General features: G+C 32.6%; 1 protein-coding gene across 1 annotated transcript; it reads right to left on the reverse strand.

The window, feature by feature from the left end:
• Positions 1-8,260: 8,260 nt before the first annotated feature.
• Positions 8,261-60,624, reverse strand: kri (uracil phosphoribosyltransferase krishah). Its single transcript, XM_035356450.2, has 8 exons — positions 60,294-60,624; positions 52,590-52,632; positions 47,654-47,723; positions 42,677-42,739; positions 33,112-33,273; positions 14,635-14,733; positions 12,326-12,495; positions 8,261-10,476 (listed from the first exon to the last, which is right to left on the reverse strand). The coding sequence occupies exons 1-7, from the start codon at positions 60,437-60,439 to the stop codon at positions 12,389-12,391; spliced, it is 690 nt and encodes a 229-aa protein (XP_035212341.1). The 5' UTR covers positions 60,440-60,624; the 3' UTR covers positions 8,261-10,476; positions 12,326-12,388.
• Positions 60,625-60,948: the final 324 nt, after the last annotated feature.

Genomic DNA, 60,948 nt, shown 5'->3' on the forward strand with positions numbered 1-60,948 from the left:
GATAAGATGGCATGCAGAAATTATACAATTAAAAATATGAAACCATAATTTATGAAATAAAGAGCAATTATGATCTAAAGGGTATCAAAATTTACAAAAAAAAAAAAAAAAAAAAAGCTTTATATTTATTTACTTTATTAAACATTTATTTCAATATAAGTTAAGTTGCTTCGTTTTTTGTGCTAATACTTTCTCTTTAATTCTAGAAACAGATATAATTTCTTGTTCAGTTACAAAGTTCCACTTTTCAAGTCCTGTAATTGCTGTATCGAGAATACCGACTAACTTGTCAATCGATATTGTTTTGTTTTCAATAACCTCTCCGTCACTTTCTTCATTATAGGAAATGGTGTTTTCTGGATCTAGAACCATACTACAGATTTCGCCTTCCGTTAATTGATTGATGATTGGGCCATTGTCATAGCAATGAAAAACTTCTGTTATATCATCTTCATTTATTACCACTTCTCCACATTTCTTCACAAAATCCAATAACTGAAAAATTTCACCTTTAGTTTGCGATATCCGAAAACCTTCAAATTCGTAGCTATCATCTTCATTGTCCTCACCATGAAATATGGTATCTGACCAAAAATTATGTCAAGCATTTTTTAACGTATCTGGAGACACATCTTTCCACGATCTTGCGATGCTCCACATAGCAGATTTTATGCTAAAATATTTCAAAAAATCTTGAATAGTCTTGACATTGTTTAAGAAATTTAACATAGACGTGCAATATAGACGTTTACACATTACGCGCATGCGTAAGCATACAAAAAAAAAAAAAATCTGTGGCTTTGAGGTCCGGATTATAGATTATTCCGAATAATGGACATCCATATTACAGACTTTGTACTGTATACATATTTTGATACCCTGCCCCAGAACTTTTCGAAGAGTCACTCTACTTAATACTGGCTTACATAAATTAAATGAATTTAAAAAATTTTAAAAATGAATACTTATTTCATTTGTCTGAACTTCTAGTTTTATTTAGTCTCGTCACTAGAAGAATTAGGACTGAAGTTCAGATGGCCAGAAAAAATTAATGTCCAGGAATTAAAAAATTGTTCTGCAGAAATGAAAATCACAAAATGCAAATTTTAATAAATAAAAATTTTTTTACATAATTTTCCGCATTAATTTTAACAACCACATTAGTCAGCTGCAGTAATAACTGAATTATCAAAACTTAAAAGTTCATAGGAGAAACAGAAGTAAAAACTGACAAATATTAAAAGGAAAGGAAGAAAAACTTTAGCATGTAGTAATCTTTCATAAAAATTTTAAGAATTTTTTATGAAGTTTCCAATATAAATGTATATTATCAGACGGTTTCACAATTATTTTTTTTTAATTTTTTAAATAATTCATATTTTTATTTCAGTAAATTGTAGTACATTATTAGTGCAATTTCTTTTTGCATATTGACCTACTGTGACGTCTCACTGCTAGGCAATAACAAAACACAAAATTCAATTTTATATATATTCTCCACCAATCCTGAGCTTCTTTCCTTAGCATGGAGTATATTTTACATACTTCCCTCTTAAATCTGTATTTAAATGGCATACTTTTTTCCCTAAGTGGATTTATTTATTTGCCACCAATACGAAGCCCTGTTAGATAAGGAATTACTGCATTGCTTGCTCTTGTGGTATAACTGGAAGCATATCCAGCTAGTAATGAAAGATTTGTGGTTTGAATACCGCATAATTCATTTTTTATATTTCTTGCCCTTATAAAAACATAATGCCTCTACAAACTGATCCGAAAAAAGAAAAGCTTGATTAAGATCAAATAATGCTTTATTACAAGTCAAAATCATGGCTCCTATTTTCATTCTTCTCTATTGATTAAAAGTAAGCAAAAAAGGGAGAAGATAAACTCTGACTTCCCAGTTTTTCTAGAAAAAACAATTTTGTTTTCTTCTTTTTCCTTCTTGGAGTTTTATTAACATGTTTTTACATTGATTATTAATCCAGCCTGCATAATTAGTTGAAATATATTGGGTTGGCAACTAAGTAATTGTGGATTTCATTCATAGATGGCTTCAGTTGAATTTTTAGGGTTGCAGATGTAGTACAAATGTAAAACACATTTTGTTATTTGATAGTTGGCAATTCAGCTGTAAATCAGTAAAAAACGTTTTTTGATCGGTTGCGTAGTTTTCGTTTGGCGTTTGTTGAAAAATGGAAAATCAAAAGGAACATTTTCATCATATTTTGCTTTTTTATTTCCGCAAAGGGAAAAATGCATCGCAAGCTCATAAAAAGTTATGTGCTGTTTATGGTGACGAAGCTTTAAAAGAACGGCAATGTCAAAATTGGTTTGCCAAATTTCGTTCTGGTGATTTTTCACTCAAAGATGAAAAATGCTCTGGTCGTCCAGTTGAAGTTGATGACGACCTAATCAAAGCAATAATCGATTCGGATCGTCACAGTACAACACGTGAGATTGCAGAGAAGCTTCATGTATCACATACGTGCATTGAAAATCACTTAAAACAACTTGGCTAGTTCAAAAACTCGATACATAAGTTCCTCACGAACTGAAAGAAACACATTTAACGCAATGCATTAACAGCTGCGATTTGCTAAAAAAACGTAATGAAAATGATCCATTTTTAAAACGGCTGATAACTGTCGATGAAAAATGGGTTTTTTACAACAATATCAAGCGGAAAAGATCGTGGAGCAGGCCAGGTGAACCAACTCAAACAACATCAAAAGCTGATATTCATCAAAAGAAGGTTTTGTTATCAGTTTGGTGGGATTACAAAGGAATAGTCTACTTTGAACTCTTACCACTCAACCGAACGATCAATTCTGATGTCTACATTGAACAACTAACAAAATTACACAATGCAGTTGAAGAAAAGTGGCCTGAATTGACAAATCGAAAAGGTGTTGTATTCCATCATGACAATGCAAGGCAACACACATCTTTGGTCACTCGGCAAAAATTATTGGAGCTTGGTTGGGATGTTTTGCCACATCCACCATATAGTCCTGACCTTGCACCATCTGATTACTTTTTGTTTCGATCTTTACAAAACTCCTTGAATGGTAAAAATTTCAATAATGATGATGATGTCAAATCGTACCTGATTCAGTTTTTTGCTAATAAAAACCAGAAGTTTTATGAACGTAGGATTGTGATGCTGCCTGAAAGATGGCAAAAGGTCACTGATGAAAATGGGCAATACATTACAGAATAAAGTTATTTAGTTCCATGAAAAAATTGTCTTTGATTTTCTAAAAAAAATCCGCAATTACTTAGTTGCCAACCCAATAGTTTACACTTTTTCCTTAGAATGTTGAACATCATAGAGTATAAAAAGAGCACAGAATTTTCTTTTTTCATTGCAATCAGCGGTATACCTAAAGTCCTGTATGTATGCCATTGATTATTGCCTTTTTTAGGCTCTTAAAATATGTAGAAAATGGAATCCCTTCCAACAGTCACCAATAAGTTAATATGTATGTTTTTTCAGTTTTAAACAGAAATTTAGAAATCAAATCTTGTCCTTAAGTTTTCTTTTCTGTTCAGTTTTCCCCCCCTCGGAAATATTAGTATTGCATTGCATAATTGCAAAGTACCACATGATGGAATTAAATTTTTTGGCAGATCATATGATATGCTTCCTAGTATATCCAGTACTCTTAGGTTTGATTGACCACAAGTATAGAATTCTCTATTCCACAGATAGATTTTACAACTATTATTATATGTGCTGTATCTATGAGCCCATTTTTGTATGTAGAATATTTTTGCAATACATATACTGGATTTCAAACACCAACAACCATATATCATTATTTATGTAGCAATATAAATATATTTATCCATTTTGAATTTCTACTCCAGGTAGTTTTTTCCTGCGGAGTGTCTTTGTTCAGCATACATTACATCCATATTATCAGTCAAAGTATTGTTACGAAATGTACACGCGCGGTAAGATAGCTTCCTCGCAAAGGAGTTTTAGGGTTGCCACATTTGGCGATATACCATGGACGGTTGGTGAACCTTCTGGAACGAATTCTTACCGGTTTAGCCCAGAATGTGCCCGAACACAAGCCGAAAGCTATGTAAACCCCGCTGGTGTGCAGTCAATATGTGTGTGTGTCCCTCATCGAGAGTGTGTCTCGTCTAGCGAGTCAATACCTGCGGAATCGATCGAGTTGACAGCCGAGCTGCGAGTGCCGAGTGGGTCATCGAGTTCACCGAAGGAGTGTCGTAGAATATCGCGGTTAGTGCATCGTCGAGAGAGCGTGTTGAGCTCCGGAAACGACTGAACCGAGAGTCAGGAGCTGTGCTCTGTGTGTGGTCTAGTGCATCGTGAGTTGTAGCGTGGAGTGTCTCGAGAGTACGTGGAGTTCCGAGAACGACCAAGCAGAGTCGGGAGTTGTACTCCCGAAGGCAGAGTCGGCTGCTTTGCATGAAGCTGTCTCCACCGTGATAGCCTGATAACCTGAAGGCTGTGTCGCTGATCGTGTCAGCGTGTTTATAGTAGATCTTTGACGACTGTAAAACAGGTTTTGGAGCTGTCCTGACAATATTGTCTAAATAAAGTGTGCTTAGATACTTCCTCAAGTGTCATCGTTATTCACTCCAAATCTACGAACCCCATATGAACGTGAATTAAGAAAATAACGCAACAGCTGGTGTCAGAAGAATTAGAGAAAAACGTAACATTTGGTGTCAGGAGTGGGGTTTGAAGGTGAATGCCAGTGACAAGACCAATGGAAGATCTATTAAGATAGCTCGTGACTGCCTTTGCTGAATTCCAAGAAAAGATGGAAGCCGGAAAGGAGAAGTTGAAAGCCAGATATGATGAGTTAAAAGCTGGATATAAAGAGATGAAAGCTGAAATAAAAGCCAGATATCATGAGATCATAGCTGGCTATAAAGAGATGACAGCTGAGATCAAAGCCAGACTGGAAGAGAAGAAAGCCCGACGAGAAGAAATAAATGTTGGCCAAGAAAAGGTGCAAGAGCAACTCTCACAGATGAAAGTGGAGCTTGCAGAAGAAACTGGAGCCATAAAAGATGTGGAAATGACAGAAGTGGGACCTGAAGAATCAGAGGATGAAGAAATAAAGGAAGTAGCTGTTGAAGTATCCGAGAAAGCTAATGAAATAAAGGATGAAACATCTTACGAGATTAAAGAAAGAGAACGAAAAGATGAAGAAAAAGACATGAAAGACGCTTCTCATCCTCAGAAGTCTGAAGCTGAACTGGAAGACAGTGGTAATACTGTTTCTAAAGATGAAGAAATAAACAAAGTGGCTTGTAAAGCTTCTAAAAGGGAAGAAGAAGTAATTCATATAAATAAAATTCCTGATTCTCAAGTGCCTGAAGTGAAAGTGGAAGAAAGTGAAAATGTGACTGTTAAGTTCAACGAAACTGATAGTGAAGTTACGAAGTCGCAGTTAGCAAGTATTGAATCATCTGAAAGTGCAAGTGATGCAGAGATGGAAGAAGCTGATGTGCAGCTTAAGCAGTGCGCTCCAGTATTGCAAGAAAATTCACCCACTTTGCAAACTATGTGTGTGTCTGACAGTGCAGACAAGGACTTGATTCTAAACCAGGATACTTCTATTTGTAAAGAATCGGGTTCTGTTCATGATTCTGATGCAGAATTTGGTGTTGAGTCTCAGGAAACGAAGGAAAACAAGTATATACCAGCTGCTAAAAATACCGAGGTGAACTGTGTGCATCCTGCGGATGAACTACAGAGTGGTGAACAAACTGTTCCACATCTTCCTGTGGATAAAGTCTGAAAGGACTATATCTTCATATTGTGATATGCAAAGCAGAAATGCATCTGAGAACTGCAGCGCAAAAGTATTTGATCCGGGTATATTTTGATGAAAAGACCGAGATTGAAATTCATTCAGAACTTTAATTTGCAAAATTTAAAATTGTTATGTGTTTAATTTGTGTGTATAACTTGGACATAGTGTAAATATTTGTTTCTTTAGTTATGTTATCTGTATGTTTTAAAATGTTTCGTTTGTATCGAATTTGGCTTCTGACCAAGGATTGTACTGCCTGGGACGTGCAGTCCTTGGGAGGGGGCAGTGTTACGAAATGTACAGGCGCGGTAAGATAGCTTCCCCGCAAAGCAGTTTTAGGGTTAGGGTTGCCACATTTGGCAAGAAATCGACCATTTGGCGATATACCATGGATGGTTGGAGAACCTTCTGGAACGAATTCTTACCGGTTTTGCCCAAAACGTGCCCGAACACAAGCCGAAAGCTATATAAACCCTGCTGGTGTGCAGTCAGAGTGTGTGTGTGTGTGTCCCTCATCGAGAGTGTGTCTCATCTAGCGAGTCAATCCCTGTGGAGTCGATCGAGTTGACAGCCGGACTGCGAGTGCCGAGTGGGTCATCGAGTTCACCGAAGGAGTGTCGTAGAATATCGCGGTTAGTGCATCGTCGAGAGAGCATGTTGAGCTCCGGAAACGACTGAACCGAGAGTCAGGAGCTGTGCTCTGTGTGTCGTCTAGTGCATCGTGAGTTGTAGCGTGGAGAGTCTCGAGAGTACGTGGAGTTCCGAGAACGACCAAGCAGAGTCGGCTGCTTTGCATGAAGCTGTCTCCACCGTGATAGCCTGATAACCTGAAGGCTGTGTCGCTGATCGTGTCAGTGTGTTTATAGTAGATCTTTGACGGCTGTAAAACAGGTTTTGGAGCTGTCCTGACAATATTGTCTAAATAAAGTGTGCTTAGATACTTCCTCAAGTGTCATCGTTATTCACTCCAAATCTACGAACCCCATATGAACATGAAGTAAGAAAATAATGCAACAGCTGGTGTCAGAAGAATTAGAGAAAAATATAACAGTATTACCAACAGAAAGTATAAGATTGATTTGTAGGAAAAAATATCACAGCAGGAAAGCAAATTAATTCTTTAAGCTCTGCTGGTGGTGTCTGCCACCTTTATATATAGAGGTCTGTTTTATCAGTAATAGAGATTGTTTTACTATTCTCCTCCCCTCAGAGGTCTCATCTAGTGGCTTGTCCACATGTGTTTTTGGACAAAGCAGAGATCCTGTGGATATCTGCTTTTAAATGTTGTTTGTGGAATGATTTGGTTGTAGGAATAACTCAAGAAAGAACCCGTTAATATATTGCAAGGGAGTTCTTCTAACCTTCATAAACAGTATTTCGTAGACTTTCTTGGGAGGTCATCTTAAAAAATTCAGGACTGAAAGGGCTATGTAAATGTTCAAGGGAAAGGCAAGATGACATTGTGATTGTGAGTAAACAATGAAATGCAATGGAAAATAAAGTAAACAAAACTCTGGAAAACAAATCTGGCAAAAAAATTTCAGTTTTAAAGAATAAAGAGAAAACTAAAGATAGTGCAATACAGTTGTAAACCTAATATAAGTTACTAATGAAAAACATTCATTAAATAGAAATGTAAACAGGAGGAAAACAGATAAATGAGAAGAAGCAACTTCAAGATTTAATCATATACATTATATGAAACATATTACCTAAGTGCTTGCAATTTTTGTTTTTGAAGTGTTTGTGGCAATAAATTATGCAGTCCTCTATAGAAATTTTAACTAACAGGGGATCCCGAAATTAGTTAAACTGACCTTGAATGATATAGCTACTAGTGGCCTTCATCTTGCCAGTGTACAAGACACCATAGAACAAGCATTCATTTGGAGAATTATCTGATGAATGCACTGGCCAAACCAAAAAAAAAAAAATTGTAAACTGCTGTGTGTTGTGGAAATTTTAGATGTTTAATGCAACATATAGTTGCTCACTGTCCTATTGAAGGATGGCTTTAGGCTGCTTCTGAATATATAGGACAAATCAATCTCATGTCAGAATGGCATATATGCATACCAAATGCAAGCCGAACTCATGCCCAACTGCACTCTATACCATAACTCCTGATGCTGAATTGATATGTTGCCACACAAGGCGAAATTCCAAAACACAATCCCCACAGTGACATCATACATGCAAATGTTCTTCATGACATTACATATAGAAGAGGAATAAGGGCATGCAATGTACGCGGCACCTATAGAATTAAAACTAAGGAAAACAAAACTTATTATTCAATTCTATCATATAATAAAATCCTTAACTACTTTTAATTTGTAGATGTGGTTTGAATCACTGATTTTAAAGTATGAAATTCAAACGGAAACATGTTGCATGCAACCTCCAATATCTTTCTGCTGTAATGTATTTTGCAATAATTGACAAAACAGATAATCTTCTCAGTAAAACATAAATTTTATTTTTAGTTTATGGAGATAGATAAATTATATACAATTCTCAAGTGGCAAAATTTTCATACATCTACTAGCTGGTCAAACTTCAGAATTCTAATCTTAAAACAATTTCTTATGTTGCTGAGCAATGGTTACATAATACAAATATGGCACTTCAACAATAAATATAGTTATTTGATAAATAACAAAATATTACACTGCCCACTCCTCATCCTAAAAGAATTGTGCATGGTGATGAGCATTAGCATTCAGCTGAAGAAATATTTACAATCGGCAGAGCAAATGCCTCAATTCCTCCTCTTTTTACTCTCAATGTGAAAGACTGGACATAATTCGCAAGCTAGCATGCTGTTATGCCATAGCTGGAAAGAGAGAATATTCTATAGTTTATCACTGAATTTAAAGCAATTTATTACTACTTTTTAGAGCACTAGAGGCAACTTTTCTTTGTTGTGGTATACTGCAAGATTAAGGGGAATATTTTTTCTACAAATCTGAAATAACATACACAATTCAAAAAAATTATCTAGTTAGCAGTTATTAAATTAAAGAAAGCCATACTCTTAGCTATCTTTTCAACTACTTGGTAGTGACAGAACAAAAGCTAGGAATAAAGATGAAATAATCAAATTCACTGCTTTAGTGATGAAATAATTTAACACATGCTAATTTCTGCACAGGCACACTTTCCTTAACAAATTTCTCCTTTTTCAAGAAGACTGTTATTGCCTGGGCAGCACCAGTGTCAGAAAATTTCACCACAGGCTATGTTGCATATGCATACCTATCTTAGAAGTTGCGGTGAAGGAAAAAAAAAAAGAGAAAATGTTTTGTCAATTAGAAGCCACAAATTTTGACTCATGCAGTAGCTTTGCAGGTTCAAAGAAGAAAGTGACTGTCATTTTGTTCGCTAAGTATAACTTGTCATTGCATTTTAGTTACATTGGTCATATATATATATATATATAAATGAATAAATAGGATGTAAAGATTACAGTAATGCAAAGTAATTCTAATGACAATGCAACAAAAGATGTAAATATCATATTTTGTTATAAAGTAAAATATCCTACAAAAATGCTGGTTGATAGCACCAACTAGAATAGAAGAGAAACATGCCAATGTGACAATCAAAATCGTAATAACAACCTTGTATTTAGCGTACATATATTAAAACACTCAATCGATTTCGAGGGCAGCTAAAGGTCCCTCCTCATCAGGAGAACAAAATTACTAGAAAGGGGGAAAAGAAGAAAAATAAAGCATTGGCAAGGGAGTCTCAGAAACACGTGGTCGTTATCAACACGCACGTGGTCGTAACTGGATTTTGAATCAGAGTTACACTGGCCGCCTACTTTTACTGAGCCAGGCTCTCTGATCAAACATATAACACACAGAATAAAATGCAAACAAATCAGAGAAGTCAAAAATTAGGGAGCGAGGGGCAATTGCACCTTCACGCACCAAGTCTGAACCTCGAATAAAGGGAAAGCAACCTCTTTAGCGGCTTTTTATGCATCATATTATATTACATAAATCACATCATATTTTGTTTTTGGTTTGGGCACATTTTTCTCCCCTATTACTTGCAGTTGGCCACTCTGCTTCTAGGTCTTGCATTCAACTTATTCTACACTGAATATGGGATTAATTTTAAACTTTTTTTCAAATTTTATTTTGCACTGCTACCAACATTTGTTGCTGATATCAGTGCAAAACTGAATTAGATTTTGATCTTTCTTTTGACTTTGTATTTATTCATTTATGTCAATTTATTCATTTATGTCAATTCAGAACAGGCTGTTTTATTTATTTACTTCTTTAATTGTACCAAACACCCCCTGATAACAATGCAGCAAAAGATGTAAACATCGTATTTCGTTTTTGGATTCAAATATCATATTTCATTATTATACAGCTGATTAATTTTACTTGATTCCTTCAGAAATATAATTTTAATCAGAAGTGATTTTTGTAGAAAATAAAAATTTCTGAATCAAAAAAGGTCTAAATAGTTAACATTTAGTTCCATTAGATACGTGATAATAACCGTCAATCTACAAAAATTAAAAAGAAATTTTTGATAATTTAATTCTAATTCTTTTATTACTAAGCATATTTTGTAACTACATAGCAACAGACAACACAAGCCATAAGAACAGGATTCCACAGTTTAAATTTTCTTCTAGCGTAAAAACCTAAAAATAAAAGAAAATATTTTCATACAGATATTCCTTCATATATTTAATAATTAAAAACAATATTAAAGCTTTTTTTCTAATCTGAATATGGAATACAGTTTACCTGATTATTTTACACAATAACTTTCAATACCAACTCAAACAGAAGACCAACACACCAATGTATTATTGGGAGTACAAATAAGTCTCCAACATTTGACAAAAATTGGCACCACTAGTAAGTAATGGTTAAAATCTCCTGATGTAACGCATCATAATGTAAGACTGGGCATATAGTTATTGCTGGATAGATGAAAAATGGATCCACTATGATAACCAAAATGAAGAAGAAATCATGAGGGCCATCTGGCTATGCATCAGCATCATCAGCCAAGTTCAACATTCACAAAGAAAAAAAAGTCGTGTTATATATACGGTGGGATCAACTTGGTGTCATGTATTACAAATTGCTCAGACCGAATGAATATATTACTGGGGTTCGCTACCAAATACAACTGATGAGGACTGAGCCAAGCACTCAAAGAAAATGTGCCCACTGTTACTCCATACATAACAAAATTATTCTCCTGCATGATAGTGCTCATCCACATGTCGCAGCACCAGTCAAAACCTACTCGGAAACACTCAAACGAGAACTTTTTCCCTAGCCACCGTATTCATCAGACATTGCTTCTTCTGATTACTATTTGTTTTGATTGATGGCAGATGGACTGTCTCAACAGCATTGCACATCACATGAAGATACAAAAAAATTGGATTAATTTGTGGATAGTCTCGAAAGATGAAGCATTCTTCCGATGCAGCATCCGTATGCTGCCAGAAAGATAAGAAAAAATAGTGGCTAATAATGGACAATATTTTCAATAAAACATAATGTACCGTTTGGAAATACTTCAATAAAACATAATGTCTTTTACAATAAATGCCTAACTTTTCATTAAAAAAAGGCAAAGGCTTATTTTAACCCCCCAATAAATTTTAAAATTAAGGAGGGAAAAACAATAATCTTAGTTTGGTGTAGATTTTGAATAAAATTTATAGGTTTCAAGGACAATTAGACACAGGTTCATCTTGCTTCTCAAGATGGGGACCTGTGCCTGAATCATCCTCAAAATCTCAGCCGACGATTGGGCACTACTAAGGCCAGAAGTAGTGGTCGCATTATTATGGAGGCACTTAATAGGTGGGCCACATTTGCCTCTTATGAAGGAATGGACAGTTACAGCAAAGCCCTTCTCCGGGATTCGAACCTGAGCCCTTTGGTATCACATTTGGCTCCAATAACCACTATACTATCTGAGCGGCACTTTTTGGTTGTTATCTAATTTTAAATTTTAACTTCTAAGTTTTTTTAACTTGAAGGCTACATATTCTAAATTCATGAAGTTTCTTTCTTCCTACATATAATACATTTTTTTTTAATTCTGCTGAAATTTTCTAAAAACATTCATAATAGAACTTTTTGCAATATAATTTCAATAATGCTTCTCCACACTATTTATACCTAATAAATCCGCATCACTGATCGTGAAATCTCACTTCATACAGAATACTTGTGAATCTAGAGAACAATTTTTAAAATTCCAGTTAATTTGGGGCACATCAAAACTAAATCACTTAACTAAGTAGTAAAACCTTCAATGTATTATAAAATAATATTAATCCATCATTTCCCAGGTCACAGATTATTTCAAACGTATAGATTAAGAAGCATAATTTTCAATGAGAATTTTGATACTCACACTATTAAAGTCGCAGTGTTATTCAGTAAAGAGACTACTAAGAAAATATGCTTTTGCTTTTCATTTTAGTCAAGAAAAATTATAATTTAAAAGTTTACACATACCACGTATGTACAAAATCACACAGCATACTTCTGACACTATAATAAATACTGACAGAATGAATTTCAATCCGTTCCAAAATACTTTTGCCCAAAGTGATTAGGTGCAACTGGATGGACCTCAGAAGTCAATATTGTCATTGTTGGGTAAGCCTTCATCACAGAATGTGCAGCTAAAATAAAAATATGCTTTTAAAAGCTCACTCAATTCTTTAAATAAAAAAACAATTGAATAAAGAGAGAAAGACAACATTTTAAATTTATAATACATCACAATTAATTTTTTAGATGTTAAAAATGAACCATTATTACAAGTTTGAAAGTTCATTTAGTGAGTCTACAAGTTGAAATGATGTACTTAAATTTTTATCATCATGCCATAAGCAATTTAAAAGACAATGTATCATGTAATTACATTCAATAACAGATTTCAATTTTTGTTATGGAAACTGATCAATTGCATTCTTCCTCTGCTATCAAATAGCTTTCATTAAATTCATGAGAAAATTATGCATATGTGATAAATATGTTTCCAGCAGTAGTTGCATTTAAAACACAAAGAGAACTGGTAAATCTTACATATTCAAAGAAAGAATCTAACTATCCAATAATGCAAAATCATATAAATTAATTTATTTTTATTATCATATCTTAGAGAGATGTTCACTGATATTTTTTTTTTTTTTTAAATCAGTACTCTGAATTTACTGTACACTGATATAATTTAAACAAACTTCAAAACCTGAAGGCAACCATATAGTTTCAGCATTACTTTAATAAATATATTTATAAATTTTTACTAAAAAACATTAGCTTTAAAAAATACTTCAGCTCTAGAAAATATGTGTTCCTCAAACTAGTATTAGACAAAAAACTTCATATGATTTCTGCATTGCATGCAAAGGAAAATAGCGAGTTTTAAAAACTTTGCACTTAAGTTTCCCACTAAATTTTAAATACCAATCAAAAATGCATCAGATAAGACAGACTACAATTGTCAATTAATGCAAAAAATTAATCATGTAAGTGAATGCCAATGAATTTTGTAATAACACTACATACACATTATCTTTTTAAACAGGTAAACATAATTTTTTTTTGAAAATGAGAATATAAAACTATGATAACTAAAGCAAAAATATTAGATAAAAAAAAACATAAAAAAATCTGAAAGTTTTCAGATTTTATATTACACCGAAGCTGCTTTTGTTTAACATTTTGTATGTTACTTTTATTTATATCATGTTCTTCACATTATTATATTTATATTCATGTTCAAACCACAAAATTCAATTCAACAGCAATATCAGAAAAATAATTTTAAAATAGCATTCTTTAGAATTTCGGATACACAGCTTCACGCAATTCACTCATACTCGGTGGATGATTGATTACCTTATTCAAAACTTGATTGCTCTAGATACCATTGTTTTATCACAATGTTAGAAACATACATATATTTTATGCAGATTCCTCATTATTTAATTTCTTTAAATATAACACAGGGCGATAATATTTGGTGGCAACAATCTGAAAAGTGAAACGGACATTTAAAGTTTTCGATGCAAAATGCCAAAATGAAATTAACAGCCCTTCTGGGCTAAATAAAATAAATAAAAATTTGAAAGCTTTCAGATTTTATATCACGTGCAAAGAGGCCATTTTAAACATTTTGTGTGTTACCTTTACTTATTAAATATCATATTCTTCACACTTAAACCATAAAATTCAATTTAACAGCAATATCACAAAAATAATATTAAAAAGGCATATCTTTAGAATTTCAAAAGACAATCTCACACGGTGGAGATAAAAAGGTTTTTTCTCATACAATGTTGCCACTGCTTGCTTTGAAATCATCGAGTTTGTTAATCAAAAATTTGTTAAAGTTTTACAAAATATGAAATAGATAATAAAACAAATTCCAAATTCGATGGCCATATTCATGTGGAGGATTACATTATTCAAAATTTGATAGCTGTAGGTACTGTTGTTTTATCACAGTGCAAGAAACATACATACATTTATGCAGATTCTTCATTACTTAGGTTCTTTAAATATAATGCAAGGCTCTAATTTGATGGCAACAATTTGAAAAGTGATACACTGTTTACAGTGACTTAAATGAAATTAATAGCCCTTCCTGGCTAATGCCCTTTGGGCTAATAAAACAAACTATTAAAAAATGCATAATTCTGTACCATTATAAAATAAATTTTGATCATTCTAAATCACATAGTAATTTATATTAAATCAATGCAATGAATAAATATGAATGAAAACAAAGTATGAACAAAGCTATGTATAATTACCATGAGGAGTACAAAATAAATTTAAAAGAATGATATTATCTTCTTTAACACCATGATCCTTCAGAACTTTCACAGATTTTATTACAGTATTTCCTGTACCTAAGAAAATATAAAATATTAAATAACTGATAACAAAAGTGCAAAAGTAACAAAACATAAATGCATATAAAAGATGATAGTTGTAATATGTCACTCGATGACTATAATCAAGTTAAATATTTTTCAGATATCATGCTAATAATTACAAGACATAAAAAAAAAGAAAAGTAAAATCTATCAACTACAGGGGAAAAATTTTTAAAAATTCTGTCTGTAAGAAAACTGTTAAATGAATCAAAGGATCTAGTACATTTTGAATACTTAATTTATCACAATAAATATCAGAAAAGCTGAGTGTTAAACACTTACGTATTAGATATCCATACCCAATGTTAATTTCATTAAAAATTATTTAAGCTTTCACAATGCATAATATTGATTTGTTGTGCCATAAATGTAATTTTAGACAGTGTCTAGTCAAAGATACTTAAAAAATGACAAAATGAGACTTACTTGGAATATCTTTCAAATTCAAACAGTATGATGGGGAAGGGGAGGAGATTGTTAATATTTTGTCAATAGAAATAAAATTTGAATGGCAAAAATCGGCAAATAGAATATTTTAAAATTTTTATTTGTTCAAAATTCCATGATTTATATTTTCTATAATATTTCTCTAAAAAAGGCTTTTCTGTTTCTAAGCCTTTTTTTCTTTGAAAGAATGTAGGGAATAAGTAAAATAACAAATATTTAAAAAATCAAATTAGTAGTCCATAGTAATTAATTTAGTAGTCTTTTTAACTCTCTACTTAACTTTATGATCTCTACTTTCAGTATGTACTTTTTACTTGCATTTCCTGTATTAAAAATAGTAACAGCTTATAACCAATTCCTTTAAATTACATTATTTCCAATCCTCCCTGCACATTTCTTACATAATGCTAATGATGCAGATACACTGAAAAGCCAAAACACTATGACCACCTACTCAATAATAGGTTGAGCAATGTCTGTCTTCCAAAACAGTTGCAACTCTCCTTGGCATGGATGCCATAAGTTCTGGGTAGATGACTGGAGACAGGTTGTACCAAATGTCTAAGCTAAGGTCATGCAATGTTGAGATATCTGACATGATGTTGTTTGAGCTCTGAGATGCTACTTTATTACGTCTCAAATGTGATCTGGCAAGTTAGGTGGCCAAGACATTACTTGGAACTCATCCTTATGCTCCCCAAATCACTCCAACATAATTTAAGTCTTGTGACATGGAGCATTATCCTGCTGGAGGATTCCACTTCCAGTTGGAAAGACAAGACGCCATGCAAGGGTGCAAATGATCTGCAATTATGCTCACATAATCTGATGTTTCGTAGGCTGTTTAAACCACAACTAAGGGACCTACAGCCACTCATGAGAACATCCCTCAAAACACAATACCACCAACACCAACCTGTGTATGACCTGATGTACAAGAAAGGCAGGAACAACTGTTCGTCTGGAAGATAACATACCCTGACACGACCATCCACAAGATGAATAAGAAATTGTGATTCCTCTGACCAGGCAACTGTCTTCCACTTATCCATGGTCCAGTCTTGATGTTTCCAGGCCTACCATAGGCATAGCTGACAATGACACTTGATCAGCAGAGGCACACAAGTGGGATGTCTGCTGTGCAGTCCCATATCCAACAGTGTCTGCTGAAATACATGTTCTGAAGCACTTGCACTTGGGCCTGCATTGTAATGGGCTGCCAGCTGAGCCATTGTCTGGTGCCAATTTTGCTGTACCAAGCAGAACAGTCTCTGATATATTTTTCTTTGAAGTCATGTGAATGTCCAACACCTTGGCATCTACTGTTGGTTTCAATGGCATTTATCCACTTTGCATAAATACTACCAATAGCAGATCATGAATAACCTACCAGTAATGCAGTTTCGGAGATACTTGTTCCGAGTCTTCAGGACATTATAATTTGCCATCTATCAAATTTGCTTAATCAGCAACCTTTCATATCACTCGCAAAAGTGCAAGAATGATTCCTTACCTTCTCCAGCAACAGTTAAATAACATTCCCACTTACTTAATCATGCGCCCTCCACAGCATCCAGACAAGTTAATTAAGAAATGAGCGATTGGTCATAATGTTTTGGCTTGTCAGTGTAAATAACACTTTGGCCAATAATAATTTTCAGTTTTGTGAAACTAAACTTTTAGCAGCCAACAGACATAAATTTGAATTAAAAACTAAATTATGCTGAATAAGATTTTCATCTTAAACATTGTGTTTTCTCTCTTGCTTTTTTCTCCTGTTAGCTTGCTACTCTTTCATTGTTCAGATATCTTTCTTTGAAAATTGTGAAAATTTTGTTAAAGAACAGGAATGTTTTTAGTACTAATTTATCTGAATCTGCATCAAAAATGTGATTTAAAAAAAAAAAAAAAAAAAAAAAAAAAAAAAAAAGAATAGCTCAACTGACTATGACTCCAAGCATCTTCAACTTCAACATCTAAATCTTTGTAGATGTTATTAATATTTTAAGATAATTACACTGGGAAAATCATTTACATAAGAAATAGAAATTAGAGAAATGCAGTTAGTTTTGACATGTTTGCAGCAGCTTTTCGAGATGCTTTTGCTGAAAAGAAATTTGGAAACTATAATACTTATCACCTTGTTTAATCTTCAGAATTTAGGTATTCAAAATTCACCAAAATGTAATATAATGGTATTTTTAAACGTGATGCAGAAAGGAATAAAAATATTTCCTTTTGATGTTATTTTCAAATGTTATTTTAATGATATTATACCAACAATAGTATAATTTGTAAAATGTGGGTCATGAAATTTCCAAATGATTGAATCAGATTTTTTTACAGAAATTGGTCTTAAAATAGTTAAAATACTAATAAATCACCCCTCTCATCATAAACAACAAAAAGGAATAAAAATATTTCCTTTTGATGTTATTTTCAAATGTTATTTTAATAATATTATACCAACAATAGTATAATTTGTAAAATGTGGATCATGAAATTTGCAAATGATTGATTCAGATTTTTTTTACAGAAATTGGTCTTAAAATAGTTAAAATACTAATAAATCACCACTCTCATCATAAACAACAAAAAAAAAATTCCTATTCTAAAAGGGAAAGAACTCTGCTTTTGATATAATAAAGAGGATGTATCTAGGCTTAAAATACAGATTTGGTGACAAATCTTTACATTATGCAGCATACATCAGTGCTGCATTAATAAGTTTAGGTAAGCAGTCGGCAAGAAGAAAGAAAAGAATTGAAAAGAAAGGAGTTTGCATTCTGCTGTAGCAGAGAAACATTAAATTTTGAATTGCATTCGAAAATATAAATTGTAGATTGAGACTAATTGAGAAGTCCACAATAAATTATAAGAATTATAAGCTTCGAAAGTATTCACACTTCACTGCTCATAATAGCAAAAATATTCTTCTATTATTTAGTTAAAGACTTTTTCATAACTGCCTATGCAATTTTCTTCACATCACAATTTTTAATATACTTCTCACCCAAAGTGGTGCTTGCATATTATCCTGTCAACTGCCCCCGTAACACAATTTAATGCCAATTATGGATGATCATGTTCTTTAAAATTCCACAGTCTCTTACTAAATATTTAATTATGATTAATATAATTAATTATTATTTTATAACTTAATATCTGAATAAACTATTTGAAGATAGAACAATTAAATAATTTCATTTAGAATTTGACAATATGTTAAATGAAAATAGAGAGTAAAAATGCAACAAAATACATCATAAACTATAAACAAAAACAATTTCATCAACGTATATGTGACTGCAGTTTCGATGCAAGTGAATCAACATGAAAGCTCTAAAAATAAATAAAATCACCAAATGCAAGAGAGAAATGAGAAAATGCCTGTTTGGGAATGCGCTGTGACGAAGCATATATGCTAAACTAAAGTATCCAAGAGAAAGCATATAGAAAACATAATAACAAAAGGTTTCAGGAAAAAAAAAATTTGTTTGTTTGTTAGGGATCTGGTTCTAAAACTGGAGTCAGAAGAACAAAATCCCATCAGTTTGCTATGCCCCTTTATGTAACACCCAAGACAGGAAATTCTTTGATGTTTTCAAGTGTGGGGTCTGGAAACACAAAATAATTCCAAGTGCTAAAATTATACTTTTATAAACCATCATGAAACAAGTTATAATTCTTTTTTCACAAAAAGCAATTCTAAATAAATTAATATAAAATAAAACACCAAATGCAAGAGAGAAATGAGAGAATGTCTATTTGGGGGGGGGGCACTGTTGAAGCATATATGCTGAACTAGAATATCCATGGGAATGCATATAAAAAATATAATAACAAAAGGTTTCAGGAAAAAAAATTTTTTTAATTGTTGGGGATCTGATTATAAAACTGGAATCAGAAGAACAAAATCCCATCTCTTTGTTGTGCCCTTTTACGTAACACCCAAGACAAGAAATTCTTAGATGTTTTCAAGTGAGGGGTCTGAAAATACAAAATATTTCCAAATCCTAAAATTATACTTTTATAAACCATGATGAAACAAGTTATAATTCTTTTTTCTCAAAAAGCAATTCTAAATAAAATAATATAATATAAAACACCAAATGCAAGCGAGAAATGAGAGAATGTCTATATGGGGGGGGGCAGTGTTCAAGCATATATGCTGAACTAGAATATCCATGGGAATGCATATAAAAAATATAATAACAAAAGGTTTCAGGAAAAATTCTTTTTGTTTGGGATGTGGTTCTAAAACTGGAATCAGAAGAACAAAATCCCATCTGTTTGCTATGCCCCTTTACGTAACACCCAAGACAAGAAATTCTTAGATGTTTTCAAGTGAGGGGTCGGAAAATGCAAAATATTTCCAAGTGCTAAAAATATACATTTATAAACCATCATGAAACAAGTTATAATTCTTTTTTCACAAAAAACAATTCTAAATAAAATAATATAATATAAAACACCAAATGCAAGAGAGAAAGTATGTTTGGAAGGGGGCAGAGTTGAAGTATATATGCTGAACTAGAGCATCCACGGGAAAGCATACAGAAAACATAATAAAAGGTTTCAGGAAAAACGTTTTTTTTAATTGTTGGGGATCTGATTATAAAACTGGAATCAGAAGAACAAAATCCCATCTCTTTGTTGTGCCCTTTTACGTAACACCCAAGACAAGAAATTCTTAGATGTTTTCAAGTAAGGGGTCTGAAAATACAAAATATTTCCAAATCTTAAATTATACTTTTATGAACCATGATGAAACAAGTTATAATTCTTTTTTCTCAAAAAGCAATTCAATTCTCAAAAAGCAAAATAAAATAATATAATATAAAACACCAAATGCAAGCGAGAAATGGGAAAATGTCTATACGGGGGGGGGCAGTGTTGAAACATATATGCTAAACTACAACATCCATGGGAAAGCATACAGAAAACATAAAGACAAAAGGTTTCAGGAAAAAATTTTTTTTTCTATTGTTGGGGATCTGGTTCTAAAACTGGATTCAGAAGAATAAAACCCCATCTCTTTGCAATGCACCTTTATGTAACACCCAAGACAGGAAATTCTTAGATGTTTTCAAGTGAGGGGTCTGAAAATACAAAATATTTTCAAGTGCTAAAATTATACTTTTATAAACCATCATGAAACAAGTTATAATTCTTTTTTCACAAAAAGCAATTCAAAAGAAAATAATATAAAATAAACCACCAAAGGCAAGAGAGAAATGAGAGAATATCTATTTGGGGGGGGCAGTGTTGAAGCATATATGCTGAACTAGAATATCCATGGGAATGCATATAAAAAATATAATAACAAAAGGTTTCAGGAAAAATTCTTTTTGTTTGGGATGTGGTTCTAAAACTGGAATCAGAAGAAAAAAATCCCATCTGTTTGCTATGCCCCTTTAGGTAACACCCAAGACAAGACATTCTTAGATGTTTTCAAGTGAGCGGTCGGAAAATACAAAATATTTCCAAGTGCTAAAAATATACTTTTATAAACCATCATGAAACAAGTTATAATTCTTTTTTCACAAAAAACCATTCTAAATAAAATAATATAATATAAAACACCAAATGCAAGAGAGAAATGAGAGAATGTGTTTGAAGGGGGGGCAGTGTTGAAGTATATATGCTGAACTAGAGCATCCACGGGAAAGTATACAGAAAACATAATAAAAGGTTTCAGGAAAAAAAAAATTTTTTTGTTTGGGATCTGGTTCTAAAACTGGAATCAGAAGAACAAAATCCCATCTGTTTGCTATGCCCCTTTATGTAACACCCAAGACAAGAAATTCTTAGATGTTTTCAAGTGAGGGGTCGGAAAATACAAAATATTTCCAAATGCAAAAATTATACTTTTATAAACATCATAAAGGTATAATTCTTTTTTCACAAAAATAAATTCTAAATAAAATAATATAATATAAAACACCAAATGGAGAGAGAAATGAGAAAATGTCTATTCGGGGGGGGGGGGGCAATGTTGAAACATATATGCTGACCTAGAGCATCCATGGGAAAGCATATAGAAAACATAATAAAAAATGGTTTCAGGAAAAAATATTCTTTTGTTTGGCATGTGGTTCTAAAACTGGAATCAGAAGAATAAAATCCCATCTGTTTGCTATGCCCCTTTAAGTAACACCCAAGACAAGAAATTCTCAGATGTTTTCAAGTGAAGGGTCCGAAAATACAAAATATTTCCAAATGCTAAAATTATACTTTTATAAACCATCATGAAACAAGTTATAATTCTTTTTTCACAAAAAGCAATTCTAAATAAAATAATGTAAAACAAAACACCAAATGCAAGAGAGAAATGAGAAAATGTCTATTTGGGGGGAGGAGGGGCAGTATTAAAGCATATATGCTAAACTAGAGTTTGCATGGGAAAGCATATAGAAAACATAATAAAAAATGGTTTCAGGAAAAAATCTTGTTTTGTTTGGCATGTGGTTCTAAAACTGGAATCAGAAGAATAAAATCCCATCTGTTTGCTATGCCCCTTTAAGTAACACCCCAAGACAAGAAATTCTCAGATGTTTTCAAGTGAAGGGTCCGAAAATACAAAATATTTCCAAATGCTAAAATTATACTTTTATAAACCATCATGAAACAAGTTATAATTCTTTTTTCACAAAAAGCAATTCTAAAGAAAATAATATAAAATAGAACACCAAATGCAAGAGAGAAATGAGAGAATGTCTATTTGGAGGGGGGGCAGTGTTGAAGCATATATGCTGAACTAGAATATCCATGGGAATGAATATAAAAAATATAATAACAAAAGGTTTCAGGAAAAAAAAAATTTTTTTAATTGTTGGGGATCTGATTCTAAAACTGGAATCAGAAGAACAAAATCCCATCTCTTTGTTGTGCCCTTTTACGTAACACCCAAGACAAGAAATTCTTAGATGTTTTCAACTGAGGGGTCTGAAAATACAAAATATTTCCAAATCCTAAAATTATACTTTTATAAACCATGATGAAACAAGTTATAATTCATTTTTCTCAAAAAGCAATTCTAAATAAAATAATGTAATATAAAACACCAAATGCAAGCGAGAAATGAGAAAATGTCTATTCGGGGGGGGGGGGGCAGTGTTGAAGCATATATGCTGAACTAGAATATCCATGGAAAAGCATATAGAAAATATAATAACAAAAAGTTTCAGGAAAAAAAAATTTGTTGTTTGGGATTTGGTTCTAAAACTGGAAGCAGAAGAACAAAATCCCATCTGTTTGCTATGCCTCTTTACGTAACACTCAAAACAAGAAATTCTTAAATGTTTCCAAGTGAAGGGTCGGAAAATACAAAATATTTCCAAATGCTAAAATTATACTTTTATAAACCCTCATAAAACAAGTTATAATTCTTTTTTCACAAAAAGCAATTCTAAATAAAATAATATACAGTCAAAAGTCGTTAATTCGGACACCCATAATCCGGAATGATCTATAATCCGGACCTCAAAGCTAAAAACATTCTGTGCATGCGCCACGTTGGCACATGCGCACAGGCGTTTTACACGTGCGCTTAAGACCTTGACTACTGCGCATATGCATGTGCGCAAGTGCAGAATACGTTTTCGCCTGCGCATTTAATGTATAATGGACAGTGTAAGCTAAAATTATCTAATTATCTATTTCACTTAATGTTAATGATTGCGTTGTTTTTTAATCTTCAAATTGGATCCCACTTATTATTTTTTGCAGACTGTAAGAGCAATTTTTATAAAAGTAAACTTGAACTTTCGATTATGTCAAATGGAATTTCCGATGCTGGAACTTCCAAAGGATCTACAAAACGAAAGTATGTTTCGATATCCAACAAACAAAAAGTGGAATTGCTGCAAAAAATGGATAAAGACATGAAGAATGTGACAGAGAGGTTAGTGAAAACGAAAAAATTTCGATTGACAAGTTTCTCGGTATTCTCGGCACAGCAATTAACGTCACTTGAACAGCGGAACTTTGTAACTGAACAAGAAATTATGTCTGTTTATAGAATTAAAGAGAAAGTATTATCACATAAAATGAAGCAACTTAAACAATATACATTGAAAGAAATGTTTAATAAAGTAAACAAATAAATATTAAGCTTTTTTTTTTTTTTTGTAAATTTTGATACCCTTTAAATCATAAGATTCTTTATTTCATAAATTATGGTTTCTTATTTTTAATTTTAGAATTTCTGCATGCCATCTTACAAGATTTAAACTGATGATCTATAATCCGGAAAAATAGATAATCCGGAATCGCCGAAGTCCCGACGAGTCCGGATTAACGACTTTTGACTGTAATATAAAATACCAAATGCAAGAGAGAAATGGGAAAATGTCTATTCGGGGGGGGGGGCAGTGTTGAAACATATATGCTGAACTACAGCATCCATGGGAAAGCATATAGAAAACATAATAACAAAAGGTTTCAGGAAAAAATATTCTTTTTGTTTGGGATGTGGTTCTAAAACTGGAATCAGAAGAACAAAATCCCATCTCTTTGTTGTGCCCTTTTACGTAACACCCAAGACAAGAAATTCTTAGATGTTTTCAAGTGGGGGGTCTGAAAATACAAAATATTTCCAAATCCTAAAATTATACTTTTATAAACCATGATGAAACAAGTTATAATTCTTTTTTCTCAAAAAGCAATTCTAAATAAAATAATATAATATAAAACACCAAATGCAAGCGAGAAATGGAAAAATGTCTATTCGGGGGGGGGGGGCAGTGTTGAAACATATATGCTAAACTACAACATCCATGGCAAAGCATACAGAAAACATAACAACAAAAGGTTTCACGAAAAAATTTTTTTTTCTATTGTTGGGGATCTGGTTCTAAAACTGGATTCAGAAGAATAAAACCCCATCTCTTTGCAATGCGCCTTTACGTAACACCCAAGACAGGAAATTCTTAGATGTTTTCAAGTGAGGGGTCTGAAAATACAAAATATTTTCAAGTGCTAAAATTATACTTTTATAAACCATCATGAAACAAGTTATAATTCTTTTTTCACAAAAAGCAATTCAAAAGAAAATAATATTATATAAAACACCAAATGCAAGAGAGAAATGAGAAAATGTCTATTCGGGAGGGGGGGGCAGTGTTGAAGCATATATGCTGAACTAGAGCATCCATGGGAAAGCCTATAGAAAACATAATAACAAAAGGTTTCAGGAAAAAAAAATTTTTGTTTGGGATCTGGTTCTAAAACTGGAAGCAGAAGAACAAAATCCGATCTGTTTGCTATGCCCCTTTAAGTAACAACCAAGAGAAGAAATTCTTAGATGTTTTCAAGTGAGGGGTCGGAAAATACAAAATATTTCCAAATGCTAAAATTATACTTTTATAAACACCATAAAACAAGTTATAATTCTTTTTTCACAAAAAGAAATTCTAAATAAAATAATGTAAAACAAAACACCAAATGCAAGAGAGAAATGAGAAAATGTCTATTTGGGGGGAAGAGGGGCAGTGTTAAAGCATATATGCTAAACTAGAGTTTCCATGGGAAAACATATAGAAAACATAATAAAAAAAGGTTTCAGGAAAAAATATTCTTTTTGTTTGGCATGTGGTTGTAAAACTGGAATCAGAAGAATAAAATACTCTCTGTTTGCTATGCCCCTTTAAGTAACACCCAACACAAGAAATTCTTAGATGTTTTCAAGTGAGGGGTCTGAAGATACAAAATATTTCCAAATCCTAAAATTATACTTTTATAAACCAGGATGAAACAAGTTATAACTGTTTTTTCTCAAAAAGCAATTCTAAAAAAAATAAAATAATATAAAACACCAAATGCAAGCGAGAAATGGGAAAATGTCTATTCGGGGGGGGGGGCAGTGTTGAAACATATATGCTGAACTACAACATCCATGGGAAAATATACAGAAAACATAACAACAAAAAGTTTCTGGAAAAAAAATTTTTTTTTATTGTTGGGGATCTGGTTCTAAAACTGGATTCAGAAGAATAAAACCCCATCTCTTTGCAATGTGCCTTTACGTAACACCCAAGACAGGAAATTCTTAGATGTTTTCAAGTGAGGGGTCTGAAAATACAAAATATTTTCAAGTGCTAAAGTTATACTTTTATAAACCATCATGAAACAAGTTATAATTCTTTTTTCACAAAAAGCAATTCGAAAGAAAATAATATAAAATAAAACACCAAATGCAAGAGAGAAATGAGAGAATGTCTATTGGGGGGGGAAGTGTTGAAGCATATATGCTGAACTAGAATATCCATTGGAAAGCATATAGAAAATATAATAACAAAAGGTTTCAGGAGAAAAAAAAAATTTGTTGTTTGGGCTCTGTTTCTAAAACTGGAATCAGAAGAACAAAATCCGATCTGTTTGCTATGCCCCTTTACGTAACACTCAAGACAAGAAATTCTTAAATGTTTTTAAGTGAGGGGTCGCAAAATACAAAATAATTCCAAATGTTAAAATTATACTTTTATAAACCATCATGAAACAAGTTATAATTCTTTATTCACAAAATGCAATTCTAAATAAAATAATATAATATAAAACACCAAATGCAAGCGAGAAATGAGAAAATGTCTATTCAGGAGGGGGGCATTGTTGAAGCATATATGCTGAACTAGAGCATCCACGAGAAAGCATATAGAAAACATAATAACAAAAGGTTTCAGGAAAAAAATTTTTTTTTATTCTTGGGCATCTGGTTCTAAAACTGGAACCAGAAGAATAAAATCCCATCTGTTTGCTATGCGCCTTTACGTAACACCCAAGACACGAAATTCTTAGATGTTTTCATATGAGGTGTCTGAAAATACAAAATATTTCCAAGTGCTAAAATTATACTTTTATAAACCATCATGAAACAAGTTATATTTCTTTTTTTCACAAAAAGCAATTCTAAAGAAAATAATATAAAATAGAACACCAAATGCAAGAGAGAAATGAGAGAATGTCTATATGGGGGGCAGTGTTCAAGCATATATGCTGAAATAGAATATCCATGGGAATGCATATAAAAAATATAATAACAAAAGGTTTCAGGAAAAATTCTTTTTGTTTGGGATGTGGTTCTAAAACTGGAATCAGAAGAAGAAAATCCCATCTGTTTGCTATGCCCCTTTACGTAACACCCAAGACAAGAAATTCTTAGATGTTTTCAAGTGAGGGGTCGGAAAATGCAAAATATTTCCAAGTGCTAAAAATATACTTTTATAAACCATCATGAAACAAGTTATAATTCTTTTTTCACAAAAAACAATTCTAAATAAAATAATATAATATAAAACACCAAATGCAAGAGAGAAAGTCTGTTTGGAAGGGGGCAGTGTTGAAGTATATATGCTGAACTAGAGCATCCATGGGAAAGCATACAGAAAACATAATAAAAGGTTTCAGGAAAAACATTTTTTTTAATTGTTGGGGATCTGATTATAAAACTGGAATCAGAAGAACAAAATCCCACCTCTTTGTTGTGCCCTTTTACGTAACACCCAAGACAAGAAATTCTTAGATGTTTTCAAGTAAGGGGTCTGAAAATACAAAATATTTCCAAATCCTAAAATTATACTTTTATAAACCATGATGAAACAAGTTATAATTCTTTTTTCTCAAAAAGCAATTCTAAATAAAATAATATAATATATAACACCAAATGCAAGCGAGAAATGGGAAAATGTCTATTCGGGGGGGGGGGGGGGGCAGTGTTGAAACATATATGCTAAACTACAACATCCATGGGAAAGCATACAGAAAACATAACAACAAAAGGTTTCAGGAAAAAAAATTTTTTTCTATTGTTGGGGATCTGGTTCTAAAACTGGATTCAGAAGAATAAAACCCCATCTCTTTGCAATGCGCCTTTATGTAACACCCAAGACAGGAAATTCTTAGATGTTTTCAAGTGAGGGGTCTGAAAATACAAAATATTTTCAAGTGCTAAAATTATACTTTTATAAACCATCATGAAACAAGTTATAATTCTTTTTTCACAAAAAGCAATTCAAAAGAAAATAATATAAAATAAAACACCAAAGGCAAGAGAGAAATGAGAGAATATCTATTTGGGGGGGGGGCAGTGTTGAAGCATATATCCTGAACTAGAATATCCATGGGAATGCATATAAAAAATATAATAACAAAAGGTTTCAGGAAAAATTCTTTTTGTTTGGGATGTGGTTCTAAAACTGGAATCAGAAGAACAAAATCCCATCTGTTTGCTATGCCCCTTTAGGTAACACCCAAGACAAGACATTCTTAGATGTTTTCAAGTGAGGGGTCGGAAAATACAAAATATTTCCAAGTGCTAAATATATACTTTTATAAACCATCATGAAACAAGTTATAATTCTTTTTTCACAAAAAACCATTCTAAATAAAATAATATAATATAAAACACCAAATGCAAGAGAGAAATGAGAGAATGTCTGTTTGGAGCGGGGGGCAGTGTTGAAGTATATATGCTGAACTAGAGCATCCATGGGAAAGTATACAGAAAACATAATAAAAGGTTTCAGGAAAAAAAAATTTTTTTGTTTGGGATCTGGTTCTAAAACTGGAATCAGAAGAACAAAATCCCATCTGTTTGCTATGCCCCTTTATGTAACACCCAAGACAAGAAATTCTTAGATGTTTTCAAGTGAGGGGTCGGAAAATACAAAATATTTCCAAATGCAAAAATTATACTTTTATAAACATCATAAAGGTATAATTCTTTTTTCACAAAAATAAATTCTAAATAAAATAATATAATATAAAACACCAAATGGAGAGAGAAATGAGAAAATGTCTATTCGGGGGGGGGGGCAGTGTTGAAACATATATGCTGACCTAGAGCATTCATGGGAAAGCATATAGAAAACATAATAACAAAAGGTTTCAGGAAAAAATATTCTTTTTGTTTGGCATGTGGTTCTAAAACTGGAATCAGAAGAATAAAATCCTATCTGTTTGCTATGCCCCTTTAAGTAACACCCAAGACAAGAAATTGTTAGATGTTTTCAAATGTGGGGTCTGAAAATACAAATTAATTCCAAGTGCTAAAATTATACTTTTATAAACCATCATGAAACAAGTTATAATTCTTTTTTCACAAAAAGCAATTCTAAAGAAAATAATATAAAATAGAACACCAAATGCAAGAGAGAAATGAGAGAATGTCTATTTGGGGGGGGGGGCAGTGTTGAAGCATATATGCTGAACTAGAATATCCATGGGGATGAATATAAAAAATATAATAACGAAAGGTTTCAGGAAAAAAAATTTTTTTTTAATTGTTGGGGATCTGATTCTAAAACTGGAATCAGAAGAACAAAATCCCATCTCTTTGTTGTGCCCTTTTACGTAACACCCAAGACAAGAAATTCTTAGATGTTTTCAACTGAGGGGTCTGAAAATACAAAATATTTCCAAATCCTAAAATTATACTTTTATAAACCATGATGAAACAAGTTATAATTCATTTTTCTCAAAAAGCAATTCTAAATAAAATAATGTAATATAAAACACCAAATGCAAGCGAGAAATGAGAAAATGTCTATTCGGGGGGGGGGGGGGCAGTGTTGAAGCATATATGCTGAACTAGAATATCCATGGGAAAGCATATAGAAAATATAATAACAAAAAGGTTCAGGAAAAAAAAATTTGTTGTTTGGGATTTGGTTCTAAAACTGGAAGCAGAAGAACAAAATCCCATCTGTTTGCTATGCCTCTTTACGTAACACTCAAAACAAGAAATTCTTAAATGTTTCCAAGTGAAGGGTCGGAAAATACAAAATATTTCCAAATGCTAAAATTATACTTTTATAAACCATCATAAAACAAGTTATAATTCTTTTTTCACAAAAAGCAATTCTAAATAAAATAATATACAGTCAAAAGTCGTTAATTCGGACACCCATAATCCGGAATGATCTATAATCCGGACCTCAAAGCTAAAAACATTCTGTGCATGCGCCACGTTGGCACATGCGCACAGGCGTTTTACACGTGCGCTTAAGACCTTGACTACTGCGCATATGCATGTGCGCAAGTGCAGAATACGTTTTCGCCTGCGCATTTAATGTATAATGGACAGTGTAAGCTAAAATTATCTAATTATCTATTTCACTTAATGTTAATGATTGCGTTGTTTCTTAATCTTCAAATTGGATCCCGCTTATTATTTTTTGCAGACTGTAAGAGCAATTTTTATAAAAGTAAACTTGAACTTTCGATTATGTCAAATGGAATTTCCGATGCTGGAACTTCCAAAGGATCTACAAAACGAAAGTATGTTTCGATGTCCAACAAACAAAAAGTGGAATTGCTGCAAAAAATGGATAAAGACATGAAGAATGTGACAGAGAGGTTAGTGAAAATGAAAAAATTTCGATTGACAAGTTTGTCGGTATTCTCGGCACAGCAATTAACGGGACTTGAACAGCGGAACTTTGTAACTGAACAAGAAATTATGTCTGTTTATAGAATTAAAGAGAAAGTATTATCACATAAAATGAAGCAACTTAAACAATATACATTGAAAGAAATGTTTAATAAAGTAAACAAATAAATATTAAGCTTTTTTTTTTTTTTTGTAAATTTTGATACCCTTTAAATCATAATTGTTCTTTATTTCATAAATTACGGTTTCATATTTTTAATTTTAGAATTTCTGCATGCCATCTTACAAGATTTAAACTGATGATCTATAATCTGGAAAAATAGATAATCCGGAATCGCCGAAGTCCCAACGAGTCCGGATTAACGACTTTTGACTGTAATATAAAATACCAAATGCAAGAGAGAAATGGGAAAATGTCTATTCGGGGGGGGGCAGTGTTGAAACATATATGCTGAACTACAGCATCCATGGGAAAGCATATAGAAAACATAATAACAAAAGGTTTCAGGAAAAAATATTCTTTTTGTTTGGGATGTGGTTCTAAAACTGGAATCAGAAAAACAAAATCCCATCTGTTTGCTATGCCCCTTTACGTATTACCCAAGACAAGAAATTCTTAGATGTTTTCAACTGAGGGTTCTGAAAATACAAAATATTTCCAAATGCTAAAATTATACTTTTATTAACCATCATGAAACAAGTTATAATTCTTTTTTCACAAAAAGCTATTCCAGAATATATAAGGGCGTAATCAATGGTCAAGAAGATAAAACTGTTGAATATTAATAGTTGATTGGTTTGAAACTAAAAAAAAAATAAGAGTTTTAATGATTTTCCTTATATGTAACACAAATATGAGTAAGTGTCACTTAGGCAACCCTTCATGAAGATCCTCAGGCAGACGGCCCTCATGTGTGTTGTTATATTCAATTAAATGAATGAACAAAACATAAAGAACTAAAATAAGGATAAACTTTACAGAAAGAGAATGTTTTTAAAAAAATTAGCAGAAATGTCTTTATTCAGAACTATAAGAATTGTATAACTGTGACATATCTACTACATATAAGTAAGATCAAATTTTTTTCCCCATTTTCCAAGCTGAAAGGGTAGGATGAACTGTCAAGTTTGATGTCCTGGGAGTCTTAACAACATATCACTTTTAAAGGTATTTGTGTTAAGGATCTGGTTTTCCTTGTCATTCCCTTTTCATTCTTACAGTCCAGAATTCGATCATAACCTCATTCGTCTGAAGAAGAAACAAGAAAGATTCTACTAGTTTATGAAATGTTAAATTATGAAACATCATAAAAACAGAATAATAATTCTAGGTATTGAAGATAATAACTATCTTGTAACTTATTCCCATTCTTTCAAAAACTATATAACATTGCACAATTTTCCCCTTCCAATACGAAAGCTTTTTCCTACAAAAAATTTACAATATGAAATATATGAACAATGAATAGTACAAGCCATATTTAAACTAAACACAGCATATTTTAAATTCTTGTCAGTTTTCACCCTTAAACGTTATGCTTTCAGGCAAACTTTAAACATTAATTTAGACTTAAAATTCAACTAATCTGCAATTTAAATTTTAACATTTCCAAACAGTTTAAGTTTTTAATCATTTACACAGTACTCATTTTTGTTTATATTTTTAACCATTCTTTCCCTAGAAAATTTTTTAAAGAATTTTGATAATTTTAAATAAAATATACAACAAACATTACAAGGAAATACAACACTAAATAACATTTCTGCTTACTGGAACATTTGTATGAGGTTTCGTTGTTTATAAAGCTCTGAATGTTTGTAAATTTAAAAAAATAAGTTAATGAAATCTATGGGGCCTACCACCGGCCAAGCGGTGAAGTCGCTGAACACTGGTAGTTTGGTCCGAGTCTTGCGAAAGGGCTTGCTGCATGGGCGTTTTCATGGTTTTCCTCATGTATATGAGCCAGTTACCCTTAGAAAGCCTTCCACAAAGGTATCCCTCCCCTTAAGCAGATAGCCCTAGTGTGTTTTGCCATAATCTCAATAAACCCAATCTATCATGAAATCTATTGGATGCTTTAAAAAATGAGGAAACCTGATAAATTTAAAAAAAAAAAAAAACATCTATAAAATAACAAATGTGGGGGAATTTCATAATTTAAAAATATAACAGAATTGATTTTTGTTATCACATTATAAAGGCAATTAATCTGGTAAAACAAAATTAAAATCATAACTTAAAATTGTAGACTTAAAAAAAAAAAAAGGGTATACGAAGGAATAGAATGACATTTTTTATAATGGAAATATACATTCTCTTTTGTGTATCAAGGAGTAGTCTGATTTAGAATCAACTGCACCTTTACATTTTCTTTCCATTTGTTAAAGGAAATGTACCTCTTTCAGTATGAATCAAACTACCTAAAAAGGGCCACTGTTACATATAGCAAAAGGCAAATACAAACTTCTTGAAAGGGGAAAAGCACAAGGTACAAGATATAAAATATTTCCAAATGCTAAAATCATAATTTTATAAACAATCATAAAACAAGTTCCTCCCCCCCCCCATAAAAAGCAATTTTAGAATATATAAGAGCCAACCAATGATCAAGGAGATAAAATTTCTGAATACTAATAGTTAAATGAGTTCAAATTCCAGCAAAATAAGTGTTTTATGGATTTCCCTTATATGTAACACAAACATGAGTAAGGCTTCCTTAGAAAACCCTTCATAAAGACCCTTAGTGCGTTGTCATATTTAATTAAAAAAATGAGCCAAAACATAAAGAACTAGAGAAACACAAACTTTACAATAAAGAATTTTTTTTTAAAAAAAAAAAAGGCAGTGCTTTATTCAAAAGTATAAGGATTGTATAATTGTGACTATTACACATAAGTCAGGATGAAATCCCAGAGATTTAATATACTCCTTCAATCAACATCCAAGACAAGCATATATAGATATTTTCAAGTAAGACTTTTTTTTAATGAGGGAAGGGAGAAAGAAATTCATGCAAATCTTGCAATATGCACTTTTTTAAAAATATATATCCAAAAAAGGGTCTACTAATCTTAAAATGTCAGTTAAGTTATGGATGAGATTGGTAGAAATCAAATCACTTAAACTTCCCTCCTTATTTTTATATACATCAGAATATATACATTGCATATATTTTAAAAAAGATTACCATACAATTGATTTGAAACTCTTGAAATTTGATCTTTTTCATATCTGGCATGGCATAAAGGATGCTAAATATAGCACGTATCAAGAAATTAATTCTACGAATCTACAAATTATAAGTCTACGAATTAATAACTTGATGAAAGGTTGAATAGAATTATACCCAGCATGTACTATAAATTTATTGTACTTGATATAAAGTGACAAGTACTAAATCATCAACAAAATAGGATTTACTTTGCATTTTTAGTTAGAAAAATCTAACCAATATAAAAACAAATTAGAGACATCATACAAAATCTTTTTATCAACATTTGTTAATTATACTCACTCATAATGGGATACATTAAAAGCACTTTCCTGGAAGAAATGTCTTCTGGAAATTTAGCATACACTACATGAGCTTCATGAGTATCCTCATCACTTTGAATCAAAATCTTCCCAATTCTAATCGAACGACAACAATCTCTTAAGCCTTGCTCCATGGCTTCACCTGTGATAAACATGAAAATATTAAACATACTGCAATATTAATAACAATCGTTGAAGTTTCGTTAGTTGAAAAACATTTAATACAAAATAAATTGTACATAATGGTTCCATGCATTTTATTTATAGCTTATAAAAGGAATTTAGACCATATTTTTAAAGTCGAATAACTACAATAACTCTTACCAAATGCGAGCATTATGTCATTAACACATTGTGCGTATGGTAAAACTGCATTCCGGAAAATTATTTTATGGGAAAAAAAGATGATATAATAATTACAATTTATACTAAGGAAGTATGTAAAATTTACACAAAACTATATATTATTGTAATTAAAATGAAAAAGTGGAACAAATATTAATTATATGTATTTCTATAATTGCTTAATAAGCAAGTACATGATACAATTATTTTTTTAAATAGCTGGTGATTTTTACTTGGGACAATGCATGATGCACCTTATTAAATTTTTCACTACAAGGAGTACAAAGCTTTTTTTTAATTCCTCTAATAAAGTACCTTTACTTCATTTGGATCAATCTCCATTAGAAAATCAGACAGTTCCTTTGCTTTCTCTAGCAATTTATTTAATTTCTTGTAGATTAAAGTCTCTCAGCTAGTGTTATAAGAGTCACTTTAGTCTTCATTTGTCATTTCACAATTCTCCTTCTCCCCTATCTGAAAATCCTTTGCTGCCTATTGCTTTTGCAATTTAAGTTTCCTTGGCTTTATTTTGAATCAATGGCTCTCCTTTAAAATTGTTAACAACTTCTGCCCAGTGCTGATAACACCAAGCATTTATTGTTGATGAATTCACTCTGATGAGCTGAAACATTTCCCAAGCAAGCTGAATCATTTTTATAGTGTCTTATGTTGAACTGCTTCGAAAATGGCATTAGCATGTCATGCTTTCCTTTGTCTACTACTTTATTTGCAGTGATGTAAACCTTCCTGATGTAATAGATTTTGAATGTTTTTGTGACTCCTTGATATCTACTGGTTAGATTAAGAAAGCGGTGTTCAATGGAAGGAATAAAACATTTGAACAATACAATAATATATTTGGATGCAACATTGCAAGTACTTCAGTACACTGACGCAAATCACTAAATGTGGTAAAGAGTGCAAAGTTTGTTAGCACCTCTCATAACATGCTTTCTTTCTTCATTTGGGTCTAACTCTATTACAAAATTCAACAGTTTTTGAACTTTTCTAATAATTCGTTTAATTTCTTAACCCCTTCGAGCCGGGTAGCGAAAACGCGCGCTTATTGCGGAGGCCGGCAGTGTCTTCCGCGAGCGTCTCTCCAGGGCCGGGGGCATTTTTGCTACTAAGCCTAAATCCATGAAATCTCCGAAGTATCAACGCATTGTTTAATAATGCTCTATAGAGTATTTAAACAGCTTATGCTTCATAGATATTTTTATATATATACTTTAATTACCTTATTTCTTGTTTAAATGCATATTTTGCACATTTTATTTTAATTACTCACCATTTTATGATTTTTAACATTATACATCTGAAAACTAAATATATTACTTAAAATTCTCTTTTCGTATGAAAAATTTTAAAACAGGGATCTACACACAGTCCTACGTTACATTCCTTGAACTCGTAATAACTCATTTGCCGTTTTGGAGGATTTTTCCAGGAATGTGAACAAACGAAGCATCGTCGTCTCATTTTCTTATCGGTCTCTTCTGAACAAAGTTTTGGAAAATGTCTTTCGGTTAATCTTTCAGAATCAATATCAGAATTTCAGAACCAATATCTGAAATATTTTGCATCATTTCTGCTATTTCATGCTCTCTTAAACATTTTCGACGCTTCAACATTGAAACGGTAAAAACAGAAAGAATTCACGTCTAACAAGATCTAATTATTTTCTAAAAACTGAACTGTAAACCGAAATACAGTCAAAAGTCGTTAATTCGGAATGATCTATAATCCGGACCTCAAAGCTAAAAACTTTCTACGCATGCGCCACGTTGACACATGCGCATAGGCGTTTACGCGTGCGTGTTAAGACCTCTTACGACTGCGCATTTGCGTGTGCGCAAGCGCAGAATACGTTTCCGCGCGCGCGTTTTATGTATAACGGACGGTGTAAGCTAAAATTATCTAATTATCTATTTCAGTTAATGTTGATGATTGTATTGTTCCTTAATTTTCGAATTGGATCCGGCTTATTATTTTTTGCACACTGTAAGAGCAATACTATAAAAGTAAACTGGAACTTTCGATTATGTCAAATAGAATTTCCGATTCTGGAGCTCCCAAAGGATCATACAAAACGAAAGTATGTTTTGATGTACATCAAACAAAAAGTGGAATTGCTGCAAAAAATGGATAAAGACATGAAGAATGTGACAGAGTTTAGTGAAAACGAAAAAATTTCGATTGACAAGTTAGTCGGTATTCTCAGCACAGCAATTAACGGGACTTGAACAGCAGAACTTTGTAAGTGAACAAAAAATTATATCTGTTTATAGAATTAAAGAGAAAGTATTATCACATAAAACGAAGCAACTTAAACAACTTACATTGAAAGAACTGTTTAATAAAGTAAACAAATAAATATTAAGCTTTTTTTTTGTAAATTTTGATACCCTTTAGATCATAATTTTTCTTTATTTCATAAATTACGGTTTCATATTTTTAATTTTAGAATTTCTGCATGCCATCTTACGCGATTTAAACTGATGATCTATAATCCGGAAAAATCGATAATCCGGAATCGCCGAAGTCCCGACGAGTCCGGATTAACGACTTTTGACTGTACTGAATGCTTTAGCGCATATAAAACTTCTACTTACAATAAACAACTACCACGTGCGAATAAAGTGCGATTTAAAGAGACATCATAAATCACACCATTCGGAAACATTTAGATCTCCGTTTGTTTATATAATCAAAAACACGTGTATGTGAGTCATGCTTCTCTCATTTCGAGTAGAAGGTCTAATGTACATGTATCTGAAACCATATGGACATACAGTGCCATCTTGTGGCAGAAATTATAGTTTGAAAAACGTTCCAAGGTACTGGCACAAATACATGACAGTCGGTAGAAAACGCGACAATGCTCTGGCACGCCTGCGTGTCGGCCGGTAGATAAGTGTGTTCGTTGCTGGCACGTATACGTGACAGTCGGCGCGAAGGAGTAAATTAAGTTAAAGGCTCCCAATCTTCTTTATAATTGCTACTTTCACCCTCTGCTGGCGTTATAAGATCATCCAATTTTTCATTTGTTAGTTAGAAATCGTGTTTCTCAACCAATTCTTTTATTTTTTGCTTCTTCCATAACCTAAAATCTTTCTTCACCTACTGCTTTTGCAATTTGTATAATTTCCTTGGCTTCATTTTCAGTTGGTGGAAATCCTTTAAAACTACTGACAACTTCTGTTCAGCACTGATGTCAGCAAGCAGTCATTGTTGATGAATTCACTTATTCCCATGAGAGTTAATCATTGCTACGCAGTGTCTTACGTTGAATTCTTCCATAATGCCATCAGTGTATCATGCTTTCCTATGTGTTATATGTGCAGAGATGTAAACATGCCTGACATAATACACTTTGAATGTTGTTGTGACTCTTTGATCAACTGGTTGGGTTAAGGAGATGGGAAAAGGAATAAAACCTCATTATTTGGATGAAATGTTGTGAGAGCTTTAGTACCATGTCCTGGAGCATTATTAAGAATCAGAACTTTAATGCTCCAATTTTGCTCTTCTAAATAACACCTGAGCTCTTAAATGAATAAATTTTCAAACCAATCATTAAAGAGGATATCACAAAGATGCTGATACTCTGCAGCATACTACATATATACACAATTGCATTCCACAAGTCTGCATTCGAAAGGTTTTACTGTATTGTAATGCAGCCCCAAAATTCTTAAAATATTAAAAATATAAAACTTTCGATGTATCTAGATTATCAACAATTCTGAGATTTCTGTTCCAAAGGATAATATTTTTTGTTTCCTTATTTTCAATATACGAAGTGACCAAAAACACGTTCTTGCAGTTTCTGATATGACATGGAAGAGTGAACCCCAACATAAAAACAGTCGCCAAACCTGTCAATGAAGTGGTTGGAATGGTAGTCCGGATATTGATAAATAGTATAAAAGTGCATTGCATCGATACTTCACACATAACTCACACAGCGACTGATTGAAATGGATGCGTCAAAGGCGCTCATTTGGATTTGTTTGCTGCATCATTTTAAAGCGGGCCTGTCAGCAACAGAATCAAGCGGTCGAGCATGGCAATGCTGACTTTCTATCATGATTGCCGACAAACTCAGAGCAACTGTCTGTTTAGGAGAATGTAACTATTTTTTGATTACAGCAGATTGAAACTCTTCCAATTAAGGCCAGAGATTTGGCTAAAGAAACTGAAATAGATGCTGAACTTAGTCCCCTGCTATGAATACTACAAACCGGTGGTGAAGTGAAAGGAAGGGAGATGGAGTATAGTCTCCAAGATGGCTGTATAATGTATGGTCAACACGTTTGTATTCCAAAACGATACCGTGAGAATGTTTTGAAAGAGTTGCACCACAGACATTTAGGAATGTAAAGATGAAAGCAATTGCTAGATCTTACGTATTTTAGAATGGTATAGATAAAGATATCGAAAATACTGCTTAAAAACTGTTCTGATTGTGCAAAACATAAAATAGATCTTCCTCAGGTAAAAGTTCATCATTGGAGTACCCAAGCGCTCCAATGAAACATTCACATCGATTATGCAGGACCTATTTTTGAGCATATGTTTTTGATAATTTTCGATGCTCACTCAAAATGGCTAAGCGCCTATCCATTGAAATGATGCTCGACTTTCAAAACAATAGAATGTTTACGGGACTTTTTTGCACGATTCGGATTACTAATATTGTTAATGAGCGATAACGGGCCACAATTCACTTCACATGAGTTTAAGATATTTCTATAGAGTAACAGAATCAAACACAAAACTACAGCACCATTTAAAGCATCTAGTAATGGGCAGACTGAACGGTATGTGTTTACAGTAAAACAATCTGTAAGAACACTGCAAAATTATCCAGGAACTTTGAGACAAAAACTCGGTACATTTTTGATGCAATATAGGACAGCTCTGAATTTAACTACTCTACAGATCCCTGCAATGCTAATGCTGAAGAGGGAAATTCGAACAAGAATAGATTTATTGAGACCAGATCTCAAAAAGAGAGTGGAAGATAGAGTTTGAAAAGGAACCTACAAGTTTGCAGACTGAGGATTTAGAGTAGAAGATAGAGTAGATGTAAGAAATTATCGCCAATGGAGATTTGGAACCGTCCAATCCAAGGATGGGCAGCTTCATTACACCATCAATGCAGATGGTCAGCTATGGCGACAACATATCAATCAGATGTGTGATGGAGGAACCGTAACAGATGAGGGGTTCATACGTCTACCTCCAGCTCTCATGATTTCCAAAGAGCCTGATAAGAGTGGAGTTCCAGAACCATCCAAAGATAATAGCCACCAGGCAGATATATCTGTGTCGTCCTTCGAGCCCAATGTTGTAACAGATGTTTCATCTACTGGACCTACTGCAGTTACCAAAGAAACCAGCAGGGCCACAACCTTTGCGTCGGTCCAGTAGAATGCAACGTCCCCCAGATAGGCTGCAGTTATGATAAAGGGAAAGGGATGTAGTATTCTGCAGATATATGTGTGTATGCGAGTGATGATATATTTTGTAGATATAATAAAGTAGCATGTAGAGTAAAAGTGTGCGTCTTGTGAAATAATTACCCACGAAAGGATACATGGTAGCTGTGATATGCTGTTTCAGCTCCGCTAGATCAACAGGAAGGGAAGGGACAAATACCTTGTCCTTTAGGTACCCCCACAGGAAGAAATATTAAAATTAATTATTAGGTCTGTTCAGGTCTTCTGCGTGGTATTAAGTCAGGTCTTCAGCGTGACTGTTTGGTATAGGGCATGTTGTAGTCTGTGATTGGTCCAATCCATCAGTTTCCCCAAATAACAATCATACGGCAAGATGGCATCAAGCCCCCCATTAATCTCACTTAACTCACTCCTGAAGTAATCTCACATGTACGCTAACCAATGTGGTCGTGCACCACCCAGTTGGAGATGGAAGTTGTCAATGTCATCCTGCAACTGTGACATCAACCAAAGAGTTAACACATCTAAGAAAATGGCTCCTGTGGCAGTTTGTTTTTGAAAAAAGAAAGGGTTGAACACTTTCTTACTGAACACTTCACACAACACATTTACCTTACGGGGATCTCTCACATGTTGCACTATGAATTCGGCATTCTCTGTTCTCCAAAAGCGAACATAATGCTTATTTACCTTCCCAATGACGTGAAATGTTGCTTCATTGGTGAAAACATAAACGATCGGCAAAATAGTCATTTTCAAAAGGAAGCTGCGTATCAGCAAAATTCAAAGCACTTTTGTTTGTCAAAGTCACTCAGATACTGCAACACCTGCACTTTGTACAGAATCATTTTCAACTTCTTTCTCAAAATTCTCCAGACAGTGGGCTGAGAAATGTGCACTAAACAACTCGCCCTTTTCTTGTGGATTCCGATACCCCACTCACAACGAATAACAGAAAAAAATTATTCGTTATGCTAAAAGTGAAGTTCATGACAAAGTGATAATTGAATGGAACAGACAGCATTGCAGCGAGGGTGTGCCGCTGACGGGTCACATGCTAATAGTGCAAGCTAAAATATTTCAATACGAAATAAACTTAAAAACTGAATGCACATTGTTTAACCAAATTTTAAAATTGCCATGGTATAAGGCAATTAAGAATTTCAGGGAAAAAAGCTTCAGCTCATACTGAAGCTGCTGAACTATTTGCAGATGAATTCATTGAACTCATTAATAATTAAAAGCTATCTCCTGAACAAATTTACAACGCTGATAAAACTGGTCTTTTCTGACAATATGTACCGCAAAATATTTTTCAACCTCTATAGAAAAAGCTCCAACTCGTGTCAAAGATTCCAAAGCGAGACTAGCAATTTTAGCATGCACAAATGCAGCAAGAATGCACATGTGTAAACCTTTCCTAATCGACAAAATACATGATCTCGAGCATTTAAGGGAGTAAAAAGTTTCCCATTATATATCATGCAAATAAAAGAATAATGATGACACAAATGTTAATGGATGATTGGTTTGAAAATCTCAGCAGAATTCGAACAAGGCTCAGCAGAATTCGGTTGGTTTACCTGATAATGCAAAAATTGTCCTGATTGTAGACAACTTTTTGGCTCATACTAAGTTTTAGTGAAAGATAATGTATCCATATTATTCTTTCCTCCAAATTCTATGTCAATCATTCAGCCTATGGATATCAGAAGAATGTGCATGCTGAAATGCAAATATAAAGTAGAATTTTTAAAACCCATCTTAAATTTATTGAATTATGACCAGACTATTCAAGAATTTTTGAAATATTTCAGCGTAAAATCTGCTTAGTTGAGCATCGGAAGATCATGTGAGGATGTGTCTCCAGATACTTTAAAAAATGTTTGGCATAATTTATGGTCAGCTAGCATATTTCATGGTGGGGTTGATGAATATGATAGCTGTGAATGTGAAGGTTTTTGGATATTGCAAAACGAGGGTTAAATTTTTCATTTGATGGATTTTTTAAAAAAAATGTGGAGAAGTGGTAATAAATGAAGATGATATAACAGAAGTTTTTCATTGTGATGACAATGCCCCAACTATCAATTAGTTAATGGATGGCGAAATCTGTAGTATGGTTTTAGATCCAGAAAATACTGCTACCGATAGTGAAGAAAGTGACAGAGAGGTTATTGAAAATGAAAAAATTTCAATTGGCAAGTTAGTGGAAACTCTTGACACAGAAATAACAGGACTTGAACATTGGAACTTTGTAACTGAATAAGAAATTATGTCTGTCTACAGAATTAAAGAGAAAATATTAGCACAAAAAAGCAACTTCAACAACTTACATTGAAAGAAATTATTAATAAAGTAAACAAATAAATATTAAGCTCACAATTTCATATTTTTAGGTTTATAATTTTTACATGCTTTAAATTGATGATCTAATATCCGGAAAAATCCCAAATCCAGAATCACTCAAGTCTCAATGAGTCCAGATCTCGGACTTTGAACTGTATATACCAATAAACTGCTTTAGTAAATATTACAATTCAATTTTAAAAACCAGTTCACTGAACTAAAATCATTTAAGGAACCAGGTCTGCTGAACAGTGATAATCAACTGAATCCCACCATTGGCCTTGTCAGAATTCTCAGTCACTACACTATGAGTAGAAACTGATTACTTTTAAATGCAGGAAAAAGTATAGCATTATTAAGTATCCCACTAGTTCTTTAACATTAGATTTAATGATTTAAAAAAAATTATATGGAAAATAATTAATATTTAATTTTATATCACTTGGGTATTAATATAAATTTGCAGTATCTAATATTATATTTCATATCTAATGATTTTTTATTTTAGCTGTGCTAAAATTCACGTATAATATGAAGTCCAAGATCAGAATCATCAGGACTTTCGCATTTTAGATCATTAATTTAAATCTAGTAAGATGACATAGACATGGCAACATTGAAGTTTGACTTAATGTTTAGATCAGACAGAAAAATGCTTACCCCCCTCTCCCAAGGGCAGGCACCGTGTGTCAGAAATTGTGGGCAGCAAAAATCTTAGAATTTATAGCAGCACCAAGCAAAAAAAAAAAAAAGTTAGATGGAATGTTTAGAGTTTAATGAAGATAGCAGAATTTAAGACCAACAGAGATAATACTGAGCACGGGCAGCAAATTGCATAATGCTCGCCCAGCTCTCTTTACAACAACTCAAGACAAAAGTGATCCTGACCAATATCAATCAATGCATTGTTATTGGCACAGTGCAACTATCTAGCCAGCAGGTGTTTTAGCATGGCTGGGATTTCAGTTCCTCCAGAGAAAAATTACATTTACTGCACACCAGCTTACTTTTATTATATCCTCTTCCAAGACTGGTAAATGAGGACAATTTTTTTATTTTATTTATTTATTTTTAGTTGATGGTCTGGAAGTCTGGGTCGGAATGCAATATTTACAAAGAACAACAATAGCAGGACTTATGTTTAGCTGTATACTACAATTTGTGATCTGTTTCCCTCTTATGTTACTGCTATGTTAATATATATCTGCATGAATTAAAAAAAAAAAAAAAAAAAAAAAAATGGGGGCACAAAATAAATTATAAACTTTTAACATCATAAAAATTACCAAATACAATTTTTAAAAAATATTAATAAAAAGGGGGCAATTTTGTAGACCAACAAACTCAAAATATCAGTTTATTATGAATAAGCATTTAACTTACCACTTCTAACTATGCTAACTCCACAGTTTCCTTTCAAGTACTTTAATCCTTCATATGTTCCGCCTAGCAAAATTTTCCTATTTTTAATACATATAGATTGACATATTTTAAATAAAAAATTTTAAAATGAAATATTATGAAAACAATAATAATAACCAAAGATACCACAATGCAATAAACTTGTGATAATGATGTAAGAGTCAATAAAAGAACATTACTGAACTTTAGGATACACACATACCTGATTATGGTAAATCACACAAGATTAAATTTTGCAAAGCTACCATTAATTTCACTTTTCAAATTAAAAATTCAATGGATACTTGTTGAATGCACTTGTTGAATGCACTTCTGTTCTGCTACCAGGATCAGATCCAGAAGTGTATGAACGTGTATTTGAATGTATGGGCATTTATGTGTATATGTATACACACACATACATTCGTACTTACATATATATATGCATGCATAAACACATACATACATACTTCTGAACCCGGTTCTGATAACAGAATAGTACTCACTTTTTCAATGCAAAAACTGATTTCCGTATCATCTAACTTTTAACTGGCAGCAAAATATTTTATTAGCAACTGTTAAAATTATATTACTGCAACTAAATAGTAATAAATTGCTTAAATAAATATTGCAATGCAATTTCAACAACTGACTCACTGAAATAAAAATACTACAAGAAACAATTCTCATGAAATACTGAAAACCAGTTGAATCTAACTGCCACTACTTTAGAAAGTCCTTTGTCTCTTTACTCCAGAGCAAAAAGCAATTCTTGAGTTCACATGTACCCATCAGCAATGCTGAAACATGCAAAGCTGAATATTAAATCAAAACTTATAAACTTTGGACAGCTGTTCTTTGAATAGTTTGATATACTCTGCATTTGTAAACTTAAAAATTATGGTCATTTGATACTTTATTCTGAATGAAACGTTCTATTTCAAAATCAACCGCATTTTTTTCTTTGCAACTTGCCCCCCCCCCGCCCTTTTTTTACTTCCTTGCACGAAGTAAAAAGGAAGTATTGTAATTGCGAAAAGTTTCAGGCAGCATATTTCAACGAGAATATCCATTTTGACCGCTATCGAAAGCAATTTAACGATGTTTTTGTGTGATATCTGTATGTGTAAGGACAGAATAAAAGACTCTTTTCTCCAAAAAAAATTATAAAACTGCTTTAAAATGAATTCTGAAGAGAATTTTTCATGGCGTCTGTACGAATATATGTACGTACGTACGTATCTCGCATAACTCAAACACAAGTAGCCTCAGAACGTTGAAATTTTGTATATAGGACTGCTATAACATGTAGATGTGCACCTCGAATTTTGGTTGCAATCGGCTGCACCAAACGTATATAAATATATTAATATATATATGTCATATTAAAGCAATATTACAATTCTGATTCATATATTTTTATCTTACATATTCCCCCCTTCAAAAAGAAAAAGGCGTAGCGATAGAGAAGCCTTTTTAAAGAAAAAGAGTTAAAGCACAAGCAAATTTTAAAAAATATAAATAAATAATAAAATTTTGATCCTGTAAAGTATTATTTATAAATATTTTTTTTTTAAATAGATTCTTAATTTTTAGAGTCCTATTGAATTTTTCAACATTTCAGTCCAAAAGTCTTTTTGTTTGAGAGTTCACATAATCATAATTCTTCAGGGAAAGTTCTTGTTATCGCAGAATATCACAAAATAAACTTTTACATAATCATTACTTATAATTAAATGTAATGCACATAAATATGTATGATATTAATTTTCATATTGATAAATTATAATTTAACATGATTAATAATAGGATTAAGATTTTCAGAATTTATGGTTTCACCGTTATCATCTTTCATTTACAATTCCTGATTTTATCAAACTGGAAGCCTCGCAATACTTCTAAACAAACATATCCATCAAGAGGGCTGTCCTCTTGAGCTAACTAGTGTGTCCTCTGCACTGGTGGCCCAGCGTGCCTAGACAGTTACTTGAAAAGGCCTCCGTTCCTTGCATTAAGGTAACTAGCCTTTGAGAACTGCACTAATACATTCCATAATAAAAAATATAATAATAATATAAAAAAATTACAAACACTCATAAAATGAGGGCCTCCAACATTATCTTGCATGAAGAGGGTAAAAGGAACAACTGTACAGAGGTAATAACAGGCCTCTGAAGGAACCAATACCCCCTCGACATACACTATACTTAACATACAATCACCCATAAATTTAACATGCATTTATCATAATTTCATATTACGTATCTGTAATAATTTTACTTATTTTTAACATCTTTATTTTTAGAATAATTATAAAATTCGTATTCAAAATTCTCAACAAAATTTCAAAAACATAAAAACTTATCTTAATATCCTTCCCTATGAATAATTTAAATAGCTTAAAATTCGTTACTTAATTTGCTCACACATAATTATGAAAAATTAGAAAAATTAATGAACAAGAATTTCAGATTTTCTCAAAACAAATTACAGAAATTTTAACCAAAGTTGAAATCAAAACTATAGACTTCGCAACATATTAAATGATTTAGTTCCTGAGTTAGAGTCACACGAATGTAACAATTTTTGAGCTGTTGAAAAAGCGGAAGTGCAAATAATTTTCTGTCACACATACTTGCAAACACCAACTCGGATCTACCTTGAACCCGCTGTAATGCTCAATTCCTAAACGGTAATTCACTGATGATTAAAGCACTTTTTTTTAAAATATTGTAGAGATCGGCGAAGCAAATTCAATATTCCTTTTCACTAGGCATTCGAACTTCTCAATTTATCGGGAGATTACTTTCAATCTGTAAACACTATGCGTGGTTATTTTTTTAAGCACTTGCAAAACACCACAACAGAAGAATGATCTGTTATTTTATAAACACTGAAAAAACAAACTTGATGATTCACTTCTTTCACATTATCTTGGATTTATCACAAAACGATGATTTGAAGAGCTGAATTAAATTTTCCATTGAGGTTTCAGGCTGCAGGAAACTATCCTGTCGACTTAATTGTCATATTAAAGCACAAAGGAAAATGCGGAACACTGTAGATGCATGATTAGATCCATGTTGAAGAATTTTGATTGCGTAGTATTTAAAGAACTTGGCAGTCGAGGCAGTTTTAATTCCATTTTTATTTCCAATTGATATTTGTGGCTACAATCACTTGGCACTCTAGTCGTGCCTTTCCACAGAAGATTTACATTTTTGATATTGTTGGGATAGAAAGCAAGCCAGCGAAATTACATCTTAGCACAGTAGAGAGCAAAAGCTGAAGTACGTAGTTATGAAAGACGCAAGCACGCGAAGAGAAAAGTTTTTGTTTGCAATTCGGTGATTGGTCGTCAAGAGGCATCTGGTATTAACGGTTACGTAAGATCGCATGATTAATTTGAATGACGCAATGCAGAGAAGTTATTACGATTTTAGAATAGAGAGGAAGAATTAATGTTTTTAGTTATATTACAATTCTGATTCATATATTTTTATCTTACATATATATATATCTACTCTGTTACCCGGCTCGGTGATCTCAGGTTCTTTACTCTTACATGTTTGTAAATTGTACATTTTTTGCTTTAACAATGATTGAATTATGTTGTTCTTATCTTCCGGTTAAGGTTTTTATGCCTTTAGTAAATCTGTATGCAATATTTTTAGAATTATCAATAATTTTAAAGTTGCTTAAGTGCCCCTAAGCCTAATAATTTTTTTGATGGTGGCAGACAGCAGCAGAACAGTGGATTTGTTGTCAATCTAGAGAGACTAAGCTTCGCAACAACAAAGATAATGCTTTCATTTATTATTGCGAATTAAATAATGCTTAATTTTTTCTGGAATTTTTTCGAGGAAATAAGTGTTTAAGATTTACTTTGTAATTTTTAATACCGATATTTTGAGTTTTTATGTATTTTTGCCTTGTCGCGAAGTGAGAACTGAATTAATTGAATGAGAAATACTCAATCATCTGTGAAAAACTTTCTTTTTTGTTTTGTTTGCTTAATTTCTTTTATACATCGTTCTAGCTTTATTATAGTATTTGAATAGAACATGTGGCAACGATTAGATCATTCTTTAAATGATACAAATTTTGTGCATTCTGAGTTCTAATATGATTTTGAGTTAAAAAATGGATGTGTAGTTTCTCTCTTGTGACAAAGACTGCTCTTCTTGATTTTTGGTCTTCTCCATATGGCCAGTAATAGCGAACCACCAAATAGCGGCAAAATTCCTTGGCACGCTACTTTCAGCGATTATGATAGCGATAATGATTCTACTTATTCGAATTATTCAAAAAAATTGACTACATCCAAAGAGATGCCTGTAATTGCTTCAGATGACCCAGCGCTTCAAAGTATAATTGCTACTCTAATTTCTACTAAGAAAAGTAAATCCCAGAAAAGAAAACTGCAGGAAGTCCTAAGAAAATAGTCGATAATACTAAGAAATTCAAACCCTCCCCTTCAAATTTGGAAGCAGTAGTTAACAAATACAGAAAAGTTTTTCCTAATTTAACAGAAGCTATCTCGCAAGAATTTCTTAATACTCAGCTTCCGACTAACCCAAAAGATCTGGCACTCAAATTAGAAAACGAAATTGCCGATAAATTAAATTGTATTGAGTCTATGAAAACATTAACCTCCCCACCAGCAAAAGAAATGCGTTCAAAGTTACAAGAAGAAATTCAACAAAATCAGTTCATTTTAACAAGCATTCAAAATATCAGATTTTTTAATCTACACTTGCATGCATAAAATTTATGATCCTAGTAAAAAAAACTTTAGGACGGAGATAGCCCTTAAGTGCTTTGACAAAATCAATTAAACCAAACCAGAAAAACTTCACATACGCTTCCCAACTTTAAAGGCAGAACAGTTTACTTCAGCATTAAAATCTATAAACATACTAAAATTTATTATCAGCCTAAAAAATCCATTTTAATTACCTGTTGGAGTTGTAATAGTACATCGCTTATATGGGAGTTGATTTAAACCTTCCTCAACAACAAGACGAATCTAAATTGAAAATGATAAAAAATTAAACATAAAAACAATGTTAATCTAAATGTCACTTAACTGTGCCAAATGGTTAACAGTATGAATAAAAATACTTTACTGACACTTTCAATAATATTTTATCTATCAGTTATTATTTCATATGAACAGTAGATGGAAGAATAAGCAAATACGAGGGCCATCCAGGAAGTAGATTACGTTTCCGTCTGTGTCCGCTAGGGGCGGGGCTAGCGCAGCCATCTTGGGGTCAGAGCGTTGCGCAGCTCAGTCTGCATCTAGCCGTGCTAGTGAGAGGTTCGTGCTGTGCTCCGTTCAGATACTGTGACGGTTTGAAATGTCTGCGTTAATTGAAAATCCCGCGAGCTGCGAGGTGCGCTCAGTAATAAGGTTTCTGACTGCAAAAAACTGTAAACCGATAGAAATCTATCGGCAGCTTCGTGAAGTGTATGGGGACAACATTATCACTGAAGGTGGAATGCGTCAGTGGGTCATAAGATTTCAAAATGGCCGAACCAATGTTCACGACGAAGATCGAAGTGGGAGACCCAGCATAGTGACCGCCGAACTTCTCGAAAAAGTCGATGCTAAAGTCCGTGAAAATCGAAATTTCACAATAACGGAACTTTCTTTGAGTTTTCCACAAATTTCGCGAAGTTTGTTGCACGAAATCATCAGCGAAAATCTTGGTTACCACAAGTTTTGTGCAAGATGGATTCCAAAAATCTTGACAGAGGACCACAAAAATCAGCGAATGGCTGCAGCATTGAACTTTTTGGACGCTTACCATAAGGATGGTGACTCTTTACTCGATCGCATCGTTACTGGTGACGAAACATGGGTGAAACATGTGAACTGTGAAACGAAATTGCAATCAATGCAGTGGGGGCACACAAGTTCTCCCCAAAAACCCAAGAAATACATGCAAACAATGTCGGCAAGGAAGATGATGGCGACTGTTTTTTGGGACAGAATAGGTGTAATTTTGATGGACTTCCTGGAAAGAGGCACTACAATAAACTCTCAAAGGTATTGCCAAACTCTCCAAAAACTCAGAAGAGCAATTCAAAACAAGCGCAGAGGAATGTTGAGCTCTAAGATCTTGTTGATTCACGACAACGCCCGGCCCCACACGGCAAATGTCACTCGTAAAGTTCTTGAATCTTTTAAGTGGGAGTTGTTTCCTCATCCGCCGTACAGTCCCGACCTGGCACCGAGCGACTTCCACCTATTCCCAGCAATGAAGAAGTGGCTGGCTATGCAGCGTTTTGATGACGACGCACAGCTGCAAGAAGAGGTAACGAAGTGGTTGAAGGCGCAGGCGGCCGAATTTTTCGACGAAGGAATTTCCAAGCTCGTACATCGCTACGATAAATGCCTTAATTTGTATGGTGACTATGTAGAAAAGTAGTATTTGAGTGTGGCTTTCATCTGTATATAATAAAATTTGTTTCCTATACTTTGTTTATTTTTTTATTCCAAAACGTAATCTACTTTCTGGATAGCCCTCGTATGAATGAAATATTAAAAATTAAGACACATGATCTTTTGGTACTTTATCTCCTTTAACAATTTCACAATTAAAAATTAATAAGCTGACATCAGTGAATTAATAAGTTTATTATTAATGCAAGTAAAATTACTCGCATAATATCTAACATAAAACGTGTTACAGCAGTGGTCTCAAACTAGCAGGTCACAACTGGCCCCAAAATATTTTTCCCTAAATTAATTAGCTTTATTATGTCAAGAAGGGACCCCCAGATGGTAGAGTGCTTAGGGGAACTGATGGCGATACCAAAGGGCCCAGGTTTGAATCCCGGAGAAGGCATGGTAGTAGCTGTCCATCCTTTCATAGGAAGCAAAGGTGGCCCACCTTTTAGGTGCCTCTATAATAAAGTGACTACCACTTCTGGCCTTAATAGTGGTCAAGCCAAAGTCGGCTGAGGGCCCACCATAGGTTTAAAAATATATATGTTACAGTGAAACACCGAAATCTGGAGAATGTCAACTTTCACCGGTGAATGTCAACATTCACATAGTCGCTTGGTGTATGTCCGAAATACTTTCCAAATACTCTTATTTCTGACTTACACCGGTCGATGTCGACATTCACCATGTACTAATGGTGAATGTTGAACATATAACAATATTATATTTTCTTCTCAATAATTCAGTCGCGAATAAACGCACTTGAGACTTAAAATAAGAACTTAAGAAAATAAGAACCTACCACACACAATATATTCAAAATAAGAAAGGAAAATAATATAAATTAAAAACTTACTTAATTATACAGTATGTTCTAAATGACAAAATAAAATAATAGTAATAAAAAACTTACTAAATTATGTGATTCAAATCTTATTTATTGCAACAACTTAAACTATTACGACACTTTATGACCTCTCCTTTCGACCTACACCAGAGCATATCTGTGATTGTCGACATACACCGGTGAGGATCCGAACATACAAGAATGTAATGCAATATTCGATCTTTCACCGATTTATTTGGTGAATGTTGACATTCTCCCGTGAAAGCAGACATTCTCCAATTTCGGTCTTTCACGGTAACATATATACAGTCAAAAGTCATTAATTCGGACACCCATAATCCGGAATGATCTATAATCCGGACCTCAAAGCTACAAACTTTCTGCGCATGCGTCGCTTTGACGCATGCCCGTAAGACCTTTACGGCTGCGAATATGCGTGTGCGCGTGCGCAAAATACGTTTACGAATGCGCGTTTAATGTATAACAGACGGTATAAGCTAAGCTAAAATTATCTAATTCAGTAAATGTTGCAGATTGCGTTGTTCCTTAATCTTCGAACTGGATTCAGCTTATTATGTTTTGCAGACTGTTAGAGCAATTTTATAAAAGTAAGCTTGAACTTTCGATTATGTCAAATAGAATTTCTGATATATATTTACTAATATGTAAAGGATCTACAAAGCGAAAGTATGTTTCGAAGTCCATTAAACAAAAAGTGGAATTGCTGAAAAAAATGGATAAGGCTGTGTCAAGAATACCGACTAATTTGTCAATCAAAATTTTTTCGTTTTCAATAACCTCTGTGTCACATTCTTCACTATCAGAAACGAACTATAATGACAAGGAGTTTGATGTAAATCATATCAAAGACGGAGTACATCGAGATGAAATACTACATTTAGTAAGGAATTATAAGCCAAATAAAATAAAAACATCTGCCCCGAAGATAAGGATAGTGGTGACAGATCAACTTCCAGTTCATTGTGTGCCGCGACGTTTCCCCCCTCCCCGCAGAGCAGCGTGAAATTGATAAACAGATTTCGGAATGGTTAGAAAAACAAAGGATATGCCTTTATCCATTTTTTGCAGCAATTCCACTTTTTGTTTGATGGACATCAAACATACTTTCGCTTTGTAGATCCTTTCGCAGCTCCAGCATTGGAAATTCTATTTGACATTTCTATTTGAAAGTTCAAGCTTACTTTCATAAAATTGCTCCAACAGTCTGCAAAAAATAATAAGCCGGATCCAATTCGAAGTTTAAGGAACAACGCAATCTGCAACATTAACTGATATAGATAATTAGATAATTTTAGCTTATACCGTCCATTATACATTAAACGTGCATGCGTAAAGGTATTATGCGCATGCGCAGAACGCTTGTAGCTTTGAGATCTGGATTTTAGATCATTCCGGATTATGGGTGTCCGGATTAACGACTTTTGACTGTAATATGTAAACACTACAGAGAACTTACAATATGTGCAAAAAATGCTATGTACCTTCAATAATAAAAGAAATTTGCATCCTCAAGCAAAATGTGTTTGAAATACATGGTACCTTCTTAAAAGAAAATTAGTTGAATACTTATACACAAAAAAATTCATTAAACTCACCATATTGAATTTTCTAAAAATTTTAAATATTGTTTGTTTAAATCCTAAAATGAATGCAGATGACAAGGCAGATTAAGTGCTTGCAGATTACTAGAATCTACTCATATAAAGATTTTTTATTTCGTTTATATAAATTAAAAGAGATTATTTAATAGTGTGAGCTTCCCCAAACTTCAGCCAGTTTAACAAATATATTTATTGTATATATATGCAAGATAAAAAATATGTGAATCAAAATTATAATTTAAGCTAACGGTAAAGCTTTAATTCTCCCTCCATGTTCATATCGTAATAACTTCTCTGGATTGCGTGATTTCTAAATCATTCTATGGACTGCACAGCTCTGATGACTTAATAATTGGGAACTGAAACTACTATCGTAAACCAAAACTTTTCTTTTCATGTGCTACCACCATCTTGCATAACTACGTACTTCAGCCTCTGTCTCTGCTCTGCTTGGGAGTAATTTCGCTGCTGCTTCCTATTGCAATAATATAAAAAATGTAAATGTTCTTGAACAGGCACAAATAGAGTGCCAAGCAAACTGTGGCCACAAATATCAATTGGAAAATTAAAACTGCCAATTTTTTAGATGTTATGATTTCAACATGTTAGCATACTTACGCAATCAGAATTCTTGCTCTTTAAAATGGATCTAAGTACACATGAACAGTGTTCCGGCTTTTCCTTGCTTTTATTATATCATATATATATATATAATACATAAATGAGGTATGATATATGATAAAAATTAACAAATGATTTCAAAACTAATAATTTCCGATTCATTTATTTACACAATATTATTGCTAAGCCATAAATTAGTAATAAAAGTGCTTAAATGATAACTATAAGAAGTTTAGTGTTTAATAATTCTAATGAAAGCTAAATGCTTTCCTATACTAAATTAGCATATCACATACAGCATAGTATATATAAATACAGAAGATAATAAAGCTACAAATGAACACTCACCAAGCGATCAGCATAGAACACAAAATCACTCCTGGTGGTGTTTCTAGTTTAATAAGAAACATCTTCAATTTAATATATATTCTTATATGATGTTTTAATCAATTTTACATAGAGCTAAAATACTTACAAAAATATAATTTATACTGTAATTTACAAAACAAAGAAATTTTTTCACTTACTATGTTTGGCACATGTTAAATAATTTCATTAAATCAACTCGTAAATCAATTCATAAATCAACTTTTCACATTGCTTTATTGAGTAACTGATATCATAGCCATCAACTTTGAATAGTCATGTAAAAGAAAATCGGTACTATTCCGTTTCGAGGACCGTAAAAAATTGCAGCGAAAATGTATCGCGCCAAATCTAGCATACACACGGATTTCAGATTGCCTAAGTTTATATAGTTCTATATTTTTAAGATGCCACTGAAATACTAGTTTAATTTTTAAATCCTTGGCTGATCTTTGGAATATGGTAACTGGTAGTTTGGCGACATTTTGGAGGCGATAAAGGTTACTACCTAGGACTTTGGTAATAATGCGAGAAGTACTTAGTTCCGATTACGCATTATTTTGTGTGAGGGAAATGAGAGATCATGAGATATGTCATGTGACATTAATGGACGAATTACAGTTCTTTAATCGGAAAAGGGGGGAATTTGGAAAACTGTAGTACTATATTATTTTGTATTAAGCTTCATAGTGTGTTGTGTGAAATAGTGGAAGTGTGCGTGCCACGTAATGAAGATTCTGAAGATTAGGTAGGTTAATATTTTTAATCATTTGAGGATATTATTTTTATGCATTGTTCTAAATGTAAGGAGTAAATAAATTAATATGATATTATTGGAAAATTGTTATTAGCAATGATTTAGTTTAAAGTAATTAGGATTGTAATCTAATTTTTATTAATTTAATGTATGTGCTTAATTATATTTTAAGTAGTGTTTTTTAATTTAATTATATTTTAATTTAATGATCGTGATTTTGTGAGTTATATGTTTGTAGTATTTTGGAATACGTTTGAGTAGAATACGTTGAGTATTTTCATGCATTTTCGTGAAATTTTTCTAATTTATGAGAAAAAAGCAGTGTACATGGATATAGTGAAGAGTGTGTGCAATGCCATTTTTGTGCAATTCTGGGATGTTTTTTTAAGTAAAAATAAGTCGACGTGTACATGGTTTAGTGATATTTTAATTAAATGATAGTTATTTTGTGAATTTTATGTTTGTAGGAATTTGGTATACGTTTCAGTTGAAGTAAACGTGCATGGAAATAATTTAAATATTTGACACTAAGTATTTGTAACCATTTGTTATGTTTGCGGTATGAATTTGTTGGTGATGTTTATAATATAATAGATAATTTAGAGGTAAAAGTTTTTGGATATTTTATTTATTTTATACGTGGAAATGTTCATCTTTGGAAAGGGTATATACTTTTTGCAATCAGGTAATTTCATATATGTTCTTTTTACCGGATTTAAAGATTCACAAAATTTTCATGCATTTTCGTGAAATTTTTCTAATTTATGAGAAAAAAGCAGTGTACATGGATATAGTGAAGAGTGTGCGCAATGCCATTTTTGTGCAATTCTGGGATGTTTTTTTAAGTAAAAATAAGTCGACGTGTACATGGTTTAGTGATATTTTAATTAAATGATAGTTATTTTGTGAATTTTATGTTTGTAGGAATTTGGTATACGTTTCAGTTGAAGTAAACGTGCATGGAAATAATTTAAATATTTGACACTAAGTATTTGTAACCATTTGTAATGTTTGCGGTATGAATTCGTTGGTGATGTTTATAATAATTTAGAGGTAAAAGTTTTTGGATATTTTATTTATTTTATATGTGGAAATGTTCATCCTTGGAAAGGGTATATACTTTTTCGCAATCAGGTAATTTCATATATGTGCTTTTTACTGAGTTTAAAGATTCACAGAATTATTTTGCATTTTCGTGCAAATTTTTGTAATTTATGAGAAAATAGCTGTGTAGATGGATAAAGTTAAGAGTGTGTGCAATGCCATTTTTGTGCAATTGTGGGATGTTTTTTTAAGTAAAAATAAGTCGACGTGTAAATGGTTTATGTGTATGTGCTATTCTGAAAAACACGCAAGGAGTTTGTGATTGTGCACTTTTTTGCAATTTTGCAGTTAATATGGTTGATCTTTACAATATGGTAACTGGTAGTTTGGCGACATTTTGGAGGCGATAAAGGTTACTACCTGGGACTTTGGTAATAATGTGAGCAGTACTCAGTTCCGATTACGCATTATTTTGTGTGGGGGAAATGAGAGATCATGGGATATGTCATGTGATATTAATGGACGAATTACGGTTCTTTAATCGGAAAAGGGGGGAATTTGGACAAGTATCTGTGGATGTATATTATTTTGTATTAAGCTTCATTGTGTGTTGTGTGAAGTAGGGTTGAATAATTTTGGGATTGTATGGCGCTGTCTAAAGTGAATTGTAGATGTGATAAAGAGAATTTTTTTTTTATCAAATTCTATCAAATTCGGAAAAAAAATCGTTCAGGAATTTTATTGAATCCACAATAAAAGTGTATCCACTGTGTAAGTAAGATTCGGAAGAAGATTAGGTTAGTTAGACTTTGTTAAGAATGTGAGTAGTATTCAGTTCTGATTACGCATTATTTTGTGTGAGGGAAATGAGAGATCATGGGATATGTCATGTGATATTAATGGACGAATTACTGTTCTTTAATCGGGAAAAAATCTGCAATTTTGTATTTGGCTTTATTCTGTGTTGTGTGAAATAGTGTTTGTGAATTTTTGGATCCCATGGCCGTAACTAAAGTGAATTCGAAATGGGTATTTAGTGGTATTGAAAAGGATAGCAATAAATGTTTTTTAAGGTTGTGCGAGAGAGAAATAAAGATGTTTTATTATGTTATTTATTTTACCTGGTATCTTGCTTTGAAAGATAAGTATGATTTTAAAGATTCTGAAACAGAAGGAAGAAAAGTGTATCTGCCACGTAATCAAGATTCTGAAGAAGATTAGGTAAGTTAGTATTTTTAATTATTTGAGGATATTATTTTTATGCATTGTTGTAAATGTAAGGTGGAAAGGAATTTGGTATTATTGGGAAAATTGTTATTAGCAATGATTTAGTTTAAAGTAATTAGGATTGTAAGGTAATTTTTATTAATTTAATGTATGTGCTCATTTATATTTTAAGTAGTGTTTTTGAATTTAATTATATTTTAATGAAATGATAGTTATTTTGTGAATTTTATGTTTGTAGGAATTTGGTATACGTTTAAGTTGAAATAAACGTGCATGGAAATAATTTAAATATTTGATATTAAGTATTTGTAATGCTTGAGGTATGAATTCGTTGGTGACGTGTATAATGTAATAGATGATTTAGAGGTAAAAGTTTTTGGATATTCTATTTATTTTATATGTGGAAGTGTTGATATTTGTAAAGGGTAAATACTTTTTCGCGATCATGTAATTTTATATATGTTCTTTTTACCGGGTTTAAAGATTGAGAAAATTGTCATGTATTTTCGTGAAATTTTTTTAATTTATGAGAAAAAAGCAGTGTACATGGATATAGTGAAGAGTGTGCGCAATGCTATTTTTGTGCAATTCTGGGATGTTTTTTTAAGTAAAAATAAGTCGACGTGTACATGGTTTATGTGTATGTGATATTTTGAAAAATGCGTAAGGAGGATGGTATTGTGCAGTTTTTCCTAATTTTGCAGTGAATATTTGTCATGATTAAGCAGTTTTGTTTGATAAAATTTCTAGCATAAGTGTAATTCGGCTAGTAGATTGTTGGAAAAAGTGCTCAGTAAATAAAAAGAAAAGAAACATGTCTTTACTTCGTGAAGACAAAATGGCGGCAAATAAATAAATAAATAAATAAATAAATAAAGGGTTCCTGTAGCAGAGTTGGTCGCCAAATTTTCGCCAAGTTACCATAATCCAAAGATCAACCAAATCCTTTTTTTGATGTCCTATGGATTTAACAATTTGGGAATTGCCCATGATGAAAAGTGTGCAATAGAATTTTGGGTAAAGTTCAGAATCACCCACTTCTTGGCGTGTTTTTAAGAATTGCACATACTCGGTATCCATGTACACATCAACCTATTTTCACTTAAAAAAGTAAAAGAAAACTGACAAAAGTTCAATTTTTTTTTACCCTTGTAAAAAGGGGCAAACAAATAAGTGGGCGATTCTGCACTTTTCCGAGAATTTTTTCAAAGAAAAGGCATCATTCATTATAGAAAATGACGTTTGAACAACCAATGAGATCAAACTATGCTTTAGCGATAACTCGATAGCGAAATAGAGATGCAGGCATCCATTCAGTTATGTTTAGCAATTTTTATATAAATTATAACAATCTATTTACTCTTATGCTTCCATTTAGTGATGTTTAGCCTTTTTTATATAAATTATAATAATAAAAAAAGTATTATATGAAATTAACCTTTCATCTAAATTAAAACATCAATCTTACATAGTTATTTACTATTATACAGTCAAAAGTTGTTAATCCGGACTCGTTGGGACTTCGGCGATTCCGGATTATAGATCATCAGTTTAAATCTGGTAAAATGGCATGCAGAAATTATAAAATTAAAAATATGAAACCGTAATTTATGAAATAAAGAACAATTATGATCTAAAGGGTATCAAAATTTACAAAAAATTTACAAACTACTTTCTGCGCATGCGTCAATGCGACGCATGCACAGAAAGTTTGTAGCTTTGAGGTCCGGATTATAGATCATTCCGGATTATGGGTGTCCGAATTAACGACTTTTGACTGTACTTCCTTTCTTGAGTTTGGGTTGCCGCAGTTATTTTTGGCAACACTGGCATCAACAATAGTTTGGCGATTTTTTACGGCCCTCAAAACCGAATAGTACCAGAAAATCCAATACATGTTGATAAGTAATTAAATTAGAGTTTACTTGCTTTTTAAACCATATAACAAGCAAGTAAACTCTCTAATTCAATTGTAATGTTAACCATACCTCTCTAATAAATGGAAGAAGGTGGCGAGGAGGAAATAAGGCACTTCACTTTTGAAGTTGTGCTTTTAATGAGGTACCCAGTTTACTGTGACTATGTGTGTTCTATTAATAAATGGAAGAAGGTGGCGAGGAGGAAATAAGGCACTTCACTTTTGAAGTTGTGCTTTTAATGAGGTACCCAGTTTACTGTGACTATGTGTGTTCTATTAAATACTACAAATAAAAGTTTACAAATTCTTTGACTCACAATTCATTGGTATAAAAGTTCTTTACAAAAATTAATTCGTAAAGTGAATGTGATATTTGCATAGCATTTCATAGACGTTCCTAATCTGGAAGTATGATATTCCAGCTAGTTAGCAATCATCAAGATGTTCATCTGTAAGCTGAGATCAGTGCTTTAATTTTATGATATTCCCAGTTGAATACAATGATATCTGAAATTTTTAATAAATAACTGGTTCAAAGTAATAAAATTAGCCAGAATGCCAGGACCATACCTCCAGACTAGGACAACTAAACCAGGATATTTGGCAAGCTTATTTAAAATTATAAATGTATAATCATAAACAAATTCAATGATTGACTTTTAATTTCTCTAATTACTAACTATAAAAAATTTTTAGATAACATTTATTGAATTCCACCCCCACCCCCTCCATGACTGCACACAGAAGTGGGCACAACGATTAATTATACCCAGCCGCAACCATTTATCAACAAATCAACACTACATTAAGAAAGTAACTATATAATACAAAAATAGAGATCGGCATCTTACTTAAATCAGTATCACATATTCTTTTCATAATTACTTTTATACAATTAATATTCATAAATGAGACATAAATTTGAAACATTCACTGAAATTTCATACCTATGTCTAAGTTATGTTATTATAACTACAGTGTCTCACAAAAGTGATGGGACACTTGTGCTTTACAAAACGAAACTGTAGTAAAATAAATTAAGAAAACATGTAAAAATTTTTTGTGGGTGTTTTTCATACTTAAATTTAGTAACAATTATTACATAACATACATTTCCTCAAAATATTAATTTAATAAAAATATAATTGTTTAGAACGGAGCAAAAAATGGCTCACATAAGTGATGGGACACTTACTTTTCCATCAAATATTTATCCAAAAATTTTACTTTTTAAAAGGTTTTATTATTTTGTTGGACTTCCTTTTGCTTTTAAAACATGATTTAATCCTCTTGGAATGGATTCGACTAATTTTTTTTGCGATTTCTGGAGTGATTTTACCCCATTCTTCTTGAAGCACCGATTTTAATTGTTGTTTTGAAGAAATGGTGTATTTGCGAATTCTTGATTCCAATTCTTGCCGAATATTCTCTATGGGATTTAAGTCTGGAGATTTTGGTGGTGTTTTTATTATTTCAGGATAGTTATACAGCAGCCAGAGTCTAACGTTCAAAGCAATGTGCTTGGGGTCATTGTCCTGGTAGAATTTAAAATCGTTATGAAGGTTCAATTCTCATGCTGAAGATTTCAAATTTTGATTTAAAATGTCAATATACTTGTACCGATCCATTATACTGTCAATAAAAAAAAGATTACCAACTCCAGCGGACGACTTACACCCCCATACCATAACTCCTTCTCCACCATGTTTTACTGTTGGCACCAAGCTCTGTTTACGAAATTCTTCTCTGGGTTTTCTCCACACCAAGATTCTACCGTCAGAACCAAAAAATTTACTCTCATCAGCAAATATAACTTCATTCCAGTAATCAGAATTCTTATTTATGTTGGATTTTGCAAAAGCCAATCCGAGTTTTCTATTCTTTTCACTCACGAAGAATTTTTTCCCAGCTGCTCTACCGTGATATTCAGCAGATTGAATTACTCTTACAATAGTCTCAGGATTAACAATTACTCCATATAATGCTTGTAAATCAGCAGCAACTTTAGGAGCACTCATTCTTAGATTTTTTTCAATATTTCGAATGATAATTCACTTTATTCCATTGGATAGCTTTGATGGTCGGCCAGGTCTTCTTTTATCCTGAATTATATGATTCTTTTTATATCGTTTAACGATACTGAAAACTGTTAAATGACTCAAGTTAACTGTTTCAGCAGTTTTTCTTATAGATTTTCCACGTTCAATATGCAAATTAATAACTAATTTTCGAACTTCAGGCAAAGTTTCTTTTCGTTTAGCATTCATGGCTGCACAGAGCTAAAAAACACAAAAATTCCAAAACAAACTGGAGAGAAATACTGCAGACGATTTTATAAATTACTGCCAATTGCTTTTGAGTAAAAATAAAAACCCCAAAAAATATTTTTATTGTAGTACGTTGGTAGTATCTAATGGTGTCCCATCACTTATGTGAGCCATTTTTTGCTCCGTTCTAAACAATTGTATTTTTATTAAATTAATATTTTGAGAAAATGTATGTTATGTAATAATTGTTACTAAATTTAAGTATGAAACACACCCACAAAAAATGTTTACATGTTTTTTCCTTTTGTAAAGAAAGTGTCCCATTACTTTTGTGAGACACTGTATGTCTAAATAAGTGCCTTTTTCTCATACATTCAATATACAAGAATCTGAATCAAATACGGTAATAACTTCAAAAGGTGACAGACAAATTAAGGAAATAAATATTAAAGACTGCTTTCAGAAATACCTACTTATCACGTATGACAGTTTGAAGCTCACGTATCTGATCATTCATAAGAATCACTTTAAAATTCTGTCCAAAATCATCTGTCTTAATATCAGCATTAAAATTTGCCTGCTGAACGGGTTCCATTACCTCAGGCATCTCGGACAGCATTGTAATTCTTCATACGTTAATATTAAAATACTATCTCAGTTAAAATACAGAGACTTTTAACTAAGCATTTGATAACATTTAGAAATTTACATATTTTTCACTAACACGTGAAGCCAAGTTTACAAAATATTCTTTTTGACTTTACACTATTGAATGTGGATTTTGCACTTTACTTACATCTTTTAACTTGCAATACCCGTTAAACGTAATTCGAACTATGCAGCTAAAGTAGAGAGGATAGTATTTCATGTTTCCCTTACGGAAAATTATTGCCTTGGTTTTATCAGTGTTAATTTTAATCCTCCAACAGGTGAGCCATTTTCCCAGTTCTATGAGATAGTTTTGGAGTTGGTTTCTAACGGCGATAACTGTGCAGGCTTTAGTAAGTATGGCGGTGTCATCGGCAAAGAGTGCAAGATGAACAGAAGGGTCCCCAGCAAGGCTTCAAAGTTTTCAGAGTAAAACTCTCAGATTCCTCTCGAACTCTCCGTGGTTCGTTAGGAACACTG

The sequence above is a fragment of the Stegodyphus dumicola genome, chromosome 9, assembly GCF_044657685.1.
Source record: "Stegodyphus dumicola isolate Sdum_Otavi_A_Nest chromosome 9, ASM4465768v1".
Taxonomy (NCBI): domain Eukaryota; kingdom Metazoa; phylum Arthropoda; class Arachnida; order Araneae; family Eresidae; genus Stegodyphus; species Stegodyphus dumicola.

Bases quoted from the DNA above. Each gene is read 5' to 3' on its own strand.
- kri (XM_035356450.2), bottom strand. From the start codon at position 60,439: ATGCTGTCCGAGATGCCTGAGGTAATGGAACCCGTTCAGCAGGCAAAT. The intron at 47,724-52,589 runs GTGAGTGTTCAT...TTTTCAATTTAG, and splicing joins TGTTCTATGCTGATCGCTTG to ATTCGTCTTGTTGTTGAGGA. The intron at 12,496-14,634 runs GTAATTATACAT...TTTTTATTTTAG, and splicing joins TTTATTTTGTACTCCTCATG to CTGCACATTCTGTGATGAAG.